This window comes from Dipodomys ordii, unplaced genomic scaffold (genome assembly GCF_000151885.1).
Source record: "Dipodomys ordii isolate 6190 unplaced genomic scaffold, Dord_2.0 Scaffold131, whole genome shotgun sequence".
Lineage (NCBI taxonomy): Eukaryota > Metazoa > Chordata > Mammalia > Rodentia > Heteromyidae > Dipodomys > Dipodomys ordii.
In genome coordinates this window covers 2,977,182-3,032,789 of record NW_012267347.1, presented here as the reverse complement: position 1 = coordinate 3,032,789, position 55,608 = coordinate 2,977,182, and the positions used below count along the sequence as shown (strand labels likewise).

At 38.5% G+C, this 55,608-nt stretch overlaps 2 protein-coding genes across 2 annotated transcripts; both read right to left on the bottom strand.

Annotated features, from left to right (window-relative positions):
* Positions 1-16,342: 16,342 nt before the first annotated feature.
* Positions 16,343-24,458, bottom strand: LOC105996432 (olfactory receptor 6Y1). The gene is made up of 5 exons (XM_013030509.1): positions 24,384-24,458; positions 21,110-21,119; positions 20,913-21,011; positions 19,878-20,023; positions 16,343-17,317 (listed from the first exon to the last, which is right to left on the bottom strand). Exons 1-5 carry the CDS (start codon positions 24,456-24,458, stop codon positions 16,343-16,345), a joined length of 1,305 nt encoding a protein of 434 aa, XP_012885963.1.
* A 6,182-nt stretch (positions 24,459-30,640) lies between these two features.
* Positions 30,641-31,594, bottom strand: LOC105996479 (olfactory receptor 6P1). Its single transcript, XM_013030565.1, has one exon. It carries the CDS (start codon positions 31,592-31,594, stop codon positions 30,641-30,643), a length of 954 nt encoding a protein of 317 aa, XP_012886019.1.
* Between the last annotated feature and the right edge of the window lie 24,014 nt (positions 31,595-55,608).

Genomic DNA, 55,608 nt, shown 5'->3' with positions numbered 1-55,608 from the left:
GTTGTTGGGAGATTTAATTTTTTGAGTTCCAGGTATATTTTAGATATGAGACCCTTGTCCGATGCATGGCTAGTGAAGATCTTCTCCCAATCCGTGGGTTTTCTATTGATCTTGCTAGCTATGTCCTTTGCCATGCAGAAGCTCTGCAATTTCATGCAATCCCATTTGTCCAACCTTTGTCTTGGGTACATTCTGATTAGATTTCTTAATCTGATCACCATGGATTTTTTTAACCCATAGTCTTCATATTTGCACTTATTTTAAAATTGAGGAATAATATATATAACTCAAATGCACATATTTGAGCAGTAAATTATCTGGGATTTTACAAATAAATTTTCTCCTTTAGCCACCACCTGAACTAAAAGTCACAACATTTTCTTGTCTCCTAGATCAACCTATGCTGCTTTCCAACTGGCTTCTGCCCTAGAGAGGTACAGTAGTGATTTGTATGTGTTTGCATTCACATATTAGATATTTATGTAGTAATGTGTATACAATAAGTATATACTCTTGTGTCCCAAACATTTCTTGAACAAAACTTAATGATTCATCCATGTTATTGCAGGGAGTTTGTTCTTTTAATTGCTGAATAATATTTACCCAAATGAATATACAAAATTTGTCAGTTCTTCTACCCATTGAGCACTTGTTTCTTGTCAGTTATTGGCTATTACTAGTAAACCTTCCATAAGCAAATTTTGTGAGCACAAGTCTTTGTTTGAGCATTTCTTCTTCATCTCTCCCTTTTAACTTTAGGGGTAGTATTGCTATATCACAAGGTAAATGCTGATTATATTACCCCCATAATATGCTGTCCACATGTTTTCTCAAATGTCTCTGCACTTGTCACCTTTACTAAGTGATTTGTTGTCTAACTTTTGAAAATGATAGTTTTGTTTCATATTTTTAATCTACTAGTCAGTTTATGGCTTGAAGTAGTATCTCATTTGGTGTTATTTTGCATAACTTTGATGTGACTACTGGTGAACAACTTTTTATTTGACTATTCATATGTCTTTTTAGGAAATTTTACCATATCTTCCCATTTAAATAAGGTCATTTTGACAATTTTCAGTCAAATTTGGTTAAATGTTTCTTTGGACACAGCGATTTGGAGGCTTGACAGGCATTGGTGGCATAAAGGTAGCAAGAACACATCTCAATAAATAGATCAAGCATGCTGGTTCACATCTGTAATCCCAGCTATATGGGAGGCCTACCTAACATGAGGCCGACCTCAAGAATGTAAGATTCTTTGAAAAAGTGACTTAAGGCAAAAGGTGTTAAGGCCTAATCTAATATTTATTTAGTTGTTAAAATTTTAAAATAAAATGCATGTAGTGTGAATGTTCTTCTAAGTCTGTGTCTTGCATTTCTATTTTCTCAGTAATGTCTTTCAATCAAAATGAGCTGTTTTTACACTGAGTAATTTATAATTCTTCTTTAATGTGTAATTTTTCTTACATCTTACCTAAGAAACATTTTCCTAAATTAAAATTAAAGAAACAACCCCTCATAGTAGCTTCTGGAATCTCTGTAGCATCAGTGCTCATGTGTGGGTAAAGGCTCATCTAATGCATTCCATCTTTTAACCAAATGTTTTGAGTGATTCTTACAAGCCATGATGGTGCATGTCTGTAATCCTAGCTACTTAAAAAGCAGATACAGGAAAATGATGGTGCAAAGTCAGCCTGGATAAAGTTAAGGCAAGACTCTAAATGTTCAAGATGCATTATACTCATAAACTCACACGTTGAATTAAAACCTCTTTGTAGAGTGAACTAATTTGGCAGTGATACTCACTAGACACTATGTAGGAAATGAAATATACAACTCAGGGAGTTGGGAGGAGTCAGAAGGAGAAAAACTGGGAGAAAATGAGGGAAAGGGTAACACTGTTCAAAGAGAAATGTATTCATTACTTAATTTATATAACTGCAACCACTCTGCCTATCAATTTTACAATCTAACCTCTTTGTGTAACTACTTAAAGATAACATTTTTTTAAATGCTAAAAAGAGATGGGTTGGGGTGGGAAAGCATAGCTAATATGGTAGAACATTTGTTGGTAAGTACGGTGTTTTGAGTTCAAAACCCCAAGTACTGCAAAAAAAAAAGTGATTCTGGGCCAGGTATTGTGGGACATACCTATAATTGTAGCACTCAGAAGGCTGAAACAGGAAGATTATGAGTTTAGGGCTAGACTGGGCTAGCTATATATCAAGTTCCAGGATCCCTAGCTACGTAGTAAGACTCTGTCTTAACACTCTCCCCCCACAAAAAAAAACCCAAAAGAACAAAAACCCAAAGAATTCTGTAACTATCAGTAATTATAGTAATTTTTTTCTCTAGATTTATTCTTGCTCTAAAACTTTAAAGGTCTTTGGGTAGGGTTATTTTATTTTATTTTTTTAAAACCTTTTGACTTATCCAGCACATATAGAGAAATGTTTCTTTAGGAAAATACACTTAGCAGACCAGATATGCAACAAACCCATGCACTCAATTGCTATTAGAAAGGATGCTCATGAGCATTTGAAAATGGCTGACAGCAGCCATAGTTGCTGTGTGATCTCTGTTGGGGGCTTGTGAGCACGGGTGATAATAATTGGAAAGAAAAGCCTCAGAGGTAGAAATTGTTTCCCTGGGGGATTTTTGCTGCTTTGAAGGCAACTGTTGGGAACTGCTGACAAGATCTGCAGCAAATAGAGTCTTATAGAGGAAGATTTTTGTGTCTAGGGCCTCTGGTCCTGTCTGCCCATCTCCTTATGAGTCACTCATGATGTCGTAGGGAAAGTAGAAAGTGGAGTTAGAAGGTGGAGTTTTCCCACACTGTCCATCAGAAGAGGAAGATGAACAGTTTGTGGGAAGCTTGAAGGTCTAGAACATTTGTTGCCAAAGCTCAAGAATGGAGAGCTTGATGTGTGTGTGTGTGTGTGTGTGTGTGTGTGTGTGTGTGTGTGTGTGTGTGTAGTGGTCCTGGAGTTTGAACTCAGGGCCTGGGCTGTCCCTGAGCTTTTTTTGTTCAAGGCTAGCACTCAACTACTTGAGGCACAGCATCACTTCTGGCTTTTTTGGTAGTTTATTGGATATATAGGAGTCTCAAGGACTTTTCTGCCTACGATGGTTTTTGAATGGTGATTCTCAGCTCTCAGCCTCCTGAGTAGCTAGGATTACAGATGTGAGCCATCAGTGCCTGTTGAGAGCTTGATTTTTTAACCTCATTTCAAATTTAGTTATTAAAACAGTGGCACAAAGCCATAAATACTTCACTGGTCTTTCTCCAACTCCAAAACCCCTCTCAGCTATCTTGAATCAGCAACTTTCCAAGTGCAGCATGAAGGAAGAGGGATGATTGGGAAGATAATGTCCTCTGGGAAGCTAACCCTCAACTTTGGGACAGAGACATGGTGGGAGATAGTTCCATTTCAATGAGATTAAAAAATAAGTGCATCCTGTCTTGGAGCTGCCCCTGGACACAGTACAGCTGTCCTTCAGTTTCCTCCTCTGCTCTTCTGTGGTTCTTCAAGATTTTTAGCTCTGGCAGCAAAATCATCACTCTCTTCTCCCTGACCTGTATTCTCTCCCTCCCTTCCTCCCTTCCCTCTTTCTCTTCTCTTTCCTGCAGCTGCTGAATTTCTGATGGATCTAAACTACAAAGGAGAGTTTTGTTTCTTCTTTGGCCATGAGGAGGCAAAGATTATTTGTCCTGGTGACTTAAATAATGATAGCCCTACATTGACTCTTTTTTTTTACTGCTGTAATTGAAATCTTTTTTGTTGTTGTTGGTTGTGGGGCTTGAACTGTGGGCCTGGGTGCTGTCCCTCAGCTCTTCAGCTCTACCACTTGAGTCACAGTGCCACTTCTGGTTTTCTGGTGGTTTATTGGAGATAAGAGTCTCATGAAGAAATGCTCAACTTTTCTAGCCATAAAAGAAATGCAAATCAGGTAAACTTCCACCATGGTGTACCATAGCCAGGGCCAAAAGGTGCAGAAGGTGATGGTGCAGCCCATCAACCTTTTTTTTTAAAATAAGGTTTTTATTGTGAAAATACTGTACAGAAGGGTTACAATCACACGAGTGAGGTAATGAGTACATTTCTTATTAAGCATTGTTGTCTCCTCCTTTGTTTTTTTCCCTACCATCCCTTCCCTCCCATCTCCACAACTACATCCCCCCCACCTAAATTGTAAAGTTTGTTTTCTGACATAGCATCTTGTACATCTCATTGTTGCAATGCAGCCCATCAACCTTATTTTCAGATATTTACAAAATAAATCTCGATTCAGGTGTGGTTCTATGAGCATGTGAATATGTGGATAGAGGGCTGCATCATTGGTTTTGATGAATATATGACCCATGTGTTAGATGATAAAGAAGAAATTCATTCTAAAACAAAGTCAAGAAAACATCTGGGTTGGATCATGTTAAAAGGAGATACTATTACTATACTACAAAGTGTCTGCAACTAGAAACGATCAATGAAGTAAGAAGTTATTAAGAATCTTATGTGTCTTTTTAGTGTTTTTTTTTGTTGGGAATCTAAGAAAATATCTGTTCATATTGTTTGATGAGTTCCGTTGTTAGTGTGCACAGTTCTAATGACCTTGCGTTATCATCAGGTAACAATAAATGCCTTGGGATGGTTTTAAAAAAAGAAATGCAAATCAAAACAACATTGAGATTCCATCTCACCTCAGTTAGAAGGCTATAATCAAGAAATCTAATAACAACAGATACTGGAGGGAATTCGGCCAAAAGGGAACCCTACTGCCTTGTTGGTGGGAGTGTAAATTTGGAAAGCAGTATGGAGGTTCTTCAAAAGACTCCACATAGAGCTCCTCTATGACCCAGCAATTCCACTTTTGGGCATTTACCCAAATGATCACAAACAAGGCCATACTAACACTACTAGCACAACTATATTTATTGCAGTGTTATTTACCGTAGCTAAGATATGAAACTAACTCAGATGATCCTCAGTATATGAATGGATCAAGAAAATGTATATATATGTATACATGTATACACACACACACACACACACACACACACACACAATGGAATTCTATGCCTCCATCAGAAAGAATGACACAGCCCCATTTGTTAGGAAATGGAAAGACTTGGAAAAAATTCTATTAAGTGAAGTAAGCCAGGCCCAAAGAAACATAGGTCCCATGGTTTCCCTTATCTGCAATAACTAGTATATATCTAGAACAAGCAGAAAAGGTCAAAAGCTATCTACATAGGACCACATAAGATGATGTTAAGTGAAATGACCCCGAAGATAGGGACACAAATATTTTTTTCTTTCTTGCTATTGTTTTTTAACGTATTTATAATGTACTATGTGATTTTTTTGTTTGTTGGTATGCTCCTCCCCCAACGGTATTACCCGTTTTCACTGTATTTGATTCTGGTGCCCTGCATCTTGTATATATACTCCTCTAATTTGGGGAGGGGAAGGGAAAAACAAATGCTTAAATAGGGATACAGGTTGACCCATTGTAACAATGAGATGTACAGGACACTATGTCGAAAATGAACTATACAACTTTGGCTGGGGAGGAGGCCGGCAGTAGTAGTTGTGGTGGTGGGAGGGAAGGGATGGTAGGGGAAAAACCAAGGAGGAGGAACAATGCTTGATAGGAATTGTACTCATTACCTTGCTCATGTAACTGTAACAAGAAAAACTGTAACAAAAAAAAAAACAAGAAAAAAAGAGTCTCACAGACTTTTCTGTCCAGGCTGGCTTGAACCACGAACCTTAGATCTCAGCTTCCTGAGTAGCTAGTATTACAGGTGTAAGCCACCAATGCCCAGCAGTCTTTTTTTTTTTTAAATTATTTTTTCCCTGCACTTCAAAAGTCTGTAAGAGGGGTTTGTAGCCAAGTGCTGGTGGCTCATGTCTGTAATGTTAGTACTCAGGAGGCTGAGATCTGAGGATTGTGGTTTGAAGCCAGCCTGGGCAGGAAAGTCAGTGAGACTCATCTCCAATAAAACTACTCAAAAAAGCCGTAAGTGGCACTGTGGCTCAAGTGGGACAGTGCTCAGGCCCAGATTTCAAGTCCCAGGACTGGCAAAAAACAAAGTGTGTGTGGAGGGGGGGGGAGTTTGTAATGTAATTTGTCAGCTAAGTGTCCAGGGTTCCCTATTCATCACCATTTTCATTACCATCCCCTTTGTTCCCTCCTCCTACCCTGACTCTTTTTCCATTTCCCACTTCGTTATTACATATGTACATTGAGTATTCTGACTGCATTGTCTCTTTGTTCCCTTTTCCACCCATCCCTCCTCTCACTTCCCCACTACTCACAATCTCATTTCAGCTTCTGGTATACATTTTGTTCAACTGTCTGTTTGAAAGATTTACTCCATAGAGGTTCACTCCTGTGTATATTATAGTCAACTAAAGCGTGTGTATAAGCACATGCCTGTATGTGTGATTAGATGGCAGGTTATATTTGGGTCTAAGATTCACATACAAGATAAAACATGTACCCATTGTCTTTTGGGCCTTGCTTACTTCCCACAGTATGATGCTTTCCAGAGCCATCCATTTCCCTACATATGACATAATTACATTCTTCCTGATGGCTAAATAAAATTCCATTGTATATATATCCCACAGTTTTCTGATCCATTCATCATTGTGGGGTATCTGTATTTCCAAATCTTGTCTATATCTATAAATTATGGAAAATAGCTTTCTTACAACAAAGACCTCAGAAAAGGCAGTCATACATTAGTTCTTATAGTACAGATTTTCCATATTCCCTTTCCTGTCATTAATTTGCAACCATCATCACTGTCTAATGAGCCAAGAGGGAGCCTGGCAGAAACAACTGGCTAAAGGCCAGTGCTATTTTTTTCTTCTCTCTGTTGCTCTATTGGAGCTGGGAGATTTGCTTCCAGGGTTATTTTCTGCATCCACTTTGCTTACTGAGAGGAAAGATGGATCTGTTCCAAAAATATTGTTGCAATAATGGCTCCCTAGAGTTTTGAAAACTACAAATATTAACCATCCTATTTAGGCTGAAACTAACAAGAGACAAAAAGTGAAATTCTTCCTTGATACTTTAGGGAGTGAGTCTCCCAATCTTTAGCAGAGAAAGTAGGACTACAACTTAGGGCATCAGGATGCATGGGGTAGAAAGGAGTAGAAGAGAGTCTTTTCAAATAGAAATTTTTGGGATAGTATCAGACATAGTTGAGATAGTACTGATTCTACCAGCTAAAGGAACACAGAAACTCCCTAGGGTTATTTTATGTGGCAAATTGAGTGAAGATCATGTTTGGATTTGCTGATAGAGTTGTCATTCATTGGTAGTAATTAAAAAATTCTCTATCTCATAGCCTTGGTAGGCTTATTTAGTTCCTAAGGGAAAAGAAGAGCACATGAAAAGAAAGAATATGTGACGTAGGGGGAGGTCAAACAGCATTGTCAGCACAGTGGTAAGGGGCATGAGGATGGCTTTGTCAAGGGCATGAACTATTTCTCCAGAGTCCACTTTCTTCCAGAGAGTACTGGGAGTCTGTTCTAGGGAACTGAAAGGGCAGATACTCGTTCTATCATTCTCTCAGTTCATCTTCCATTCTGGACTGTCACCTGAAAGAAGCAGTCAGTATTAGAAAGTGAAAGAATGAAAAGAAACGAGTGTCTAGCTAAGCTCTCTTTAGACATCCTACTCTCCTTGAACCTCACTACCTCAACCTTCTGTGGATCCATAATCTGTATTCAGAGCTGGGGACTTAGGAGGTAAATAAGTTGCATTCCTGAAGGCTGATCCTAATGGTGTCTGTTTTGTTATTCATGTGCTTAACTAGAGACATATACATGGGGAGAAGCAATGGATGGGGAACTTGTAAGAACTACCACTGGTTTGTGTTTATAACTTCTTGGACATGGGAGAGATCATCATTGAATAATGCAATTATATCTGTGGAATGGAATCTGGTAGACCCAAGCTGAAGACTGGATCTTTGTTCTAATATAGCTGTTTCTCAGATGAAAATACTACCATCTCTTTCATGAACTTTCATAATACCTGAGACAGATGCCCATTCAAATATTTAATATTCAAATGAAATGATTTAGCCTCATTCCTGCTAAGAAATAGTCCTTGGCTTATGTCACCTAAGAATATTATATATACATTATAGAGAATGAGCCATTTTGAATGTATATTTATTAATTTGCTTTATTAGTAAATTAACCAAAGTATTAGTAAATTAATTAAATTATTTATGGGATGAAGTTTCCTAAGTGAAGATCCAGAATCACAACAAATCAAAGAAAGCCCAGATAAGTGGGATTGCATCAAATTGAAGAGTTTCTGCATGGCAAAGAACATAACTAGCAAGATAAATAGAAAGCCCACAGAATGGGAGATTTTTTGCTACTTATGCATCATATGAGGGTTTCTTATCTAAATGATTGATTAAGTTATTAATTGAATTAATTTACTCTATTATTAAATTAATTAAATTATTAGTAAATTAATTAAATGCAAGTGGTGATTTGTCTACTCAAGAAGCATATGAATTCCACCCATTAACCTACTAGTCACTCTAAGTAGAAAATCTAAACTGATGCATAGGAGGGTGAGATTAGAAGTATTATAATTCCAGACCAGCCTGGACACAGATGTTTGGGAGATACCATCTCAAAAGAACTAGCAGATGTGGGAGCATGTCCCTGTCATCTATTGTGAGAAGCATAAACAGGAAGATTGTCCTCTAGGCCAACCCAGGCAAAAAGTGAAATCAGAGCACAAAGTGCTGAAGGTGTGGCTCAAGTAGGGTGGGCCTAGCAAACACAAGGCCTCAAGTTCAAACTTCTGTAGAGTGAAAAATATAGCAAGAAGAAAAGCAAAACTGATATTATACTCCAAGCATATTTATTTATTTATTCATTATTTATTTTTGGTATTGCTGGTATTCTGAAGTCAAGGCCTCATACTTGCTAGGCAAGCACAATTGAGCCATAACTGTCAACCCCTTTTTTTAGTTTCCCAGACAGAACCTCATACTTTTGCCAGAGCCAGCATTACATTGCGACCCTCCTCCCTTCACTTCCCAAATAGCGAGAATTAGAGGAGTGTATCACCATGTTTGGCTTCCTAGTCTTCCTGTGAGTATGAAGAAACGCAAACTGAAAAATCCTCGGAAGTGCGAGTGGTCAAATGCACAGGCTTCACTGTCAGTTGGTCTCTGGCGTTGAGCTCTGTTAACTGAAGAATGTTCGTTTTATGATTCACTTCTGGGCCTTTATTTATTAATTTTTCCAAATATCAGCTTGGAATTTCTTTCTCAATGTATTATATTCCAATTTGATTCTGGCTGAATTACGAGGGAAAGGCTTTTGGAGAGAAGCAATTGATGGAGCTGAAATCCCCTCTAGGTCAAATATGGCCCATACAATGTTGAGTTATGGAGAATCCAGAGGCAATATAATAAAGAGACATAATGGCTTAGATTAGGAGAGATTTGATAGCTCAGAATTCTTTTTTTGAAGTTTAAAACCAGTAACTACAGGGCTGGGAAGGTGGCTCAGTGGTAGAGCGCTTGCCTTGCACGCCTGAGGCCCTGAGTTCGATTCCACAGCACCACATAAGCAAAAAAAAAAGCCGGAGGTGGTGCTGTGGCTCAAGTGGTAGAGCACTAGCCTTGAGCTGAAGAGCTGAGGGACAGCGCCCGGGCCCAGAGTTCAGGCCCCACGACTGGACCCCCCCCCAAAAAAAAACAAAACAAAAACCAGTAACTACAGCAAAACTCAGTTCCATCTTCTTTCTTTTCTTGTTGGGAGGATGGAATCAAGGGCCTCTCACTTGTGGAGATAAATCCTCTATAACTTGAGCTATACCCTCAGCCCTTTTCTATTTTGTTTTTGAAATATAATCTTCACCAGTTTTGCCCAGTCCGTCCTAAGACTTACTATCTTCCTGCTTCTGTCTCCCAAGTAGCTGGAGTGACAGGCATGAATGATCACATCTGGTTAATTTAATCCTCTTGACAATGATAGACACTATCCAAACAATCTGATGGCAAGAACTTTATGTTTCTCTGGTGCTACTTAAACATACTACTAGCCTCAGCACACTCTAAAGTGCTTCCAGCCTCTCCCTGTCAGCAGGCACAAGTACATGCTGTGATTAGATGCAAGGATAATCTAAATTCAGCAAAGCATTACTGTCTTCCCCCAAATGTCCAAATAGGAATTGAATTTGGAAACTGATCCCAGGGTTTGGTGGAAAGTGAAGTAATAGAGTTTAAAAATAGTGTTTTAACAATGAGCCACAGGGACTCAGAATGAGTAATTTCCTTGTCCTTGAAAATATTATCTCAACACAGTGGAAGTATCACCACTTTCCTTATTTATTTATTTATTGTGAGAGGAGTTACAATTACATGGGCAAGATAATGAGTTCATTTCTTATCAAGCATTGTTGCCTCCTCTTTGTTTCCCTTTCCCATCCCTTCCCATTCTCCCCCTTCCCCCCACCTAATCCTCCCCCCCCAACCGATGTTGTAAAGTTCGTTTTTCAACATAATGACTTGTACATCTCATTGTTGCAATGGGTCCACCTGTATCCCTACTTAAACGATTTGTTTTTTCCCTTCCCCTCCACAAATTATACCAACATCAAATACAGTGAAAGCATGGCTTATATCGTGGGGGAGGGATATACAAAGCAACATAGAAATCATCTTGTAAATATGTTAGAAACAATTGCATGAAAGGAAAAAAAACATTTGAATACTTATCTTGGGGTTCATTCCCCTAACACCAAATTATTTGACCTTTTCTGGTTGACTCAGACATATGCTAGTTATTGCAAATAAGGGAAAACATGGAACCTATCTTTCTAAAAGAGAAACTTCTCTGAAGAGGAAAGACGGATGGCCAATAGACACATGAAGAAATGCTCAACCTCTCTAGCCATAAAAGAAATGCAAATCAAAACAACATTGAGATTCCACCTCACCCCAGTTAGAATGGCTATAATCAAGAACTCTAATAACAACAGATGCTGGAGGGAATGTGGTCAGAAGGGAACCTTACTACATTGTTGGTAGGAGTGTGAACTTGTTCAACCATTTTGGAAACCAGTATGGCAGTTCCTCAAAAGACTCCACATAGAGCTCCCCTATGACCCAGCAATCCCACTTTTGGGCATTTACCCAAATGATCACAAACAAAGTCATAGTAACACTACTAGTACAACGATGTTTATTGCAGCATTATTTACCATAGCTAAGATATGGAGCCAACCCAGATGCCCCTCAGTAGATGAATGGATCAAGAAAATGTGGTATGGACTGGGAAGGTAGCTCAGTGGTAGAGTGCTTGCCTTGCATGCATGAGGCCCTGGGTTCGATTCTTCAGCACCACATAAGCAGAAAAAGCTTGAGCTGTGGCTCAAGTGGTAGAGGGTTTACATTGAGCTGAAGAGCTGAGGGACAGTGCCCAGGCCCAGAGTTCAGGCCCACAACCAACACACAAAAAGGAAAACAAACCCCCCTAGCTACTCCCCACCAAAAGAAAATGTGGTATATATACACAATGGAAGTCTATGCCTCATCAGAAAGAATGACATTGCCCCATTTGTTAGGAAATGGAAAGACTTGGAAAAAATTATATCAAGTCAAGTAAGTATCACCACTTTCCTATCAGCTCTACCAGACATGTGCTCTTCTCTGCCCTCTAGGCTGCTTAGAGGTTTGTTGCTATGTATCTACAACCCATTCATTATTAAATTGGTTGCTTTGATTTTGACTTTTTGCTCTTTAAATTAATTTCATATTTCTCTTACATTTCTACCTTTGTTTTTTGTTAAAAATCAGCATCCTACTCTCTTCTTTTAAATGCCCCACATACATGATTCCAGTCTTTCTTACTGCTTCATTGTATTTCTTCTTCTAGGCTTTAATAGCTAGCAGTAGTTGTAAGAAAACAGAGATACCAGTGACTGCACGGATTCTCATACTTATGTCCAATGGTAAAGGGAGCTACAGTGATATATTCTTGGTGACGAGGGGCTGAGCTTGAACATGTGGTAATATGGTTAGATGGTTTACCTCTTTGAGATACTTCCAAAAGTAAAATCACTTATCACTCGTGTCTCCAGAAACTCCATTTTGAAAACCCTCATGCTTGCCTTCTGCTCCATCATGTCTGAAAATTATAGAATGTTTATTCTCCATCAATGGCCATTTGTTTAAAGAAGCAGTAGCCCCTTTCAAAAAAGCATGTTCTTGAAAAGAATATAAGCTTGGTGGATAAAGTAGAGTAGATTAATCATGATGCCCCAAGAATCTCTGGACCATAAGAGTATGTAGGAAAATGAGCTAATAACTAGAGCAGTTAATGCAGAAAACCATGGGCAGTAGGAAATGTTCTTGTGAAGGGGAATAAATAAATCTCTTGAGATGGGTAGAAAAGTTCCTTTCTAGTGTCACAGAGGCAAACATGGTGTCATTCTCTCAAGGATCATCTCATGTCTTATATCTTTGTAGTCAACTTGCAGCAGTGATAGTTTGTAACAATAATGTTTGTAACTAAATGTGTTGGTCTCTCTCTCTCTTTCTCTCTCTGTGCGAGGATTGGGGCCTGGATGTTTTCCTTTTTAGCTGTTTCACTGAAGTCTAGTGCTTAACTATTTGAGCCATAGTTCTACTTCTAGCTTTTTGGTGGCTAATTGGAATAAGTGTCTCACGGACTTTCATGCCTGAGCTGCCAGTCCTCGGACCTCAGCCTCCTGAGTGTCTAGGACTACAGGTGTGAGCCATCTGTATCTGGCAATTCTCCCTCCCCCACTCTCTTTCATCTTTTGTACTGGTCCTTATGGCTTGAATTTAGCCCAGGTGCTGTCTCTGAGGTTTTTGGCTGACCGCTAGCAACTATACCACTTGAGCGCCAATGTTAATATGTTTCACTGTTCAAGATTTCCTTTTTTCCATTAATTTTAATGAAAACCCACTGAAAGTAAAATTAAGAGAACAAAAAAGCTAGGTGTGGTGTGTCACGCCCATAACCCAGATACTTGGGAGGCAGAAGTTGAGAGGTTTACTGTTGTGAAGTTAGCTTATGCAATAAAAATGACAGGGGTAAAGTTGCTCACACCTTTAATCCCAGCTATATGGGAGATGATGGTAGAAAGAATGCAGTTCCAGGCAAAATGTGTGTTTTGCTATGTGGAAAATAAGTAAAGCCAAAAAGGACTAAGGGTGTGGCTCAAGTGGCAGAATGTGTGCCCAACTGGTATAAAGCCAGGTAAGAAGGGAAAGAGATAGAGAAACACAAATACACACACACACACACACACACACACACACACACACACACACACAGATAAAGAGGAGGGAGGGAGGGAACAGAAAAATGATAGTGGATGATATTTTCCAGAGTTTGTCTTTCATATGTCTTGTCACTTAAAATGTTTTCCATAGTAAGTTAATCACCAATCATCTCCAATGGACACCAAATCTACAAAAGTTCTACATTTTTCTGAAGAAGAAGAAAAAAAGAAAACCCAACACAAACTTGCATTCTCTGCAGAAGCTGTTGTTTTCTACTTAGAATGGAAATGAATGTCTTTCTCTTCCTCTAGCCTTCTCCCCACTCACCCCTCCCAAACAATGTGGACTAATACTATGTCACACTTCAGAGAAGACACAAGGTCGATTGCAGCTGTCTCTGAGTTTACAAACACTCTGGCATCTCAATTGTTCTACTCTTTATCTACTGGTATTCTCTCTTTTTTGGGGGGGGGTCCGGTCGTGGGGCCTGAACTCTGGGCCTGGGCACTGTCCCTCAGCTCTTCAGCTCAAGGCTAGCACTCTACCACTTGAGCCACAGCTCCACTTCCGGCTTTTTTCTTTTTGCTTATGTGGTGCTGAGGAATCGAACCCAGGGCCTCAGGCATGCAAGGCAAGCGCTTTACCACTGAGCCACCTCCCCAGCCCCTCTACTGGTATTCTCTAAGTCCCTCTCTCACATTTTCCTTTTCTCCCTCTTCTTCCTTGCTCTCCTTCTTTGTCTTCCTCTTGCCTCTTCTCTCCTCCTCTTCTTCCTCCTCCTGCTGGGGAACAGAGATTGAGAATCTGATCTTTTCTGAGTATGCACAATACAAAAGATGGATGTATCTGAATTTCTTTTCCAGATTTGATACTTGCAGGCTGATTATATCAACCTACATTTGTCCTTCAGTGACAGACCTAAAAGAAAGCTGAAAAAATTCAAAGGAAGCCAGGCAATTGTACCCACAGCTAGAGATATTCCTGTTACTCCGTGACATGCACTTAGAGAAATGGGAAAACATTCTCATTCTCTTTAACATGTGAAGATTTTAAAAAATAGGAAAAATTACAAATCATTGGCCCACTAGGACAAGTTACAAATGAACTTCTAGAGTTGAAAATATATAACTATAGGTAGTGTAATATAAATTCCTATGTCTCTACATTTAGACACAGAGAGAAATGTCTTTTATATGAACCAGACAATTGAAAATTGGATACCTTAATGTTGCTCAATTTTTAATTTTTAATATTTGTTATTATTATTATTATTGCCAGTCTTGGGGCTTGAGCTCAGGGCCTGGGTGTTGTCCCTGAGCCTTTTTGTGCTCAAGGCTAGCACTCTACTACTTGAGCCACAGTACCACTTCTGCCTTTTTCTGGGAAGTTCATTGGAGATAAGAGTCTCACAGGCTTCTCTGTCCAGGCAGGCTTTAAAGTATGATCCTCAGATCTTAGCCTCCTGACTAGCTAGGAATATAGGCCCGAGCCACCAGCACCCGGCTTTTAATATTTGTTAGTTACTGTGTGAATGTCCTAGGGTTGTTGTTAAAAAGCACCAAACCACAGATGGCTTAAAAACAACAGAACATTACTGCTTCAGTATTTCAGAGGATAGAAGTCAGAAAGCAAAGGGTGGGGAAGGAGACACACTTCAGGGGAGAACTCCTTCTTGCTTCTTCTTCTTTCCGGTTTTATCTTCAAGATTTCTCATCCCTTGGTTGGCATTTGTGTAATAACCAGTATTAGTAACCAGCAACCAGTGACTTGTCTGTCATTCCCATGTCACATCACATTGCCTTCCCTCTATAATATCTATGCCTGTGTCCAAATTTCTTCTCTTTATGATTCAATTCCAGTTGTGTTGGGCTGTTCCTTATGACTTCATTTAGTTTGAACTCTATTGTCAAAATCCTGCTTCCAAGTAAGGCCTCATTCTGAGCTGTTATTGGGGAATGTAACTTCTGTGTATCTTCTGTTATAGAACACAATTCAACACATAACAGCTACATAAACAAGTTGTGTTAATATGCCTCTGTTCTTAATTTATTTTCCACTGAGTGATCAATGTTTGAGGTATATATGAGGTATCTTTTCTTTTTCTAATTCTGTTCCTGGGGCTTGACCTCAGGGCCTGAGTGCTGTCCCTGTTCCTTTCTCAAGGCTAGTGCTCTACTATTTGAGCACAGAGCCATTTCTGGCCTTTTCTGAGTAGTTTATTGGAGATAGGAGACTCATGAACATCCTGTCTGGCCTGGCTTTGAACCATGATACTTAGATCTCAGCCTCCTGAGTAGCTAGGATTACAGGCATGAACCATTGGCACTTGGCTTGAAGTATCTTTAATATCTAAGAATATTATATCATCCCCCTTGGGGGGGTGGGGGGATGGGAAGGGATGGGAAGGGGAAACAACAAAGGAGGAGGCTATAATGCTTGATAAGAAATGTACTCATTATCTTGCCCATGTAATTGTAACCCCTTTGTACAGTATTGTCACCAAAAAAGAATATTATTTCATTATATAGATTGGAAATCTTTTATTACATATTTTATTTATTTTTTAATCCTTAACAAATAATTTTATTTTTTTCTCTTGCTATCCCAATAGAAACAAAGTTTTACAACACCTTTTCCTAACCACACAGCTGAAAAGACAGTTTTAGTCTGTAGAAGTTTATCCTGTCTGGAATGTGTCTTACGTTGTATGAATTATCTCCCTCTCTCCCCTGTTCTTTCTTCCCTCCAGTCATTTTCAGTCACCATCTTCATTTCAGAAATGGTTAAAATTTGTCTCTTGACCTGGTATAGGAGAGGCTACTTATGAGGAATTGCGGTCCTTTTACATGTGTGCATGTGAGCATGCGCCTACACATGCATGTGGGCACAAACACACGTACACACACACAGAGGCAGACGAGCATTGTTAAAGGTGCTGGAGGATGGTGAACAGAGAAAGATAAGGAGAGGGAGAAAGTGCGTGGTAGCCCACCTCCCCAGCCAGGCCTGAAGAGATTAGATACACTCTTTAACTACTCACATGCTCTCTTCCCTGGCCCCTCTTCCTCCGCAAAGCACTGTCTTTTGGAGGGCCGCCTTTACTTCCCGGTTCCTCAGACAGTAAATGATGGGGTTTAACAGCGGAACGAGGACCGTGTAGAGAAGAGACACCACTTTGTTAGAGCTGTAGGCGTACATGAGCTTGGGGCGGGCGTAGGTGAAGAGAGTCGTGGAATAGAAGAGGGCCACCACGGCCAGGTGAGAGGCGCAGGTGGAGAAGGCCTTTTGGCGGCCCTGGGCAGAAGGGATCTTGAGGATGGTGGCGAGAATGGTGATGTAAGATGTCACCACCACACAGAGGGGCACAGCAATGACCAGGAGGGCCAGGAAGAAGTCCACCAGCTCCGCCTGGGAAGAGTCCTGGCAGGAGACATTGAGGAGTGGAGAGATATCACAGAAGTAGTGGTTGATGCGAGGGGTGCCGCAGTAGAGGAGTCGGGCGATGAAAACCATCTTAACCATGGCGGTCAGCAGCCCGCAGAGCCAGCATCCCCCCGCCAGCGCCCCGCAGAGCTGGTTGGTCATGATGACCGGGTAGCGGAGGGGATTGCAGATGGCCACGTAGCGGTCGAAAGCCATGACCGCAAGGAGGATGTACTCGGTGCAGACGAATGTCACGAAGAAGTACAGCTGAGTCATGCAGCCGCAGAAGGAGATGCTCTTGTCCTGGCGGAGGAAGTCTGCCAGCATCTTGGGACTGATGACGGTGACATACCACATCTCCAGGAAGGAGAGATGGCTCAGGAAGAAGTACATGGGCTTGTGCAGCTGCCCGTCGCTGCGGATGGCCAGGATGATGAGAAGGTTCTCGAGCAGAGTCAGCAGGTAGGTTGCCAGGAACACAGAGAAGAGGAGCAACTGGAAGGCTGGCCTTGTTGGAAATCCCAGCAGAATGAAATGTGTCGTTGAGGTGAGGTTACCGACTTCCAGAGCCTTGGGGATCACGGCTGGCTGTGGGCACAGACAGAGTGAGTTCCTTCCATGTTCCCAGTACTAGACTAGGGGTGAATATATTGAAAGCATGACACCCACAATTCATCATCAGAGGTGCCTTTCTGCCTTTCTAACTTTACTTTCCCCCCTCCTCTTGAATCATGAGAACCAAGACATTTGAGCCAAGATTAACTTCAGAGAAATTAGATTTTTATTAAAAAATTAGTTCAAGACAAGTAACTTGTTCAAAGTCACGCAGTAGAGAAATTAAGATCTCTTGATTCCTCAGTTTTCTGCTGAGTTAATTTACTATCGTGGGGTTTAAGATTGCTCCCTCTCTCCTCCCTCTCCGTTGCTGACAAGAAATCCTCCTGTATTAGATGCAATAAGATGACAGGAGACCCAATTTGTCATCTTCTAGATGTAACTTTTGTGATTCTGGAGTGGCTGTGAGGCCACACACATTTATAACATAGAGAAAATTCATTTATCTGTTTTTATCTAAAAGGGTTATAAAGGTTGAGTGAGGCAATTATTGAACACACCTACAAGATGAACACAAAACATGTATGATACAAATACTCAGCAGCTTCTCAGAGAATGAAACTGACTGAATAATTTGAAGAATTTCCTTTGGCTCAATCCTCTGTACAGACTGCTTCATGAAAAGCTTTAAAATATCTTTTGGATAAATGTCCAAGAAGGGTACTGTAAAACTACATTCACAGTCATCTTCACTGGATCACTATTCCCTAGAGCCAAGGTATGGAACCAGCCCAGATGCCTCTCAATGGAAGTATGGATCAAAAAAAATGAGGTATATATATACACAATGGAATTTTATTCATTCATTAGAAAGATTATTACACCATCTGCAAAGAAATAGATCTAGAAAAATTATGTTAGATGAAGTCAGGCACAGAGAGACAAAGGACACATGTTATCTCTCAGATAAGGCAGCTAGAACTGCACAAATAAACACACACAGGGTTGTATGCAAGTGCACTCAAATGTATTAGCCAAAGTAAGGCATTTGTAGAGGAGAATTCAAATATTCACAGTCCAATGAACTAGATAGCAGGAAACGAGCACTTGAAAGGTGTGTGAGGGAGAGGTTAAGGGTAGTGGGTAAATGAATGAAGAGAGGAATAGGGAGAGAGTACAATCATAATATTCAGTGCCTATCTTATGAAACTAGGCAAACGGGAAGGAATGGGTTGGAAGGAATGGGAAGGAATGGTGAAAGTAGTAACATTGATACAGATATACTATATTTATAAATGGATTTGTTGAGTGTTAACTACATTGTACAGCTACATAAAGATAATAAAAATAAAAGCTTTAAAAGTTTAATTAAAACTTGCTTCTCTCTATTGTGTCACTGTCTGCAATATGAGTTACTCTGTTTCTAAGATGAAGATAGATGAGTGGCATTCACATATTGTAAACATCAAATGGGCTTTAGAATTTAAATTAAGCTCCTCTAGGTATTTGCTACCTTTCAAAGCCATTCTCCTTGTCCCCATTTTGTACCTCCTCCCTCAAAAGAATATACACTCTCCCTTCCACAGTGCCCAGGGACAGCCACAGCCCCAAACAACAGAATAAAAAATGATGCAAAGACTGGTTATTAACAAGAAAAGGAGCAAGTGACTGTCAGACTTTTCCAAGAGTGTTAAAGAACTCATAATTCAGGTGAAAGCAATACCAGAAAAAGGCAAAAATCCTTCCTGCTACTCTTCTGCATTCATGCCCAATAATTCACCAAAATGTGTGGCCTCTTTCAGGGGTTTGCTGAAAGTCATTCCAGAATGTCCTGGACATTAAACTGCCAGTCCTTCTCTGTGTCTTACTGCATGATTTCTCCTCTTCTCTTCTCCAGAGCCAAAGTCATTCTCATTTTCCACTTCTGTGGCAGGAATATGTAATCCAATCAGAGGGCCAGGGAATGACTATTTTTTTTCTTATTTTAAAAGAAAATGGTGAAAAGATGAAAAAACTGAAAACTTTCTGCTCTCCTTTCTAAGATCCTTTGGATCTTAGCCTTAGAATTCTGGAGAAAGCTACCATGATCACTTCCTCATGATCTATGATTAGAGAAGAGATAAACAGGCGAGGGAAAAATTAAAACATAGCAAATTTAACAATTGTTTTCTGTTGAAATATAGTTTTACACACACACACACACATCTTAACCTTAATCACCATAACCTAATATTCACTAATGAAAAAGTAGGACAGTAGAAAATCCAACCAAGGCAAGGTTTATCAATCTTCCTTCTTTTTCTTTTTATTCTAATTCATTTTAATTTCTGAATTTGAGTTATTTGAGTCCCTACAATCTGTCTTTTTTTGTTTGTTTGTTTTTGGTGCTTAACTCAGAGCTAGGGCACTATCCTTAAACTTTCTTACTCAAAGCTGGAGCTCTACCACTTCAGCCATAGCTCTACTTCTTCTGGCTTTTTGGCAGTTAATTGGAAAAGTCTCATGGACTTTTCTGCCAGAGCTGGATTTGAACCCTGATCCTCAAGTCTCAGCCTCCTTAGTAGCTAAGATTACAGGTGTGGATTATAGGTACCCATCTTTGGAGTCTGTTTTTAGCTATTTTAGCCCAGTCTCCATCTGGTTCTCTTTTTACTGTATCTTTCACAAACAGATTAACATATCTCTCTCCGCTGAGGAAAGACATGGCACTAAATATTTCAGAGGCACTTTTTTGATCCACTGAAATAGGATACAATCTTGAGATCTGTATTCTTGGACTCAGTGCCTGAATGTATTTTTACAGTCTATACAGGTACAGGATTATACTTTAATGTTTCCTCTTCCTGGAGCCATCTTCAGGGGCTCCTCAAAGAACTCTAGTGTGATGCTACTGATCTAAGAATGACTCTAGGAAATAGTGCAATATTGTTTTCAGCACCCAAACTGAAAGTCATTCTCAAAGTACATGATTCAAAATCATGATTGATTAAAAAAAACATTCTGTTTAATTTTCAGAGTTATAATTAGCAAATAAACTGGGAATATTTTCAGTGAAACTATGCAATCATTAATCCTTTCCTCTCATCTAACAGATGTAGGAATGAATGCAGATACAGATCACAGGTGTTTTAGCACAAAACTAAGGGGACAAAAAGAAAAAGGAACCATAGAATATTAGACTGAGTCATCTCACCTAATGTTTTTTATCATTTGCACAAGGAATTTAGTTTTGAGACTTTTCGTAGTCAAGTAAAACAGACAAAGAAGTGAAGCAGACCACTTTTTTTATTTCTCTAAGTTATCTAGTTAAGTACATGCACATCATGTTAATATAATCATATGCATATCATTTCTGTGTTTTGATACATGGGGACATAGATAATAAATAAGCTACTAAGAGTCACAGGTCATGTGGATATAGTAAGGGGGTGTGTAAGCTCATAATCTCCAGGGTTGGATCGTCTGAGTCACATCCTAGGAGTACTCAAGACTGTTGGGACAGCCCATCTGTCAGGTGTGTGAGGAAGAAAATAAAATGAGCCTCTAGCAGGCAACGGCCTTCCCTCCTGTGGACATGCTTAGGACCTAGGTCCTGCGGAGCCTGTGAGGAATGAATGTCTGTCTGTACCTTCCATGACAGACGCCAGGAAAGCACATCTGCGCCTCACCTGGTTATTACAGCTGACCTCCACAACCAGGGATTCAGATAAAACAAATATCAGGGTGCCTGATTGACCCAGGGATATTTAATATTTATTATTTATCCGAAGGCCACACCGTCCATTGCACAATAGAATTAACATAGAATACTCTAGTCAAACTTACTGCTTGTCACCTAGGAGACAAAAGAGGATGATCTATGAGTTAAATATAAATTTAAAAAATCTGAGCCTTAAATTGTACCTTAGAAAATGGTTTCAGCGGTATTCTGAATGAAAGTGAAAGCTCTAAGGAGTGAAGGATTAAAGTATCAAAAATGGGAGTCAAGATTCTGAGAAAGATTCCAGGACAACAATATCATTCCACACATGTTTGAAAATACAAAGGGAAAACAATTAATAAAGTATCTTAAAAAATGTGTGGAGGGTGGGAATGAAGGAGGAATATATTGGATGGATATGGTCAAAGTGCATTGTTTGTATGTGTGGAAATTTAATAGTAAAATCACTTTATTCACTAAATTAAATAAAAGAAACTGTAACTTAAAATAGTGTTACAAAATCAATGGTATCTTAATTTAAGCTTCTTTTATAGCTAGATAAAAGAATCCTAGAATGATGAAGTGATTTCCCCCACATTAAACATCTCTATATTGACAGAGTAGTCATATTAGTTTCTTGCAAGTTTTAATCTCCATTTATGCACAGAATTCAAGTTAATTCCCTTTATATCCTAATTCATGTTAGCTTAAGAAGTACAAATCAGTCAGGCATTGGTTGCTTACGCTTGCAATCCTAAATACTCAGGAAGCTGGGATTTGAGGATTGTGGTTCAAAGCCAGCCCAGGCAGGATAGTCCATGAGACTTATCTCCAAGTTAATATCTGGAAGTAGATCTGTGGTTCAAGTGGTAGAGTGCCAGCTTTGAGCAAGAAAGCTCAGGAATAGCACCTTGGCCCTGAGTTTAGGTCTCGGCACCAGCACAAAAGAAAAGGTAAATCACCTTAATTTGGAGCTTTATTTCAACAGAATTATTAATGCGATCCTTACATTATAGTTTTTCTTTAAAAGGATGTAATTCACTGACTTTTACAATTGATAGTACATCTGATAGTGTAATTACAAATTACACACACACACACACACACATGTACACCCACATATATACACATCACTAAAAAATAGTAAAGGGTTTTCTTCTGGTGGCTCATACCTACTTAAGGGGCTGAGCTATGGAGAATCATGGTTTGATGCCAGCCCAGATAGAGAAGTCTGTGTGACTCAGTCTCAAAACCAACACAAACCTTGACTGGAAGTATCGGTCAAATAGCAGAGCACTCGCTATGAGCAAAAGAGCTGAATGAAAGGTCTTACACACACACACACACACACACACACACACACACCACACCACACACACACACACACACCCCACACCACACACACACACAGAGTGTCTTGGAGCTGCAGGGAAGGGAACCTGGCAGGTCATAAGACTTAAATCTCCTATGGATTTGTCAGTGTCCAACACATAGACTGAAGCATTTACTTAATCTTTGTCTGATTCTTTGTAGGGACAGAAAACTAAGTGTCTGTGAATATAAACCTTGAAAAAATAAACCTCCGTTTAGGAAGCTTCCTCTTGGGAAATCCAGTGCTTCCACATCTTTGAGTTCATGTCCTGTTTTCAAGTATTGTGTGAAGTCCCACTGAGTTCTCAGAAGATCCCAGCTTGCAGTGTTTGAAGTCAGTGATGGGGTCGACTGGTCCTCCACTTTCCCTATCACCTCCTACCTTATCAGGTCATTTCTTTGAAGCCTCTCAGTTTGATATGTTATATGAGTGGGGTAAATCTTACGTGATCTAAGTTTAACTGGAACATTTCATGAGGAACAGAATCAGAATGCTATGATAAACACATGCAGGATGTAAAGCTTGATTTATTTTTCTGAAAACACAGGAAAGGAATAGCATCCCGCCCTGAGCCTTCCATGGAAAAAAACCGAGAGTCTTTCCCTCTGATTTCCCAGGAGGGTGAAGATGGCCTTCCTCACAGCTCATTAGTGGAGAGGCGAGGACAATGGCGGGTCTGTGGAAGGATCTGCTTTTTTATATTTGTAGGGAAAAGAGAGGAAAGGAAACATCATTATGCAGTCCAAGTGCTCCTGACAACAGAGGTGTTTATAAAATTGTCAGGTCAGGTGTGTGGAACATGCTCTAGGCAGTCTTTGGTCTGCAAATCAGACCAAACGTGAAACGTGACTGAATAATGATTTGTACTCAGCCTAGTCTTTTTAGATTTCATCGGTCTCATAGGAACAGCTATGTTTCAGGGCTATATCCACAACGAACCCTAAGTTGGTGTCTGGATAGAATAACTAGCTTCATGCAGTAACTTCTCTATCCCTCAGTTTCTACTGTTACCTGGATTTAAAAACTATAGGGCAAAATATTCTGTACTCAATACCCCCCATTTCTCTATACCGTTCATAGTTTCTCAAACCATAGCAAATGTTTGAAATATTTTTCTTTCCATCAAAAGCAAAATGACATAGTTTTCTTTTGAGCATTATTATGCTTTGCAGTGTTTCTTAGGATTTCTAGTTAAGGATAAATGGGATCACATAGTGCATTAAATAATCAATACAATGGGAAAAAAGATCTTGCCTTCTCTCTCTCTGGTATTATGAATAGTTGTGAACTTGTCTTTTATCTTTTTAGGAGTTATAAGCCATCAAAACGTTTACAACTAACAACCCGCTTGCCAGCTATGGTCCATATTTGACACAAACCTGGCACACATCTTCACAGACCCACACTCTGCAGCATTTTCTGTCATACATTCTATCTGTTTTTGCCTCCACGTTCTTTTTGTAGCTTTCATCAGAATAGCTTTGGAGAAGTGGCGCTGTGGCTCAAGTGGTAGAGTGCTTGCCTGGAGTTGAAGAGCTCAGGGACAGTGCCCAGGCCCAGAGTTCAGGCCCATGACTGAAAAAACAACAGCAACAACAACCAGAATAGTCTTGGATTCTGTACTTTGCAAGTCCAAGAATCATCTTTAGGTGAATGAACCACTAGGCAGTTCCTAGAGTCATGGGTCTATTTATCTAGAGTTTGCTCTCATGGTAGAATCTTAACAAGCCAGGTAACACCTAGGGATCCCTCACACTTTCATGTGCTAAAAAAAGTTCCATTGAATTAAAATAATTTTTCTATGCACTAAGTTCCCTCTCTTCATATATACTTCGTTGTACTATTTCTTACCACAGGCTAAACAAAGTCAATGCATTTTCTAAAATCTGTGAAATACAAATCCTGAGGAATAATGCCAGTAAAAATGACTTCTAATTATTCTCTGCTTCTCTTCAAAATGGCAGTTTAAAACAGGATGAATTATTCTTTTGTAAATCTCTGAAGGTTCTTTTTGTCCCCCAACTCACCATTTTTCTCAGAGATACAACTCCGTTCCTAGCCTTGTTGTAGAGATCCAGCTTGCACTGAAGAGAGGAAGTCATAACAGTGGAGATGACAATGGTTCTCAGCCTACAGAGTTGCTGGACAGGTCTGGTACATGTCTCTGCTAAGCTTAAGGAAGACACCAAACAGAGCTATTTGTGCTTCTTCTGCCTCCTTCCAAGTGACTGGAGGAGCACAAGCCAACTCCCTCCCGCCCACAGGGGACCTTTGAAGATATATAGCCTTCAGCTTTTCTAGGACTTGTGGGCATCCTGGGAGGATAGGGGAAAAGTGAGTGAGCGAAATGGGACCTTAAGGCACAAAGGAGAACCTTAGTCGTACTGCTGGTATATGGTTCTGACTTCCTGAACAGACTCAGTGAAGGGGAGAGAGGGTTAACACTCTATAGGTTTAATCCAGACTCCTAATATAGAGAAGGAAATAGCGATACATACAGTTAAATATCGTCATGCAAAACAGTTTGCTGCTTTCAAGTTGGAAAAACATTGAGCTAAATAGCTTCTCATCCAACACTGTGATGAATATACCACTTACCCACCAACTTTTCTAAGTATTATGCTTTTCATCTTTAAAAGATACTAACACCACGCCAAAAGTTGGGGAGCTATAGTTCCTAGCTTTGGATCCTGGTCCAGTCATCTACTTACATGACCTTAAGCAGTATTTTTATTAATTGGAGAAGTGGAATTTGATTATCTTGGGTTATGTGTTATGGTGTGCCAAGCTGTATATGTAAAGGTGTTTACTTGCTACATAAGTGAAAACTTTTACTTGTGATTACTTGTAGGTTGTAGTAAAATAGAAGGTATTCAGAAAAGTTTTTTTCTTTTTTGTTGCCAAAGTGATATACAGAGGGGTTACAGTTTCGTAAGTAAGGTAATAAGTACATTTCTTGGTACACTTCTTACCTCTTCCCTCATTTTTCTCATCCTTTCCTCCCCCCTACCCCCACCCCCAAAGTTGTACAGATCCTTTCCAACATATTGCTTTGTGTATATCACTGTTACATTGGTTCTTTGTCTTACCATTCTGTCGTTCCCCTTCCCTTCCCTAATTCAAATAAACATATGTACAATACCAGGATACCAAAATCAAACACAGTGACAACAGGGGATATACCATAGACGGAAGAGCATACAAAAGAAACAAAAAATAACAGTACCTTAAAATTACAACAACAAAGAGAAACTTATTGTGTCTATGTCTTGGAGTTCATTTCACTTAACGTCATCTTATATGGTCATAGGTACATAGCTATTGAATAATCACAAAAGTTTTAATTTCTAATTTCCTGAGAAATACACTTGCTGATGCACATAAGAGTTCTCAGGGTTGGGAAGTTGGCTCAGTGGTAGAGCACTTGCCTTGCATGCTTGAGGCTCTGGGTTCGATTCCTCAGCACCACATAAGCAGAAAAAAAAAGCCCGAAGTGGCGCTGTGGCTCAAATGGTAGAGCGCTAGCCTTGAGCTGAAGAGCTGAGGGACAGCACCCAAGCCCAGAGTTCGGGCCCCACAACCGGACCCCCCCCCAAAATGAAAGAGTTCTCAGTATTTTAAACTGACATACTTTAATTAAAGTAAAGGAACTATTTCTGATTAAGCAGCTTGTGGTAACTGGCTTTTCCACCAAGTATGTTTTGTTATCATTCTAGTCTTCATTTTAACGAAAGATGGTACTTGTGGTATGGGACGTCTATATTTTTCTTTATTAGTGCATAAATTGTGTCATCATGACTCTCTTCATGACTTTTTCCACATGTATGCTTTTGTTCCTCTGTATCCTATTACTCTTCTTGCTCCCGTTTCTCCTCTCCTTTCCCTTTATCTTCTATTAAACCCCTAGTAGTCTCTCTTTATCTTCCATGCCCTTCTTTCCCCCCTGAGATTCCACTTATAAGATAGAGCATGTGATACTTGTTTTGGGGTGGCTGATTTATTTCACCTAAAATGATAATCCCTAATTGCACCCATTGTCCACATAATTTCATTCTGTATGGTTGAGTCAAACTTCACTGTATACCTATGTCCTATATTTTCTTTATCCATTCATCCACTGATGGCTGATCCCATATTTTGATTAATATGAATAGTGCTGTAATAAATATGGTATGTAACTATTCCTGTGCTAAGCTGACTTTGATTCTTTTGGGTATGTATAGAAGTGGTAGAGTTGATAAAATGCAAATTCTATTTTAAAATTTTTTGAGGAACCTCCATACAATCAGTGTCCACAGTAGCTGGGCTATTTTATATTCCCATAGTCAGAGAAAAAGAATTCCTATTTCCTACATCCTTCCCAAACTTTTTTGTTTTCTTGATGGTAGACATTCAGACTGGCATGATAGAATCTCCATGTACTCTTATTTGCCAGTCCTGAGGCTTGAATTCAGGGCCTTAGCACTATCTCTGAGATTTTTTTCCTCTTCAAGGCTAGCACTCCACCACTTGAGTCATAGCTCCACCTTGGGGGTTTTTGGTGGTTAAATTGTAAATGAGAGTCTCAAGGACTTTCCTGTCTGGACTGTCTTCAAACCATGATCCTCATATCTCAGCCTCTTGAGTAGCTAGGATTATAGGCAGAAGCCACTGACCCATAGCACATAGAGTAATTGTTAAGTGAAAAAGTAAAATCTCTTCATTTTTTCTTTTGTTCTAGAATTTCATAATTCTTTCTGAATATTGTATACTATTTTCTTTCTTAAGTAGAAAGAATGTTCAGTCAGGTAACCATGCCTAGGCTTTTTAATGAAATATCTTCTGAATAAAAATCACATAATTATGATTTCTTTTCTTAGGAGAGTACAGAGGGGGAAGAATACTTCAGATAAAGTCTCTCTCTCTCTCTCTCTCTCTCTCTCTCTCTCAGGCTGGTCTCCAACTCTGGATTCTCAATCTTTTGCCTCCAGAGTGTTGGGACTGGAGATATTCACCATCATGGTTGACATTTATTTTTAAATACAGGAACATTCTTAGTTATGCTGCATAGTGCCATTATGTTAAAAGACATTGCTTTTATTTTTAAAATCATAATTAACTTGATTACATGCTAGTGTTTCCTATGTTAATTCTATCTTGAGAAAAGCGGCATGCACAGGGTACACATGCCAAAACAAAATGAAATTACATAAAATAAAAAGAAAGGGAAGCACAGCTAAAATAAAATTAGACAAACCCAGAGACAGCTACTGGAATTAGAAATATGTTGTCTGAGAGAATTAACTCGCCTTTATCTGGCTATCCTTGTGAATTACAACTGCACAGAGATGGCAAATATCACATTTTGCAGAATGACAAAACATGAGATTTGGAAAGGGCATGATATTTCTCTAAAACATATTCCATTAAATATGGTTAAAAATTGACAACCTAAAGCTAGACATATTTGGAATAATTCTGAAAGAATGACAAATATTAAACCAATGCCATTTAAAAATTAAACCTAACATGATAATATGAGACCTTCAATCTTAGTTTAAGAATGAGGCTGACACATGGTTACTTGAACAGGCATATCTGTTAGAGGAATATAATGATATTCATTAGAAAATGAAGATGAGGATGAAGCTTAACATTCAGTGAATTGCTTACTGTGAGCTGTGTTATATGCTGAAGGCAAAGGTCATGCTTGGCATCAAAGTAGCTTTAGGAAACAGGATAGAAGATACACCATCTCAGCAGGACATTGAGAAGGTTGTCTTATGGGCTGGGAGTCTTGTAAAAGGCAAGTGGGAAAATTGTCATTCATAATCATAACTGATCTGTACACCAGTGGATCATGCCTTTAATCCTAGCTATTCAAGAGGCTGAGATCTGAAGACCATGGTTCAAAGCCAGTCTGGGCAGAAAAGTCCCTGGGGGACTCGTATTTCCAATTAAACACTCAAAAACTAAAAGTGAAATGGTTATTCAAAGTGGTAGAATGCTAGCCTTGAGTGAAAAGCTCAGGAACAATGCCCAGGCCCTAAGTTCAAGCACCACAACCAACCAAAAAAATCATAGCTTATGTATGAGAACACAAGATTTACATAAAAGAGTTAAGTGTCTTCCCTGATTTGGAAGCTTTAAACCCATAAGAACCAATGTCTCGTAACAATTTCACGTGCAGCCATAGTTTCTAAGAAAGATAAACCAAGTTAACAAAGTAGTTGAGGTTACAATTTCTCAGTGAGCAGTTAAAATAATTATCTTCCCAGAAAAAGGATGCTTACCAATCAGAGGTGTTATCTACAACATTCATCAGGTTTTTCAAGAGATTAAACTAGAATGTCAACCTTAGTTCAAATTTATCCATTGAGTTTGTTAATTCTTTGCTCACACATGTTATTTATACAATATTATCAACATTCATATGAGGTAACTGATATTATTTTAATTATAAGAGGGAAAATAAAGAACAGAGATGTAAATGGAGATGATCATATAGTGGTGCCACCAATATCAACCCAAAACTTGTTAGTTTTAGAGTCTGAACTCTAAATCACACACATATGCCTTCCATAACTCTACGAAAGAAGAAGAGAATGTAATATAGCCTGAACCATACTCAGAGAAGTTGCTAAGATTATCTAGAAATTGTTATAAAGATAAGAGCCAACCTAAAGATCAGGGATGGAGAGTGTAGCTCAAGTAGTGGGATATTTGCCTATCAAGCACTAGACCTTGATTTCAGACCCCAGGACTTCCAAAATGGGAGAAAGAAACAGAGCCACATGTATTAATTTAGTATCAGACCTTTTTGGTAATTCCATTTGAAGTATTGGAAAACCCAACATGATTCTTGGTCAAGTAGATTTTCCCTTATGGCCGGCCATTATCCCAGCTCCTCATCCCTTCCCAGCCTGGCTTAGCATAGGCAAAGATACACTGATTTTATTGTGACTTTTATCTGTATTTTTTCTGATTTGTTCAATTTAATATTTATTTCAATCTTTCATATGTTCTGAATCTAAATTATAACTATTGAAATTGGTTCTCTGTGCAGAAGTTTGGGTAAATGGGGCTAGAGTCTGGATATGAAAAGAAAGATCTGAGAACTTCAAGCAACTTTGTAACACTCAAAGGGATCTAGTAGAATGTATGCTACTTAGGGGACAAATCTAAGGCATCCTACTCACTCCAGAGGTCTCTTCTTATCTCTTGGTCCTTCATCTTCTCTCTCATTAAAGTGTTTTCCGATCCTTTGCCCAGAGAAAAATTTCAAATATTTGGCAAATAGTATGATCCAGTACTAACTACTTGAAATGGAAGCTGTTTATCGTGCAGGTGAAGATTCTGTATAAAAGTTTCCTAACACACTGATGACTACTACTAAATGGTTTTCATCCATTAAGCCAATCAGCTTTCTATTCAATAAGGAGAGATGAATTGGTCATTTAGCAGTATCTGTTGGTGTTTATCTGAGTGAGTACCAAGAATTCTCCATTGCAACTTTTGTAGATAGGATAGCTGAAGAAGCAAAGTTTATGTCATCTATTTATTAGACAATATTAAATTTATTCCTGGGGTATAATATATACTTTTGCAGTTTCTTGTGAAAGTGATATTTGAGAATATGAATCTTTGAAATTGCAGAATCATTTTGTCTTGACATATAGATCAATAAGCCTGTACTCCTACAGTAGCATTTTCTCACTTATAAATTAATATGACTAGCTTAAAGCAGAGAACCTCAAAACTGTGAGTGAAACTAGCATTCCTAAAGTCTTAAGGGTTATTTGTAGCAGGACTACAGCTCAGATTCACCATATATTTTTTGGGAATCTTGCTTTTTTATTTCTGGTACCAGAAATAAAACTCAGAGGTCTTGAACTTGCTTCATTTGCTTGCTCATGGCTTGTGGTCTACTACTTAAGCCACTCCCCCAGCTTGGCTTTTTTTTTTTTTGCCAATTGATGAAGTCCCATGGACTTTAAACTGTGGTTTCAAACTTTGATTATTTAGATCTCAGCCTCTTGAGTAGCTAGGATTACAGGCATGGCACCTGGTATAGTTTCAATCTTAACAATTTCCCAGGAGATTTATATGTAGCTAGTCTAATGTTAGCTTGGAAATCCCTGCTTGTGAATCAAAAATTCATAAGCTTTCATTTATATCAGGAGGTACCCAGAGAACATGTAGAGAACTTCAATGATCATTGAGGTTCCATGTAAGCTTGTTCTGTGATTCCCGGATGAAGCCCTATCAAGACGATTATTATCTCCCTTTTAGGACCTGTTGTACATCAGTCTGGAACATCTCTAGGGTAGTGGCACCTTCCCAACAATGTCTTCCTGAAAGCATCCTTCACCTCCTTGTTTCTCAGGCAATATATGGCTGGGTTGAGGAATGGTACAATGACTGTGTAGAGCACAGAAATTATTTTGTTGTGGTTGAAGGTGTACATGGCCCGGGGCCGCGCATAGGTAAAGAGAGTGGAGGAATAATAGATAACAACCACTGTTAGGTGAGAAGTACAGGTGGAAAAGGCTTTATGGCGTCCCTGGGCGGTAGGGATCTTCAGGATGGCTGCAATGATGGCAGCGTATGATAAAACCACAGCCACTAGAGGGAGTAGAATCATCACCAGAGCCAGGAGGAAGTCCACCAGCTCTGCCTGCTCCTTGTCAGAGCAGGTGAGGTTGAGTAGTGGGGAAATATCACAAAAAAAGTGGTTGATGATGTTGGGGCCACAGTAGGACAATCGGGAAATAAAAAGAAGCTTCATCATGGAACTGAAGAAACCACTGCCCCAAGAGGCGGCAGCAAGGCGGGTAGCCAGGCTAGAAGGCATGAGCGTAGGGTAACGGAGGGGTTCACAGATAGCCAGGTAGCGGTCATAGGCCATCATTGCCAGCAGGACGCATTCGGTGCAGGCTAAGGCAATGAAGAAGTAGAGTTGGGCCATACATCCTACAAAGGAGATTCTACCATCCTGGGTGAGAAAGGCTCCCAAGAGCCGGGGGATGGTAACATTGATATACCAGAGCTCCAGGAAGGAAAGATGGCCAAGGAAGAAATACATGGGGCGATGAAGGCTTGAAGTGAACCAGATTGTGGAGATGATGAGCACATTCTCCAACAACGTCAACAGATAAATGACAAGAAAGAAGACAAAAAGGAGCAGCTGGAGGGATGCTGAGGTAGGGAAGCCCACCAAGATGAACTCATCCACACCATCCCCGGTCACATTTCTCATCATTTCTTGTCCACCTGAATGCCTGAAAAAGCAACCAGAAGAAAAAAAAAAGAAGGTTGAAAAGCAGTTGGACCTAACCACTAACATTCATTTACAGATGATAACTTCTGAAGATATTCAATGGCGCATTGTATTTTCAATCGTTATTATATCATTTTTCCCCTCACCATACTGCCTTATTTCCCATTTCCAGGGAAGATTGTACTCAATATCTAACAAGCCATAACTAAAGTGGATAGTTGACAAACACTTACCGAGTGATTTCATTTCCAGACTTAGTATTTCGATGCTTTTATTATTGTTGTTTTTTATTTTTAAATCTATGGGGTCTTCCTTCACTAACACCACAAACTCCTAAGCCTTGTAATACTTTTACTTAATACTGGATGAATAAATGAAATCATTAAAGGAGTAATAACAGCGAGCTGGGCCCTCAGGGAAATGGATTAAAAGAACTAGTAGCTTAAAGAGATTGCTTGAGCTCTAGTGCAAGACAATACCTCAGGAAGAAGGTTGGTTTGAAATCTGTTCATTCACAATTAGAGGAGCCATTCAGTCACTATGGAGGAGCAAAGGAAACTTCTCCAGAGAGGAAAGATTTCTCTGCTCATGTAGCACGTGTTTTTGAACTCTTTCTTTCTTTCTTTTTTTTTCCTGGTACCAGACTCAGAGTGTCTCATTTTCAGCTGGTGTGATAGATATAAGAATTTCAGCATGCCAGGCAAATGGTACCACCTGTAAACTCAGCTACTCAGGAGGCTGAGGCCGGAGTTTGAGGCTCTTAGCTCAGAGCCTCTATCTGGGCAATATAGTGCATGAGACTCAGTCTCCAGAAAGAAAAGGTGTGCTAACTCTAATTCCTGGAATCCATGAATATTACAGACTTTGTAAAGACTTTGAAATTATAATCAAATTGAGAACTTTTTGATGGGGAGATTATACTAGTTTAAGGAAGTGGCTTCTTTTAAATGCAATCATGAAGTCCTTAAAAAAGGTCGCTAGAAGGAAATTGGCAAAAGGCACAGGGGAAAAGGAATTTGAGGACCAAGCAAAGAGAGCTGGGAAGATGTTGCTGGCTCTGAAGACCAGAATGATTCGGTCACAAAATCAAGAATACTATCTACGAGTAGAAACCGGAAGACATAATGAAGAAATTCACCCTGAGAATTCCCAGAGAGGGATTTGACCCCTCCTAGCACTTTGAATTCAATGAAGGGACACTGATTCCAGATTTTCAGCATGCACAATTGTGAGAGTAAATCTGCATTGTTTTAAGCCACCCGATTTGTGGTAATTTATAGCAGCCACAGGAACTTAACAAATGTTCAAAGCAGGGGAAGCAGTCATATTCTCCTTAGCCATTACACTTTGCTTTTCCAGTCTTCCATCAGTATTATTAGTCAGCAGATTTTCTCCACAGCATTACTGGAGAAATTGCAAGACTGACTTGAGATAGGATCACAATGAATACCATTAAGCATTTCTGTTTCCATTATGTGTGAGACTTAAGTCCTTGTCTTATTTTTTTCTTAAAGAGACTTCACAAAACTACCAGCTTAGTAACTATTTTTAATCAGACATTTAAGTAGTTAAGGGAGACTAATTCCACTGCATTGGGAGTATTGATCTTTTAAATGAAACAACTGTGTCATTGTTTTATATGCTTAATAGAATATAAATATCGATACTATGATATCTATTAATTCTTGCTTAAAATTATGTAGATGAGTGTCTTTTAGAATGAGAATTTTTATACCATTTATCTCACTGAAGACACAATGTATGATATTATATAGTATAATTTTTATAATTGCATGTTTTTAATGGGTTTCTCTGCATTCATGTATATGTTTTTGTTTCTGTATTATTTAGAATAGAGTGTATTCTAAAATATTTTCCTCTGGATATTATATCCTTAGCATATATTTATCCCAAATCATTTAGATGTATGACAAATTTTGCAAAAAAGCAAATTGGATATGATATCAAAATTTATTGGAGAGTCATCTCCTAATAACATGGAGTTTTATTCTCATGTGCATCCATGACTACATATTGCCCCAAATGAGAAAGATTTCAGCATCAATTTCATTTTCAGTTTTCATTTTGGAGATATATGCATTGAAGAAACTAGTTCGCAAGATATGTGATGGTGGTATGATAGGCCAGTTTGAGGAATAAAAATTGTTTTGTTGTCACAATAACAATCTTTTCAACATTTTATTAGTTGTTTGCAGACCTCACACAGTCATCTATCATCAAAATTATTTTTACTAATCGATTAGCTGACTGTGTTGATTAGGCATTTCCATGATGTAAAGGGAAGGTTGGGAACTACTGCCTGGCAACTGTGTTTGTACTTAGTCACCTGCCCTTCTTAGACACAGGTCCTGGCAGTTTATTGGCATTCTGGGGAACTGCACAAGGGGATTTAGTTGTGCCTTTCCCTGCAAAGAGGGAGGGAGAGCTTTGGGAGGGGAGGTGGGAATGAAAAGAAACTTTCTCAAGCAGGTTAATTTTAAGAAAAGCTTATCAGGATTTAAGATTGGAAAATAATTCCTTTGAAGCCACTGATGTCTGAATTTTTGGGAAAAATTGTAATTCTAGCTGCCCATAAATCTGAGCTTTTGAAAACAGTGACTTAATGTTTGAGGTACTTTATCTGAGAGAGCTGGAAGAGGAGATGTGGTAGATAAAAGTAGGGCCTTGGGGGATGGTACAACAGAGGAGGAGAAAAACTTGAGAATAATGTCTGGAGTTTTGGAAGAGCCAAACAAAGAGAATTTAGATGCTGAAGAAGCCTGAGCAATGACCACAGGTCTGCCAAGGGTCTTGTCTTCATTCTACTCACCTGTAGGCCGAGCTGTGCCTAGAGCATAATAGGCCCTCAATAAATACTAGTGGACTTGAGTTCCAGGCTTGTTTAAAAAGTAGCTTTGAATAGTTTGCAGACACATGTTTTGTAAAGGCAGCTAATTGAGCTAAACAAAAACTGAATTCATTCTCACTCTTAGCAATGCATGAAGTTGGGGTCTAGTGTCAGGGGAGAGAATATTTCAGACCATTGGTCTGTGCAACAAACTTGTTTGAAGTCAGGATAATTATTTGCCCACAGAGTGAAACAATTTATTAGTTTTAAATATGTCAGCTAAAATATGTCTGTGTACCTCAAACAAAGTAAGGCACTTAAATCACCCAAACTTACTGGCAAACTTGCCTACATTCCTCTCTGTCTCCTACCTCTTTGGCATTATATAAATGCAGCCTTTAGAACACAGTGCTGGGCATCCAATGTACTCAGGAAGTAATACAACTCCTATCCAGAGACATGCTGGGTTCAGCCCTCTACACTTCCAGAGGGGGAAAAAAAAACTAAGTGTGCTTTGCCTTGCTTCAATTCTTCAATTGATCACAGAAAATCAAAGAGCATAAATACTCTAGTAAATATTTTGGAGTTGTTATAATTATTACTTTAGCCTTTGTCCCCAGGCATATAAAGAAAACACAATAATAAGTTGGACTACTTTGTTCCAGACAGTGAGCCCTTTTCACTCGCTGACTTAATCTTACACCAGTACAATAAGTTAAAACACTGTCATCTCCACTTTTAATTGACACAAAATGAATATTTTTCAAAGATCACATGTTCAAAAATTTGTAGATCTGGAATAAATATAGATAATCTGGCTCTGTTCTATGCTGGCAAACTTAGCCTCTATTGTGTACATTCTTCATAGATGTAAGTCTATGAGATCATTTATAAAAAAGAAAGCTTTTTGTTTGGCCTTTTAATGTATGACAGTCAAGGTTCATCAGTAAGTGTATAAAAGCTCATTAGAGTTTGGTTGGTATGGATAGGGACATGGTAGATATCTTGGCCTTCAGACAAAAAGAATGTTATCTACTATACTTACCAAGATTGGTTCCTCCCTCCACTGCCCTTTCCCTTTGATTTCTTGTGGGCTTTATATAAAATTTCATGTCCTGTTCAAGGTCTTTGCAACATTCTCACTTCAAACTTGTGAAATGCACATGGAAGCCATAATGAGATATCATCTGAGACCAGCCAGAATGGTTATTATCATAAAAACAAAAAAAAATAACAAATGCTAGTCAAGATGTAAAGGAAAGGAAATTCTTACTGCTGCTGATGGGAATGCAAATTAGTATAGCCACAATGGAGAACAGTACAGAGGTTTCTCACAACACTCTAAATATATCTACAATATGATTCATTCTCCTACCTCTGGGCCTATTTCCAAAAGAAATGAAATCGGCATATAAAAGAGATCCCTGAACATTACATTACTTGCAGAACTACTTAGGATAACCTAAGTATGGAACTCAATCCAGACATCCACCAGAGGATGAATGAAGGAGATGTGATATGTATACATATATCCTTCAGCCACAGAAAAAGAATGAAACCTTGTCATTTGGAGCACAATGGATGCAAGTGGAGGATATTCAGTTAAATGAAATTAGCCAGACACAGAAGACAAGACCACACTAGTTTTCTTTGTAGAAGTTTAAAATGCTGGTTTCTAAGTAGACAAAAATAATCGTAACTACCAGAGGCTGGGATGTACAGAGAATGGAATGGGGGGAGGTGGGTAATGAGAATCTAAACACAGTTAGATAGCAGCAACAAACCCTAATGATCTGCAGAACAGTGGGTGACTATAGTTTACAGTAACCTATGATTTATCTGATGGAAAGCTATCAAAGAGAGGCTCTCAAAGTCTCCAAACATAAATAAATAATAAGGAAATATTAAATACCCAAATTGAATCATTACTTATTGTAGATATTGAAATATCACACTGACATATGATTGTCACCTTACTTAACAGAAAAGATAAAAATAAATACCACTACTACTTGTGAACATTTCAAATGTATTTTTTAGCAACCATCACTACAATTGTGAACATGTGGGTATAAGAACAAATAGTGGAGTACTCACTGTAAGATGTTTAGATCATTAATCCTGTTCATATTTTAAGCATGGTGAATATCTGGGAGAATCAAACAGTTTTTTCCCCAATTATAAGGGGCCTGAATAAGGATAAGGGCCTGTGTAAGGACAAAATTCCTTACAGAGGCTCACATAGGTCTTCAGTTCCGGGCCTCCACGCTTGTTCTCCTGTGTATCTTTGGAAACTTGTCAATAGGTTGCCTACCTGATGCTTCTGGAAAGGTGCAGTCTTGCCAGGTCAACTTCAATAACGCGCATACTTAATGCTGGTCTCCAAGTCATTGGTGGTATGAAAGGACAACAGTTGGGCAGATGGGGCCCTGAAGCCAACAGAGGCATCTGTAGCTAGCCCTTATCACCAGGGCTGTCCATCAGCAGGGACATAGTCCCACAGGACACAATGCCACAGCGGCTCACACATCTCCAGTGTTTTTCTGCCATTAACTTTGCAGAAATAACCTTTTCCCCCAAAAGAGAAACATTAGTAGCCAAGAGCAAAGCAAAAATGAATGTGCTTAATCTAAACCATAAAGTGGAATTTTACACTTGTTGAAAGGTGGCATGCATTTAGCAGAATTTGGGTAGAGCCCTGGGAAAAATGAGTCCACAGTACAGTACTGAATTCTGTGCATTTGTAGTTTTTCCTTAATGGTAGTCTTCGTAGACTCACATTCCTGTGGATACTAAGGGTCTACTGCAAAATAGTTTGATCAGTATTATTTTTAAGTTGTGATTGAAATAGATTTTATTTTATTCATTATATGAATGATATAAACATATTATATAAATATAATTATTTTATTGCATTTATTATATGAAATCAGTGCTATTGTTTTGCATGCCTTTAACATGACATATGTACGCTATCAAAGTCAACTCCAGCCCTTATTGTTATGGAGTATACCCCCGCATGTGTGGAAAAGTGTAATGTAAGGAGCATGCTGTGTTCCACTGGTGGCAGCCACACAAAGCTCACGGTTTCCATTTCTCCTGATTGCATCCAGAGGCCATGGCCTCTGTTTGACCTGTACCATCCAGGTTTGTGCAAATATGCTTTGTGATGTGCACATGACAACATATTTACCCCATGAAATATTTATCAGAACACATTTTACTTCTTAGGTGATGCATAAGTACTTTCCAAAAGATTAGATGATATTATAAAGAAGTAAAGACTTATAATCATATCTGCGATTTTAGAGGTAAGTGGTGAGGGTATAATAACTCTGAAAATACAAAGGGGAAATAAGAATAGAAAATCTTGGGTGGAATCTGACCTAAGTGCAAGGAAGAGGCACAAACATCAGTAATAATTGTAAATGTTGGCCTAACTCAGATCTAGACTGGAAACATAGGAGTGAAAATTAATAGAGAGAGTGGAATCATATTTGATAATTTAACCAGAAAGAAAGTCTGAGAGAAAAGGTGAAAGTGGGGAGAGAAAGAGAGAGAGAGAGAGAGCTGGGTGCCGGTGGCTCAGGCCTGTAATCCTAGCTATTCAGGAGGCTGAGATCTGAGGATTGCAGTTCAAAGCCAGCCCAGGCAGGAAAGTCCATGAAACTCTTATCTCCAATAAACCACCAGAAAACTGGAAGTGGCGCTGTGGCTCAAGTAGTAGAGCTCTAGCCTTGAGCTGAATAGCTGAGGGACAGTGCTCAAGCCCAGAATTCAAGCCCCACAACAACAAAAAACAAACAAATGAACAAAAAATCAAAGAGAGAGGGGAGAGACTGACAGACACATATACACATATACACAGAAACAGAGACACATAGAGACACAGAGACATACATATACATGTATGTATATATCTCTCTAAATAGTTATCTCTATATAGATGTAGATACAGTTATAGATATCTATATTGAAAGAGAAAACAAGGTGAAAATGACCTTTGATAGATGGACAAATGTTATCCATGGAAGGAACCACAGGAATCTAGGAGTGTTCTGGCATTTAAAAGACTAGAAAGGGGGCTGGGAAGGTGGCTCAGTGGTAGAGCGCTTGCCTTGCAAGCCTGAGGCCCTGGGTTTGATTCCTCAGCACCAACCCCCCCAAAAAAAAAGACTAGAAAGTTGCAGGAAGCTGAGGGTGATAAAAACATGAGATGAGAAAAAATACTTCTAGTCAAGAAATGAAATAGACAGATCCACTCTTAGACTTTTTCCTCTGAGTGCATAACGTAAAAATTGCCTTTTTGGTGAACACTTATTAAGCCCATCCCATGAAATCCTTGTGGAAGGGATCTGGTTCTAGGACCTCTACAAAAAATCCACCCAAATCTGTGGATGTTAGATACATGGTATGTTTAACTCATTGTTTTAAGGCTAAAAGTTCAAGACCAAGTGGTTCCATTTGTTCTGACTCTGTTAAGGACTTTGTCTATGTCACAACATGAGTTTCATGATAGGAATGCATGCATATGTGCATGTGTGTGTGTGCATGTACACAAGCATGCATTGTGTGTGTGTGTGTATGTGTGTGTGTGTGTGTGTGTGTGTGTAAGACTCAGAGATACTATATTTGTGACATATTGATTTTTTCTGCTATTTAGCTTTCTATTTTTCTCATGTCTTTGGTTATTTTTCTATATAGTAAGTAAATATTTTTGAATGTAGAATTTTAAATTTCAAAGTTTTGCTTCCTTTTGGTTTTTACCCCCAAAGTGATTGCTCTAAGTCTTATCATACACATCCTAACTTACCAAAATCACATTCCTATCTTCACTAACTTGGTTCTAGTGAGATATAGAATTATTACAACCATAAGAGAATTATGTTTTTTTACCTTTTGCAATATAACTGTTTTATAAATAAATATCACAAATTTAATAATAAATTACTATACTTACTTTGTTACTTAGTGCATGTATCTTTAATAATATGGGAGAAGAATATTTATATCTTTGTTACAATACATTTCAAAAGATAATTTCTTGTGTTCTTCATTTGTTTCTGGGAATTTTCGCTATCATACAGAATCACTTCCTTAAGCCAATATAATTTGTCTGTTATATATCACATTTCTGTATGTTTAGGCCCAACTGTTTTGTACAATTTCTTTTTTAAACTCAGCAAGGAGGAAGAAAGGGAGGAAGTATTCATATATTCTACTTTGTAGGTGCAGTTATCTTTACCCATGCCATTTGTTTTACTGTATGAATTTGAATTACCATGTGAACTCAATTGCTTTTAGTGAAATAATTTAATATTTCTGGTAGGACAAGAAACTCTCTTCACTTTTGTCCATCTAGATGTCTTTATTTTGCCTTAATTTTGTACAATGGGTTTGCTAGATGCTGGAACCTTGGTTAATAGTCCTGTTTTGTATTTTTAGCATTTTATGTATGCTATTTTCTCATCTTGTATCTTTCATTGTTAAAATTACTGCAATTCCCTTGGAAGCAATGAGCCATTTTTCTCTTGCTACTTCCTTTTTTTTTCCTCCAGGTCTTTGGTTTTCAGTATTTTTACTCTGTATTTGTGGAGTTTGGTGTTTACTCCAAATTGAGTTTATTGAGCTCTTTAGATGTTTAGATCTGTTTTTCAATGAGTTTATGGATGAATTATTCTGCTCTGATTTTTTCAGTCCAAGTTTCCACTTGTTTCTTATTTATAATTTATTTGTAATTTATTAGTATACAGCATCAGATCTGACATTGTCATAATAGCTGTTTATTTCTTTGAACACAGCTTTCTTTTGGTCTTTATATATTTAGAGTGTATTCATCACCATGCATTTGATGGATTCATAATAACTACTTTGCAGGGTTTTTTTTTGAGTCGTTATCTTTTAAACATGGTTCCCAGTCATTCTCATAGGCTTTTCTCTCGAATGCCACAAAAGTCATACTTTACTCTTTCTTTGCATGGCTTATACATTTTCGTACATATTTGACTATTTTATGTAATAATTTTAAAGAAACTCTAGTTACAAGTTTGCCTATGCCTAATGCAAGACATTCAGTTCTTGATTTCACTATTTTCTTGGCTGGATTATTTCAGGTAACTCTGTCTTCTCCAACATTACTGCAGGCCTACACCTCTGATTTTGCCTCTTAGGGGACATAGTCCTGGGCAGACCACAGCCACCTTTACAAGATGATACTTTACCTGACCTTACCTGACACACTCATATCCTAAATACCACAACTTGCCTGATCACTGCTCTATGAGTTCAACAATGTCCTAGCAATATGTTTCTGCAGAAAATTTTAAATACTATTAAAGTCAGGCTTTTCTGAAGGGACTGTTATTGTGGTTAATGTTTGATGTTTTCTTTCCGACCTTTGGAAGGCTTCTCCTGGCACATCAGTGGTATGAGGCTGAGGAGAATCCACAGGGGAATAGAGCCTCTGGGCCATCAGTGAAGCAGAAAGCTCAGTCACGGGGCTCTGGTCGTCTGAGAAGCTCTGCCATAGTGTCCAATCTATGTTCTACTTCTTTATTAATTTCACTAGGGGGTTGAAGTCAGTACCTTGCATGTGTTGGGCAGGTGTTCTATAGCCCTTTGTGTGTGTGTGTGTGTGTGTGATTCCTGGGCTTGAACTCAGAGCTTGAATACTGTTCCTGAGCTTCTTGAACAACACCACCACCTTTGGCTATTTTTCCCTGAGTAGTTTACTGGAGATAAGAGTCCCATAGATTTTCTTGTCTGGGCTGGCTTTGAACTATGATCCTCCTGAGTAGGATTATAGACATGCGCCACCAAGCACCTATCTGCTTTAGTTATTTTGAGTCTTTGCCCAGGGATGGGCTGAATGTGACCCTCCTATCTGTGCATCTTTTGTAGCTGGGGTTACAGGTGTGTACCACTGTGCCAAGCTCTTTAATGGTTTCTTAAATACACACACACACACACACACACACAGAGTAAAAGGAAAGATTCTCCTGGCTATGTTTAGAGAGCTCCATAAATGATACTGAGCAAGCAGAATAGCCTAATCTGAGGATACTGGCCAAGAGCAAGAGACTGAACTTGCTAATGATGTTATATGGGTTCTGTGATTTCTGAATGCTCCTATAAATCTCAGTATGAACTTTAATACATATTATGATACACATACTCTCCTGGCCATTCTGCAAGTAGAATGTCAATTTCTTTTTTAAAAATTATTTTCCGGGCTGGGAAGGTGGCTCAGTGGTAAAGTGTTTGCCTTGCATTCATGAGGCCCTGGGTTCGATTCCTCAGCACCACATAAACAGAAAAGGCTGGGAGTGGTGTTTTGGCTCAAGTGGTGGAGTGCTAACTTTGAGCTGAAGAGCCTAAGGACAGCACCCAGGCCCAGAGTTCAAACCCCACAACTGACAAAAAAAATATTTTTGAGTTAATATACACTAATAATACTAGGGATGTTTCATTATGACAATTCTCTCACTGAACATGGTGTTTTCCTATTTCACTTTCTTGCAAATGACATAGTATCATTTTTCTTTGTGGCCATGTTATATTTCATCTTATGTGTATACACACATTCTTTATCCATTTATCAGTTCTTCAACACCTCATGTGACTATTATGAACTGAGTTGTGATAAACAAGGATGTGAAGGTATCTTGCTTTCTTTCTTTTTTTTGGGGTCCGGTCATGGGGTCTGAACTCTGGGCCTGGGCAATGTCCCTCAGCTCTTCAGCTCAAGGCTAGCGCTCTACCACTTGAGCCACAGTGCCACTTCTGGCTTTTTTCTTTTTGCTTATGTGGTGTTGAGGAATTGAACCCAGGGCCTCAGGCATGCAAGGCAATCACTCTACCACTGAGCCACTTTCCCAGCCCGCCCCAAGGTATCTTTCCTTTTTTTAATTTTTATTTATTTTTTATTGTGAAAATACTGTACAGAGGGGTTACAATTACATGGGCAAGATAATGAGTACATTTCTTATCAAGCATTGTAGCCTCCTCCTTTGTTTCCCCTTCCTATCCCTTCTCATCTTCTCCCCGCCCCCCCACTCAATCTTCCCCACCCCCTCCCCCCATCAAAGTTGTAAAGTTCGTTTTCGACATGACAACTTGTACTTCTCATTGTTGCAACGGGTCCACCTGTCCCAAGGTATCTTTCTTGTACATTGATTAGAATGAGAAATTTTTAAAAGCAGGAGCCATGTACTGAATGTATTTTTCTTCTGTAACTGATGAAGTGTCTTGAAAATAATACATTACCCATGTAATGTAATGGGTACATACATACATATGAGAAAAGTAGGTATTTTTCATATGTAGATGGAGAATAGAACCATGTTATTTACTATTTTATTCCTACATTAATGGCTTATTCATTGCTTCTGGATGAGAGGAGATATTTTCACTGCTTCTTACTGGGAGAATTTCTTAGTATAAAGACTTAGAAAATTCAAATGAGAAACTGGGTCATAGTCTTTTTTTGTTACTGATTATATTACTGAAGAAAGAACTTATATGAAGGAGCTAAAGGAAGTTTCACTGTCTATTGAAGTACATAGATACAATCTAAGACTTTACTGCATGCTAATATAACTATGCCATAGTTAAATTTACTGTGGTTGAGCATTTGAATAACTTCTAGCTTCGGCAATTGTGCAAATACTGTCTATATGAATAGTCTTACATATCGTAAGGGGTGCACATAAAACCAAGTCTTTCTAGAGCATATACCTACTTGTAGAAAATATCTCAGGGTGTGAATATATGCATGTGCATGTGTGTGTGCTGGTACTGAGGCTTGGACATAGGGCACTGAGCTTTTTTTTTTTTTTTTTGCCTTTTTGTTTGCTCATGGCTAATGCTCTAAAACCTGATCCATGCTTCTAATTCCAGCCTTTTGCTCATTAATTAGAGCTAAGACTCTCTTGGATTGGTCTGCCCAGGCTGACTTGAAATCCTGATTCTTAGGTCTCAGTCTCCTGGGTAGGTAGGACTACAGGTGTGAGCTACTGGTGCCTGACTTGAATATTTCTAAAATATGTCTCTAACACCAAATTGTTTCTAAAGTGACTGAAGCAACATGTTACAAGAAACACGAAAGTGTTTTTTTTAAATTGTTCTCCAGTGTTATCCACACTTGCTAATATAGCCCTTTAATTTTAACCATTCAAGTGAGTGTGTAGTGTTAACCTTCTCTTTCATACAAACTAATGAGACTGAACCCTTTTTTTAAACCTTTATTGAACCTTTGGATATTCTCTTCATGAAGAAGCTATTCATATCTCAGAGCATTTTTGTTAGTTTAGTTTTTATAGTTCTATAATTTTTAGGAGGGATTAATTACACTTATTAGATGAGTCTTTTGCCAGGCTTCATATACTTTCTTGCCTCATTCTGTGAACTGCTTCATTAAATCTTCAGATTGTAAAATAAGGAATAAATACAGAAAAACATCCAAACAGATACATAGCTTCTTGAATCTCTCACAAGGCCAAATTACTATTGATATGAAAAGTAAAAAGAACTTTCCCAGCCAGAGATCCATCTATAACCCTCAAAACCTACTCCTCTGCAAGTTTTTCTGTTATAAATTTCATGCTAGTCAGTTCCTTTGTTTTGTTACATGTCTTGCCTTATCCACTCTTTAAACAGTATCTTTTTTAAAAAAAAAATAAGTTTTAATTGTTATTATAAAGGTGATGCATAGGGGAGTTACAGTTACATAAATCAGAGAAAAAATACATTTCTTTTTTTTCACACTTTTTCTTTATTGTGAAAATACCGTACGGAGGGGTTACACTTGCATGGGCAAGGTAATGCATTTCTTATCAAGCATTTTTGCCTCCTCCTTTGTTTCCCCTTCCCATCCCATCCCATCACTGCCCCCCCCCGCCACCCACTCTTCCCCATTCCCCCACCCTGCACCAAAGTTGTAAAGTTCATTTTTGACATAACATCTTATACATCTCATTGTTGCAATGGGTCCACCTGTATCCCTATTTAAACAATTTTTTCCCTTCCCCTCCACAAATTATACCAACATCAAATACAGTGAAAACAGGGGTTATACCGTGGGGGAGGGACATACAAAGCAACAGAGAAATCTCTTATAAATATGTTAGAAACAATAGCAAAAAAAGAAAACCCATTTGAGTCCTTATCTTGGGGTTCATTTCGCTTAGCATCAACTTATCTGACCATTTCTGCTTGGCTCAGACATATACTAGTTATTGCAAATAAGGGAAACCATGGGACCTATGTTTCTTTGGGCCTGGCTTACTTCACTTAATATAACTTTTTCCAAGTCTTTCCATTTCTTTTTTGACAATGTCATTCCTTCCCTCACTCTCGCATCTCCCCCCACAAGTTGTATAGTTCTTTTTCAACCTAGTGTATAGTGAATACCATTGCTGCATTTGTTCACCCTTTGCCTCTCCATTCCTATGCTTCTCTTTTCCCTCCCAAAGACAGATAAATGAACCAACAAGACAAAAGAAAAGAAAAGAAAAACAGCCACAAAGAATAAAACCTCTTGTTTCTATATCCTGGAGGTCATTTTGATACATCTTATATTATATAATCAGATGTACATAGGCATGGCACTTTTGTGTTCCTCTTCTAAGTGTATCTTCCCTTGGTCTCAGTACCTGTGAATGCCTACAGTCCTGTGTAATTTCTCATGTCCCTGAACAGTGTCTTCTTTTTTTTTGAAGAGGGGCAGTCCTGGGATTTAAACTCAGGGCCTCTCACTTGTTGGTCAGATGCTCTGCAATTTAAGTTCTGACCTCAGCATTGTTTGCTTTAGTTATTTTTCAGATAGGATGTCATTAAAAAATTCTGGGCCTCCCTTGGACCATAGTCTTTCCAGTTGCCCTTTGGCATATGAAATTAGGGGCATGAATAACTATCTCAATATTTTTTGCTGCAATCTCAATAACTTTTTGCCCAAACCAGCCTCCAGCCATCATTTTTAATCTCTACCACCTGAGTAGATAAGATTATTCAGCAATAATGCATTATTAATAACATCTCTCAATTTTAGATTATAAATCTTTTACAGTCAGTTGAGATTCTCTAAGATTTACTTATTCCCTCAATTGGATAACATGGTGTCCAGAGAAGAGCCAAAGGAAAAAACACCTTTGCTATTGAAGAGATGAAGACAGGCTGAAGATTGCACATGGTTTAGTTCTGCACATGGGCTGTGAAAAGTCCATGTAAGGTAAGATAAGCATGCAAAAGTAATCTTAATTAACATAGAAACCTATTTTCCCAAGAGGTTGTTTGTCATTTGTTTCTCCTTGGTCACTATTTTTGTTTTCTGTACATTTTGCTTCGTGTATAAATTCATCTGTTTTGGGAATAGCAAAGGGGAGTACAGAAATGGTGGGACAAAGAGTGAACAAATGCAGCAGTGACATTCACTAGACATATTGAAAATGAACTATACAAATTGTGGGAGGGATGCTGGGAGGGAAAAACTGAGAGAGAATGAGGGAAGGTGTGACACTGTTCAAGAAGGAATGTACTCATTGCCTGATGCGTGCAACTGTAACCACTCTGTACATCAGCTTTACAATAACAATTTAAAATTTTAAAAATTGTTTATATCCATTATCTTGTATAGTTTAAAATATTTCTATGTAGAAGAGTTAAGATTGTTCAGATATTCTTGCACAAATTTTATATCCCAAGTTAACAGCAAAGTTAACAGAAAAGATTCAGGAAAGTTTCCATCCTTTTGTTTCTGAATATTTAACAAGACTACTTAATATTCTTCTGTGATAGAAACTTTAACTATCTCCTTTTCTCTCTCTTCTCCTGCACCGTCTCCCCTCATGTCCTTTCTTTTCCTATTTTTTGTTCCTGATATAAAGAACTGATGCTATTTTATCTTATTTCTTCTTTTATCTCAAAATACTTTTCCAATTCAAATATCTCAATATCATGATATAGATAATTAACATTTGCTTTTGAATATCTTCATTTTAGAATAAATAGAAACATGTATCCCAGACTCCTTGTTCTCCACATCATGGAATCTATAGTTATCAATGTCTTGTTTACTCACATGAAACAAGTAAGCTTTCCCATACTCTAAGAAGTTAGAACTTGGCAGTCATCAGAAAGTCACAGTCACAAACAGGATATTTAAAAAAGCAATGCTGTGAATACTTAACCAATATGTTTGTTTACATGTGTTGTCTGTGTGTGCATGTGTATATCCAGGTATGCAGAAAGAGATAGTGGATTTTTTTTTGCACAATATATCCTCTCTCAGAGAGATAAAGGAGCCTCCAGTCCAAACAGAAGCCACAAGTTGTCCACATGCAACCTTGGTCATAAGCAAGAGTTATCTGAAAGGATTGCAAATGGCCACAAAGCAGTCATATCCCATAAAAGTGAGAATGATACAGTTATACCACCAAGTCCCAGAAAGAAACACATCTGCAAGCTAAAACCTGTGATTGAAATGCTTCTGTTCTTGGCCAGGAGATCTATCAGCATCTTGGGGATATAGCCAATGTGTAGCAGGTCTCAGAGTAGGACGGTACACTAAGGAAGAGGTACTTAGGGGTGTGGAGAGATCTGCCCACCCAAGTCAAACCCATGATGGCAGGTTACCTGCGAGGGTGAGAAGGTAGAGGCACAAGAAGATCGCAAAGAGGAATGTCTGCATGTGTGAATAAATAGAAAAACCAATGAGAATGACTTCCTCCAGGAGTGTCTGGTTTGTCTTCATTGTTTGAATATCTGAAATTGGATAGGAACAAAAAATAAACATTCAGTACTCGATATCCTCACATAAAAATGATGGTGTGAATAAAACAAATCACTAGACTTCCAAACACCACCACTCTTTCATTTAATTTAGCAATACCTTGCATATGTTTTATTGTGCACTTATTCATTTCTTCTAACTGCTAATTATTGACAAATTATAATGTGACAAGATGGTTTGCTTCAGTCTACTTTTTAGAACTTTATTGACTGGTAATATAATGCAGGAGAAAATATTCCAATTGATGTTCAGGTGAAGACTCAGGTACGTTAAGTAAGCCAGATTCACCTACGATTCTGAACAATGAGCAATACCAAGTGGTTGATACATAGAGTGAAGGTCAAACATAGCAACTTCCACATGACATATAGTCTGTAAATATATGCTGAGTAAAGACTGGCAATTTTTTTCTTTTTTTTTTTTGTGGGTCATGGGGCTTGAACTCTGGGGCTGGGCACTGTCCCTGAGCTCTTCAGCTCAAGGCTAGCACTCTACCTTCTTGAGCCACAGTGCTATTTCTGGTTTTCTAGTGGTTTATTGGAGATCAGAGTCTCACAGACTTTTCTGCCTGGCTGGCTTTGAACCGCGATCCTCAGATTTCAGCCTCCTGAGTAGCTAGGATTACAGGAGTGAGCCAACCGTGCCTGGCTTGGCAATTTTTTTCCTGGCAATTTAGAACTAAACTTGAATAACAGCTTACAAATGTTAGAGAAACCCGAAGTTATCATTCCTTCTTTAAGGAGACACGTAGTTCCTAAATTATTAAAGGACATTAGTAAATGTTATCCCTTCTGGCTACTATGAGTAGATAGAATATGCAAGGTTTAATGGTGATTAATTACAACTTGTAATAATAATTGATGAAGATAATATATAAAGAGAACAGGTGGTGATTGAGATTTTGTGCATTTCCTTGATGCCAAGATAATTATTAAAAACATAAATGTTAGGGCTGGGAAGGTGGCTCAGTGGTAGAGTGCTTGCCTTGCATGCATGAGGCCCTGGGTTCAATTCCTCAGCACCACATAAGCAGAAAAAGCCGGAAGTGGCGCTGTGGGTCAAGTGGTACAGTGCTAACCTTGAGCTGAAGAGCTGAGGGACAGTGCCCAGGCCCAGAGTTCAAGCCCCACAACCGGCAAAAAGAAAAGAAAAGAAAAGAGAAAGTTACTAAGGCATTAAATCGTCTTCAGCATTTCTAATCTCCTTCTTTAACCCAGATATCTCTTTCAATCTCCTCCTTTTGACTTCTACAAGTTTTCTTGTCTTTATATTTAACACACTCAGCTTTATACAACAAGCTATTGTTTCCCTTGTCCCACATGACAACATATTTAATAACTAGCATTTATAAAGTCAATATATTTCAAAATTCTGTCAAATAGTGATTGATTTTAAATCATAAATATGCATTATGAAGCTGCTAGGATAACTTTAGTAATTTCAGAAATAAGTGTACCAAAGAAGTAGTGAATTTGTAGCTGGAATCAAACCATTTTGTCTTTAACATCATTTTTGTTTTTTTATCAGTGCTTTCTCTCTGAGGAAAGAGACTGTGAGCTATTTATTTCTGTGTTTCTCAATGTGACAATGCAGGACACATTGAGAAGATAGTAAACTCCAGTAAATCTTAGGTGTATTGGTCAAGAAAGTGTTTGATCTATAATTAGTTTTGTTTTATTCTGTTACTCAGCACTGGTTTTTTTTTTTTTTTTGTGGTGCCAGTATTAAGGCTTGAACTCAGGGTTTGAGCCTTGTTCCTGAAATTTTTTCTTTCCCTCCCTCCCTCCTTCGTTCCCTCCCTCCCTCCCCCTCTCTCTTTTTCTTTCTTTCTTTCTTTTTTCTTTTTTTCTTCCTTCCTTCCTTCCTTTCTTCCTTTCTTCCTTCCTTCCTTCCTTCCTTCCTTCCTTCCTTCCTTCCTTCCTTCCTTCCTTCCTTCCTTCCTTTTCTCAAGGCTTGCATCCTATCACTTAAGCCACAGCTCCTCTTCCTGCATTGGTGATTAATTAAAGATATGAGTCTCATGGCCTTTCCTACCCGGAACCTTAGTTACTAGTCAGGATTACAAGTGTGACTCACCAGTTCCCAGCCTAGCACTGTGATTTTTGATCATATAGCTAAATTAGCATTCCACACTAATTAGATTTAGTTCAAGTTAAGGTAAAGTTTTCTAATTGCAAAATCTAGCTTGTCACTGTTGGTGAGAATAGGTGTAGTAAAATAATCTATAGCTTTGTGGACCTAACCCATTGCTACCTTTGATTCCTCTGTCCTCTTAGACTTGTCCAAACACTTATTATTTCATGGTCATACATGAGTTGCAGGCTCTAATCTCTTTTTAACTCCTACCAACCTATCTCAAAGGTATCTGTACCTTCTCATTTGTGAAAAGGAAGGTATATTGTGGGTTGTCTTGTCTTAGAAGCTGTCATAGCTTCTGAAAAATCCCCTTAGCCTTCTTCATGTAGCTTTTTAGTATCTAAATCCCTTAGTATCTAAATTTAGTATGAGTTTTCCTGGTTTCCACAGCCACTAGAAGATTATTGTTTCATTTTTCTTTATAATGTTTTCTGCAGCATTCTGGCTTTTAATCCTTTCCCTCCCCCAATATTATGTCATTTCTGTTACCTAAGACATTGTAAAAGCAAATTCCTCCTATCTATAGAGTACTTCACATACCCAGGGTTTTATATGGGCAAGTGCTTTACCACTTGAGCGACTCCACAACCTTTTGTTTTCAAACTAAGATGGATCTCATAAGGTATTTCAGACTGGCCTCAACCTCACACTACTCCTGCCTGTTTCCCAAGACCTGAGATGAAGACATGTACCACCTTGCCTAGATTCCTATGACTACTAACACTAAAAGTAAAAAGAAAAATATATCTAAAATAAATAGGATTCTAAGAGTTGCTTTAACCTGTGGCATTGTTCTTGGAGTAAAACACATGATCTCTAACACAAATAGTCAGATTGGTACAACGTATGTTACCCCTTCCAAGATAACCTGGGCACATAAGGTTGTTTGCAAAGCCATTATTAAATTCAGAAGCATTCTGAGAAAACAAAGACTCACTAATATAAATGTTAAGACAGATTTTTCTTTATCTAGCCTTACTTAATGGTGAATCATCAGCAGTATAATATGAATGTCAGAATATCTGAATACATGTCAGGGGTGGGGTAAGGGTGAGGATCACTCTTCCCTTCACTACTATCTGGACATCTTTAAGCTCACTTGTATTAAATTTAATTCAGGCTATGCATCCACTGTGAAAAAAGAGGTACATATACTTGCCAAAGTCAAAAAGAAACAGTAACTGAAAGACGATATGCAATTCTATCTAAAAGATCCTTTCTTGTTGTTGTAACAAGTAATTATGATACAAGAATGTTATTCAATCTTGAATAGTCTCCTACTTGTCTTTCATTGATCTCCAAGGCCAATTTACTGTCACAGTTATATTCTTCCAAAAGATGGTCTTCACACTGTTGTTAGAAGCATGTTTTATACTCTACTGAGAAGGGATAGAAAATTTCCCAGTACTTCCAAGTATCTAGAGTCTTACTTTTAAATCACAATTTGTGTAGTGACCCAGAGAAAGTTGCAGGACCCTCTAAACTTGAGTTTCCCCAGCTGGGAAATAGGGGATGGTTCTGATGGTTGGCAAGTTTCAGCTTTCTATGGGTTTTGAATTTTGAGTCATGAATTTATGAGGGCAGTTCAATTGTGCTGGATCGGTGCCCATCACATTTTAAATGATGGGGAAGGGGGCTTTGTTATTACCAGTTTGGAGATAGTGTCTAATTATTACAGAAGGTTATGATTTCTTAGCTCTAGAGCTTTGGGTCTGGCTAGGATGTCCCAGGGGATTCCCCTCATGGTTCATCAGAGCAAGCAGAAAAGTTTCTCATGCAACTTTGTAATTTCCTCTCATTAGACTTTGGGTAACATGTGACTTATAAAAACGTTTCTATTACTCTCTGGAGATTTAAGATTTATAGAGTTGCACTCCTGCACAAACAAGGTTTTTCCCCCCTGTATATTGTAAGTTCAGCTTTGCCAGGAAAGTTGAGTAAAGGTTGCAACACTGGTACTCATGCACTTGATTCTTTTACTGACCAAACTTCCATCAAGGTCCACTAAGGTCTTCATTTAGAGGCTGGCCATGGGCATCAGGGTCCCTTCTAGCTAGACCTGTGTGTGTGCCAATTCTATGGAGACTCTTACAAAGTCAATTTTTTGAATATTCATTATTATCTTTAAGTAGTTCTACAAAGGAGTTGCCATTCAACAATGCAATTTATGCATACGATGTAAATCTTGAGAGTCCCCTATCCTTGATATTTGAACATCCTCACTTATTGATCAAATTCTTTATCTACCAACGTCTTCTGGGTAATATCTGGTTATTGGACTGCCTATAGCAAGAATCTTTTTAGATAAGTTGAACCAGAATCCTCCCTTTTAGTAATTTTTCATCCATAACATGCCTTCCTGATTCATAGCTAAAAAATCCCCACTTTTCTATGCTATATTCAAAACTGAACCCAGTACTAAATTGATATTTCTTTTCCCCTGTTGCAACAATTCCTGAATAAAATCCATTTTGTTAGTTATAATATACTGTGATTTTCTTTGGCATCACTTAGTACAAACACATGATTTCTCACTGACTCCCTTCCTGGTTATATAAGGAGGGTTAATAATATATTAAAGGGTGCAACAAACATTGTGGAAGAACCCAGGGAAATATAAAGCATGGTATCATCTTAGAAGTGGCTTAGGCCTTATGTAGGAAATGAGATCAGGCCAATGAAAAGTAAATTATGCCATAGCATATATGCTGAGGTCTAGAACAATGATCAGACAAGATCAGACAATGATCTGACAAAATAGAATGAAGATCACTGAGCTAGGATGATCAGAGAAGGTACGCTGTGGGAAAAGTTTCCAGTTAAGTTTTAATATGGCAGTATAGTTCTTGCGATTATTTAATGATTGTATGAAATTAATTAAGCATATTTCAAAATTATCAAAAGCATCAGATATGTACTCTGACAAGATTTTTTAATATATATATATTTATTGTAAAAATTTTGTACAAAGGGGTTACAGTTACATGAGTAGGGTAATGAGTACATTTCCTAGCGAACATTGTTACCTCCTCCTTTGTTTTCCCCAACCATCACTTCCCTCCCCACCTCCCCAACTCCTCTCACTACCATCCCTACACTGACATTGTAATGTTTGTTTCCAACGTAGTGTCCTGTGCATCTTGTCGTCACAATGGGCCAGCCTGCATCCCCATTTAAGCGTTCTGCAATAACCCTTCCTCTCCCCAAATTACAAAAATGTATATACAAGATGCAGAACACTGGCATCAAATCCAGTGAAAACAGGGGTTATACTGTGGGGGAAGAACATACAAAAGAAACAAAAGAATTGCATAGTGCATTGTCAGTACATTAAAAACACTAGCAAGAAAGAAAAAACCACTTGTGCCACCATCTTGGGGTACATTTTGCTCAACATTATCTCATGTGGTCATATGTACATAGCCTTTGACCTTCTCTGCTTGTCCTAGACATGTACTAGTCATTGTAAACAAGGGAAACCATGGGACCTATGTTTCTTTGGGCCTGGCTTACTTTACTTAAACAATTTTTTCCAAGTCTTTCCATTTCCTAACAAATGAGGCAAAGTCATTCTTTCTGATGGAGGAATAGAATTAATATATATATATATATATATCGGATATATATGTATATATCATATTTTCTTGATCCAGTCATCTACTGAGGGTCATCAGAGTTGGTTCCATATCTTAGCTATGGTAAATAATGCTACGATAAACATGGTTGTGCTGGTAGCTTTAGTATTTCCTTGTTTGTGATCATTTGGGTAAATGCCAAAAAGTGGGATTGCTGGGTCATAAGGGAGCTCTATGTGGAGTTTTTTGAGGAACCTCCATACTGCTTTCCACAGTGGTTGGACAAGTTTACACTCCCACCAACACTGCAGTAGGGTTCCCTTTTGGCCACATCCCCTCCAGCATCTGTTGTTACTAGATTTCTTGATTATAGCCATTCTAACTGGGGTGAGATGGAATCTCAACATTGTCTTGATTTGCATTTCTTTTATGGCTAGAGAAGTTGAGCATTTCTTCATGTGTCTATTGGCCATTCTTATTTCCTCTTCAGAGAAGTCTCTCTAAGTCTTTAGCCCATTTATTAATAGGGCAGTTGGTTCTTTGAGGATTTGTTGTTGGGGGATTTAGTTTTTTGAGTTCTAAGTACATTTTAGATATGAGGCCCTTGTCTGTTTTATGGAGAGTGAAAATTTTCTCCCAGTCCATGGGCTTTCTATTGATCTTGCTAGCTATGTCCTTTGCCTTGCAGAAGCTCTGCAGTTTCATGCAATCCCATTTGTCCAACCTTTCCTTGATTTGTTGTGCTTCTGGGTCTCTATTAAGAAAATTTTGGCCTGTGCCAAGGAGACCTAGAGTTTCTCCTATTCCTTCCCGTAATGTTTTCATGGAGTCTGCTTTTATTTAGAGGTCTTTGATCAATTTGGAGTTGATTCTGGTGCAGGATGATAAATACGGATCTAGCTTTAGTTTTCTACAGGTGATTAACCAATTTTGCCAGCACCAATTACTGAAAAGGTTGTTTTTCTTCCATTCTATTTCTTTAGCTCCCTTGTCAAAGATTAGGTGGCTATAGGTTTGTGGGTTCATTTCTGGGTCTTCAGTCCTATTCCATTAGTCCTCAAGTCTGTTCTTGTGCTAGTGCCAAGCTGTTTTGATTACTATGGCTTTGTAGTAGAGTTTGAAATTTGGAATTGATCTTCCTCAAGCAATGTTCTGTCTACTAAGGATTGTTTTTGCTATTCGGGGTCTTTTATTGTTCCATATAAATTTTTGGATTGTTTCTTATATTTCCTTGAAGAATGAGGTTGGGATATTGATAGGTTATGGCATTGAATTTGTAGATAGAGCCTTTGGTGTTAATTCTCCCAATCCAGGAACCTGGGAGGTTTTCCCACTTGCTTAGTTCTGCTTTAATTTCCTTTTTCAGGTTTTTAAAGTTTTTATCATACAAGCACTTCACTTCTTTTGCTAACTTAACTCCTAAGTATTTCATTATATTTTTTTGTGGAGCTATTACAAAAGTGGTTGCTTTCCTAATTTCAGCCCCGATCTTCTCATTATTGGCATACAGGAAAACCATTGATTTCTGAGGGTTAATTTTATACCCTGCTACTTTGCCAAAGTTTCTGATCAGCTCAAATAACTTGGGAGTGGAGTCCATAGGGTTCTTTAAATACAAGATCATGTCATCTGCAAAGAGAGAGAGTTTTACTTCATCTTTCCCTATTTGGATCCTCTTTATGTTTGCATCTTGTCTTATTGCCCTAGCTAGGCATTCTAATACTAGGTTGAAGAGGAGTGGAGAGAGTGGACATCCTTTCTGACAAGATTTTATAAAGACTTAGCTATATGTGGGTAGGAAATAAGCACTAGAGACGATGCTCAGCATTATCACTAATTAGGAAATGTAAATGATATCACAATGCTTCTACTATAAAACTATCTGAGATAAATGAACAAAAGGATTGACTACATGACTGTTGGTAAGAATTTGAAAAAATTGCAACTTATGTACTGTTGTGAGAGGGTGTATAAATTATAGAATTGTTTGGAATTTTGGAAAAATCATTGTTATTTTCTTGAAAACGTATTCAGGTCCCAGGTAAGAGTATATGAGACAGTCTATGAAATTGTTGCCCTGCTTCTCATTGTTAGCGTAGCTAAATAACTTGGGAAAAAATCCAACAATTGTCAGTTGGCTCTAAAGTTGAAAAGAAAGGAGAAGTATACTAGGCAAGGCACATTGGAACTTGAAGAACATGATTTCTATGAACTAGTTAATTTTGGCATGTGGGGAGTCATGGAATTGCCAATGAGTGTAGTAAGAAACAAAGCAAGAAAAGGGCCTCAATCATCCACTACAACACAGACAGCAGAACCAACCTGCTTAATTCATCCTCTACCTAACCCATGTTGGCAGCACTGGGCTAGGCATTTCTGAAAAGAACAGTCTGTTGTGGCCTATTACTTATCCAAGCAACTTTGTTCCAGATACCACATCAATAAAGTGTCCATGCTAAACCCAAATAAGGAAACCTTCTATTAAAACTTGTGACTTAAATACAGCAAACAGTTGTAACCCCTCTGTACAGTATTTTCACAATAAAAACAAAAAAAACCCAAAACTTGTGACTTAAGTAAGACCTAAATCTCCTAACATAATAATCAATATATATATATATATATATATATATATATATATATATAT

Bases quoted from the DNA above. Each gene is read 5' to 3' on its own strand.
- LOC105996432 (XM_013030509.1), bottom strand. From the start codon at position 24,458: ATGACTTCCTCTCTTCAGTGCAAGCTGGATCTCTACAACAAGGCTAGG. The intron at 20,024-20,912 runs GTACAGACAGAC...ATCCTATTTCAG, and splicing joins CCTGGCGTCTGTCATGGAAG to TGGATCAAAAAAGTGCCTCT. The intron at 17,318-19,877 runs GTACCTATAATC...CTGTGCCCACAG, and splicing joins AAAACAGACTCCAAAGATGG to CCAGCCGTGATCCCCAAGGC.
- LOC105996479 (XM_013030565.1), bottom strand. From the start codon at position 31,594: ATGAGAAATGTGACCGGGGATGGTGTGGATGAGTTCATCTTGGTGGGC.